The sequence below is a fragment of the Haliotis rubra genome, unplaced genomic scaffold, assembly GCF_003918875.1.
Source record: "Haliotis rubra isolate DU_JTF1 unplaced genomic scaffold, ASM391887v1 Scf1700, whole genome shotgun sequence".
Lineage (NCBI taxonomy): Eukaryota > Metazoa > Mollusca > Gastropoda > Lepetellida > Haliotidae > Haliotis > Haliotis rubra.
Window position 1 is genome coordinate 1 of NW_025765671.1, and position 72,089 is coordinate 72,089.

The following is a 72,089-nucleotide window of genomic DNA, read 5'->3' on the forward strand; positions in this document are numbered from 1 at the left end:
AATAATAGGACAATGAAGGAGATGACAATGGTAACACTAACAATAGGGCAATGAAGGAGATGATAGTGGTAACACTAACAATAGGGCAATGAAGGAGATGACAATGGTAACACCAACAATAGGGCAATGGAGATGACAGTGATAACACTAACAATAGGTCAATGAAGGAGATGACAATGGTAACACTAACAATAGGGCAATGAAGGAGATGACAATGGTAACACTAACAATAGGGCAATGAAGGGACTGACATTGGTAACGCTGACAACAGGGCAATGAAGGAGATGACATGGGTAACACTAACAATAGGGCAATGAAGGAGATGACAATGGTAACACTAACAACAGGGCAAGGAAGGAACTGACATGGGTAACACTCACAACAGGGCAATGAAGGAGATGACATTGGTAACAATAACAAAAGGGCAATGAAGGATCTGACATGGGTAACACTTACAATAGGGCAATGAAGGAGATGACAATGGTAACACTAACAATAGCGCAATGAAGGAACTGACATGGGTAACACTCACAATAGGGCAATGAAGGAGTTGACAATGGTAACACTAACAATCGGACAATGAAGGAACCGGCATTGGTAACACTAACAACAGGGCAATGAAGGATCTGACATTGGTAACAATAACAAAAGGGCAATGAAGGATCTGACATGGGTTACACTTACAATAGGGCAATGAAGGAGATGACAATGGTAACACTAACAATAGCGCAATGAAGGAACTGACATGGGTAACACTTACAATAGGGCAATGAAGGAGTTGACAATGGTAACACTAACAATAGGACAATGAAGGAACCGGCATTTGTAACACTAACAACAGGGCAATGAAGGAGTTGATATTGGTAACACTAACCATAGGGCAATGAAGGAGATGACAATGGTAACACTAACAATAGGACAATGAAGGAAACGACATTAGTAACAGTAAGAATAGGGCAATGAAGGAGATGACATTGGTAACACTAACAATAGGGCAATGAAGGAACTGACATGGGTAACACTAACAATAGGGCAATGAAGGAGTTGACAATGGTAACACTAACAATAGGGCAATGAAGGAACTGACATGGGTAACACTAACAACAGGGCAATGAAGGAGATGACAATGGTAACACTAACAATAGGGCAATGAAGGAGTTGATATTGGTAACACTAACAATAGGGCAATGAAGGAGCTGACAAGGGTAACACTAACAATAGGAAATGAAAGAGCTGACATGGGTAATACTAACAATAGGGCAATAAAGGAGTTGGCATTGATAACACTAACGATAGGGCAATCAAAGTGTAGACGATGGTAACAGTAAGAGTAGGGTCATGAAGGAGATGAGAATGGTAACACTTACAATAGGATCATTAAGGAGTTGACAATGGTAACACTAACAATAGGGCAATGAAGGAACTCACATGGGTAACACTAACAATAGGGCAATGAAGGAGCTGACATGGATAACACTAACAATAGGAAATGAAGGAGCTGACATGGGTAATACTAACAATAGGGCAATAAAGGAGTTGACATTGGTAACACTAACAATAGGGCAATCAAGGTGTAGACGATGGTAACAGTAAGAGTAGGGTCATGAAGGATATGCGAATGGTAACACTTACAATGTGATCATTAATTAGTTGACAATGGTAACAATAACAATAAGGCAATCAAGGTGTTGACAATGGGAACACTAAGAGTAGGGTCATGAAGGAGATGACAATGGTAACACTTACAATACGACCATTAAGGAGTTGACAATGGTAACAATAACAATAAGGCAATCAAGGTGTTGACAATGGGAACACTAAGAGTAGGGTCATGAAGGAGATGACAATGGTAACACTTACAATACGACCATTAAGGAGTTGACAACGGTAACAATAACAATAAGACAATCAAGGTGTTGACAATGGTAACACTAAGAGTAGGGTCATGAAGGAGTTGACAATGGTAACACTTACAATACGACCATTAAGGAGTTGACAATGGTAACTAACAATAGGGCAATGAAGGACTGACACAATAGGACCATTAAGGAGACTGACAATGGTAACACTTACAATAGGACCATAGAAGGAGTTGACAATGCTAACACTTACAATAAGACCATTAAGGAGTTGACAATGGTAACACTTACAATAGGACCATTAAGGAGTTGACAATGGTAACACTTACAATAAGACCATTAAGGCGTTGACAATGGTAACACTTACAATAGGACCATTAAGGAGTTGACAATGCTAACACTTACAGGGCAACCATTAGAGGCTGACAATGGTAACACTTACAATAGGACCATTAAGGAGTTGACAATGGTAACACTTACAATAAGACCATTAAGGAGTTGACAATGGTAACACTTACAATAGGACCATTAAGGAGTTGACAATGCTAACACTTACAATAAGACCATTAAGGCGTTGACAATGGTAACACTTACAATAGGACCATGAAGGAGTTGACAATGGTAACACTTACAATAAGACCATTAAGGAGTTGACAATGGTAACACTTACAATAGGACCATGCAAAGGAGCTGACAATGGTAACACTTACAATAAGACCATTAAAGGCGTTGACAATGGTAACACTAACAACAAGACCATTGAAGGCGTTGACAATGGTAACACTAACAATAAGACCATACAAGGCGTTGACAATGGTAACACTTACAATAAGACCATTAAGGCGTTGACAATGGTAACACCACAACAGGGTCCATTAAGGAGTTGACAATAGTAACACTAACACTTACAATAAGACCATTAAGGAGTTGACAATGGTAACACTTACAATAAGACCATTAAGGAGTTGACAATGCTAACACTTACAATAAGACCATGAAGGAGTTGACAATGCTAACACTTACAATAAGACCATTAAGGCGTTGACAATGGTAACACTTACAATAAGACCATTAAGGAGTTGACAATGCTAACACTTACAATAGGACCATTAAGGAGTTGACAATGCTAACACTTAAGACAATAAGACAAAACCATTAAGGAGTTGACAATGGTAACACTTACAATAAGACCATTAAGGCGTTGACAATGCTAACACTTACAATAGGACCATTAAGGAGTTGACAATGCTAACACTTACAATAAGACCATTAAGGAGTTGACAATGGTAACACTTACAATAAGACCATTAAGGCGTTGACAATGGTAACACTTACAATAGGTCCATTAAGGCGTTGACAATGGTAACACTTACAATAGGTCCATTAAGGCGTTTGACAATGCTAACACTACAATAAGACCATTGAAGGAGGTTGACAATGGTAACACTGGCAATAAGATCCATTAAGCCGCGTTGACAATGGTAAACACTTACAATAGGACATTCTCATTAAGGAGCTGACAATGGTAACACTTACAATAAGACCATTGAACTAAGGCGTTGACAATGGTAACACTTACAATAGGACCATTAAGAAGGAGCAATGACAATGCTAACACTTACAATACACACCATTAAGGAGTTGACAATGGTAACACTCACTTACATAGGACCATTAAAGGAGTTGACAATGGTAACACCTTACAATAAGACCATTAAGGAGTTGGACAATGGTAACACTTACAATAAGACCATTAAGGCGTTGACAATGGTAACACTTACAATAAGACCATTAAGGCGTTGACAATGGTAACACTTACAATAGGACCATTAAGGAGTTGACAAAGGTAACACTTACAATAGGACCATTAAGGAGTTGACAATGGTAACACTTACAATAGGACCATTAAGGAGTTGACAAAGGTAACAATAACAATAAGACCATTAAGGAGTTGACAATGGTAACACTTACAATAGGACCATTAAGGAGTTGACAAAGGTAACACTTACAATAGGACCATTAAGGAGTTGACAATGGTAACACTTACAATAAGACCATTAAGGAGTTGACAATGGTAACACTTACAATAAGACCATTAAGGCGTTGACAATGGTAACACTTACAATAGGACCATTAAGGAGTTGACAATGGTAACACTTACAATAAGACCATTAAGGCGTTGACAATGGTAACACTTACAATAGGACCATTAAGGAGTTGACAAAGGTAACACTTACAATAGGACCATTAAGGAGTTGACAATGGTAACACTTACAATAAGACCATTAAGGCGTTGACAATGGTAACACTTACAATAGGACCATTAAGGAGTTGACAATGGTAACACTTACAACAAGACCATTAAGGCGTTGACAATGGTAACATTGGAGTTGACAATAGGACAATGAAAGGAGTTGACAATGGCTAACACCACAATGAAGGGCAATTAAGGAGGCTGACAATGGTAACACTAACAATGAAGGACAATTAAGGAGTTGACAGTGGTAACACTAACAATAAGACCATTAAGGCGTTGACAATGGTAACACTTACAATAGGACCATTAAGGAGTTGACAATGCTAACACTTTACAACAAGGCAATTAAGGAGTTGACAATGGTAACACTTACAATAGGACAATGAAGGAGTTGACAATGGTAACACTTACAATAAGACCATTAAGGAGTTGACAATGGTAACACTACAATAAGGACCTTTAAGGAGTTGACAATGGTAACACTAACAATAAGACCATTAAAGGCGTTGACAATGGTAACACTTAACAATAGGACCATTGAAAGGCGTTGACAATGGTAACACTTACAATAAGACCATTAAGGCGTTGACAATGGTAACACTAACAATAAGACCATCAAGGCGTTGACAATGGTAACACTTACAATAGGGTCCATTAAGGATGTTGACAATGGTAACACTTACAATAAGATCATTAAGGAGTTGACAATGGTAACAATAACAATAAGGCAATTAAGGCGTTGACAATGGGAACACTTACAACAAGACCATGAAGGAGTTGACAATGGTAACAATTACAATAAGGCAATCAAGGTGTTGACAATGGTAACACTTAAGAGTAGGGACCAGAAGGAGATGACAATGGTAACACTTACAATACGACCATTAAGGAGTTGACAATGGTAACAATTACAATAAGACCATTAAGGAGTTGACAATGGTAACACTTACAATAAGACCATTAAGGAGTTGACAATGGTAACACTTACAATAGGACCATTAAGGAGTTGACAATGGTAACACTTACAATAAGACCATTAAGGAGTTGACAATGGTAACACTTACAATAGGACCATTAAGGAGTTGACAATGGTAACACTTACAATAAGACCATTAAGGAGTTGACAATGGTAACACTTACAATAAGACCATTAAGGCGTTGACAATGGTAACACTTACAATAAGACCATTAAGGCGTTGACAATGGTAACACTTACAATAAGACCATTAAGGAGTTGACAATGGTAACACTTACAATAAGACCATTAAGGCGTTGACAATGGTAACACTTACAATAGGACCATTAAGGAGTTGACAATGGTAACACTTACAATAAGACCATTAAGGAGTTGACAATGGTAACACTTACAATAAGACCATTAAGGCGTTGACAATGGTAACACTTACAATAGGACCATTAAGGAGTTGACAATGGTAACACTTACAATAAGACCATTAAGGCGTTGACAATGGTAACACTTACAATAGGTCCATTAAGGAGTTGACAATGGTAACAATAACAAAAATATCTCAAGAAGTCCACTTGAAGTTGATAATTTGTGTAAAGGACAACGCGCTGGGTGGGCTGAGTATAACTAGATAAAGAGAGGGATAACACCTCACAGACTAGATGAAGGTTCATACGCGGATTACATCTGTGATTACAGCCATCCCTTCATAGCATTCAGCATTGTTCTGATCAGTCACAGTTCTCCCCCATCCCTCAACTAAAATACCACATGTATATAAATACACAACGTCATTGAGAAAGTAGTCACAGGTAACATGTGTTACATTTGGAGTTACACTTTACAGATTCTAGTACTTTTGTTAGGTTGAGTCCCATCCAGGATTCAAACCGCACTCTCAGCCAGGCACCTGTCCTGGCGATAAGTTGGCTGTACCCGGATGTGTACTTTACTGAGAAAGCGTAATCCCAAATGTAACATATTTTACACACGTACACATGTATACTGTTGTTCCCGGTGATAACCCGCACTTCCTCAAGGGACGTGATAAAATGAAAGTGACGCAAATACGAGTTCACCATACACCACCTCGTAAACATTTCAACAGGATATGTTCCCCGCTTCCCATGAATAGAAGGGTATCGAATCACGATTAATATCTTCCGTATCTCAATCACATTATTCCCACAGGGCCGACGTGTGGGTTGCCCAGTAATTTAATGTTAGTTCAGTTGAATACCCATTGAGAATATATTTAGTGAGAAATATTTTCAATATCTTTTTGTCGACAGAGACCGTGACATGACCTGCCACTAATTATTACCTGCGCTCGTGAATCGTGGAAAGAGATGATAACTGGTTCATGTTTGTGAAGAAAGGGAACTTTATCTACCACAACCACATAACCCAGCGGACGATATAATCGCAGGCCCCAGTGTGAGTATATCTACATTCGTATCTATATATACAAGGTATAGGTTTAATTTTATGTCCGGCAGGAGACGTTTCTAAATATTGTCATTTCTTGGTGGAACCAAATCTGTGTATAAGGTGTATTAGTATCCAATCGGATATTATTGTGGTTTTGGTACACTGACCTGGTGTACAGAACCAAATGAATAAATGAGTGATTAGGTCGTCGTGGTCCCTTTAACTGTCCAGTCTCTGTAAATAGTCAAATACGTCGGTGTTTATACCAGTGGCGTAATGTATATTATATGACTGCGTCAGGGTAGACACTTTATAGCTTTGTCATTGTTGGAATGGGTCAACTTGTTCAACTCCCTCGCTCTTAAAGGTCTGTGTCAAATTCGTCGGTTTTGTTTCAAGATTCATCACTGACTACTTATGCCCATTCAGTGTTATCACAGTTATAACTGAGTCAGAACGGGCGAACGTACACAGTGCCTGTTATAAGAGACGGTAATTGGAGTGTGGGCCGAGTTTATAGAGTACGAACAAGTTCATGTATGTCATTTTGTCCCGGGGCCGGGGACAACAACAAGCTTGCCTGCAGTAGATATATGATATATTTAATAGGTCACCATGACATGGCTGAACTGTTGTTGCGTGACAAAACATTCATCAAAAGGGGTATTCAAACTTCTGTATTCATATTCTGTTTGTGAGACACCAGTGCACTAATCACCCATCCCACCTCTAATGTCCGTACAATGGAACACCGACCCACACCCTTCACGGAGCTTATGAAGTGAAGTGCGTAATTCTTACTTTTGTCAATACCACATCGTTGCAGAGGATGTGTGTATATATGTTACGCGTATTTATGTCACAAGACATTTACACCGGAAATATACTTAGGGTCTGAGATATCTCCATGATGCTATCCGCGTGTATTTCATGATATGCGAGGCCCATACTAACAGTATTTTTCCTTTAACAAAACATAAATGTATATGCTTATTTGATTTGCGTATTTATTTAACCTGTAAGATAAGTGATAACTTTGTGAATAACAACAATCAACAAGGAATCGGTCACTGCTATATAAAGTATAGATTATTGTAGCGGAGAGTTTGTCAGTGATTGAACATTGCTATATGGTATATTTACCAATACTCAAAAACTCAACTTATTTAATTTGAATTTCTGTGTTGAACCATATCTTCTTAACATTAATAGTGATAAATGTCCGACTGCATTCTTCCATCGTCGAACTTCTCATAACTCCATGTTGATGTGGTCAGATATCATATCACACGAAACCAATAATTCAATCACCACTGTAGCACAAGACGCAAAAGAAAAAAAATATTAATTTGTACAATACATAAAAGACTTAAACAGTATATACCATGTCCATTCTACGTGTGTAAGTTTAACATTTTGTTGTAATCATTATATGATCAAACCATACCTTTCACTATTTATATTACATGCCATGAATGATAGAAGCTATGTGAGGGTGATGGGGTAGCCTAGTGGGTAAGGCGTTCACTTGTCACGCCGAAGACCCGGGTTCGATTCCCCACATGGGTACAATGTGTGAAGCCCATTTCTGATGTCCCCTGCTGGGATATTGCTAATAGCGGTGTAAAACTAAACTCACTAGAAGCTCTAAAATGTCCTACGTGGACCTGATTATGTAAATGGACAACGGGGACATGGTCTAATAAACAGAGAATACCGAATACACAAAAGGACTATCCTGAAAAACCCAAGAGTGGGATTCACACAGTGTACCACCCACAGTATGCCGAGTCGATGGTGCGTTTTAACCACCAGGCCTCCCGCTGTTCCTGATGAACATAGCTCGCAACCGACAGGTTTTAACAATCTCCGCGTGTATATGAGGAAGTGTTCCCTGTAACAATGCAAGGCTCATACCACAGAAGCCCTCGCCATACCAGGAAGTGACATGTGTCTGCTAGTATTACCCCTTCACAGCATCACCCGTGAAGATCCGGGTTAGAATTGATCTTCAGTAGCCAATGCTTGTCGTAAGAGGCGACTAACGGGATCGGGTGGTGGTTGGCACATACCAGTTGCGTAGATCGATGCTCATGCTGTTCATGCTGGATTGTCTGGTCCAGACTGGATTATTTACAGACCGCCTCCATATAGCTGGAATATTGCTCACCCTGTTGAGGAAGAGTGAGACAGGTAACCATAACCCTTCACAGCATCAGATCATGTTGACGAAGAGTAATGCCGAGCGCCAGGCAGGGACCAACAAGAACAGGTAGTTATTCGCAGTCAGGTAACCATCATAGATGCTATTACGTTGTAACCAAAACATCACTTTAGTGTTTACTCGTATGAAATAATTCATATCTCTGTTTGAACGAATAACGTGTCATTGGTTTCTCAGAAAGTCTTTGCACTTCGATGTACGCAAAAGTTGGAATCAGTCTCACCGTTGTTGTCTCTACTCAATAATCGCATAAAATGTGCACATTTAAGTTGGTGCATAACACGCAGATACATCGAAGCCAGAATAACCAGTTAACGAGAGACGTGACACACCAGTAAAACACAGGCAAAGAAAGGGAGTCTTACACATTAGATGCTTGCTGTGCTATGTTTGTTTGTTGTGTCACGCCATACTCAGCAATGTTGCAGCTATATGGCGACGGTATGTAAATAATTGAGTCTGGACCTTATAATCCAGTGATCAACAGCATAAGCATCGATCTACGCAATTGATATTCGAGACGGCTTTACCTGCAAAAATATTGTGAAACTAATGAGCATGATTCCATTTTCAGATCCGACAAAGAACTGCGCCAAGATGGTGATGCTGCAGGTACGTAGTTTACAATTGTATTCAGAAATAAGTCAATATTTTTAACATAAGCGTTGATGTTGTGGCTAAGTTCCAAATCATGTCTGTGATCTGATATTTTACAAATGAACCTGATTGTGCAGAACATCAGTAAAACCCTTGATATTATATGTCTTTAGGGAAAGGTGCAGCCGGGCGAGGAAAGAGTGTACCATTTGAACACCAAGGATCTCCTTCGTCCGCCTTTGAAACAAATAGGAAACAGCATAGCGGACATCAGAGGTTATTTTGAAAAGAAAGGTATAAATATACTCCACTACAACAAGATGGATCCTTACGACTAGCATTGTAAAGGCACTCCCAAAGTATTTCCCAAAGTACTTAGTAGTTGGTGAAGGAAAAGACAGTCATCTCCGATACTGTTTTATGATGTACTGTAGAGCTTCAGATGTAATAATGCTGAATGCGGTGTCCAACAAACACATTCTCATGATATAGTCATAATTGTATAATTGACTCTGCTTTTTAGCAGAGATGTCTTACGAAAGTGAAGTTTTGTCGTCTCTAATTTATCTGTCAATCTCTACATTGCAGGTGTCATAAACATGATGCCTGACGGATCCAAGAAGGACCTGGAGGATATTGACGCGGAGTTGTTGTCACTATTACAGGAAGATTGTGTCTTATCAAGTGACAATATAGTGAAAGGCGCATGTTCTGGCACGTGCACAGACGCTTCTTGCCTTGTGTTTTTGTCAGAATCTCTAGCAACAACATTCAATATCTCTGCGTCGCCACCACCGTTCGAACACAAATGTGATATATTCATAGCAATGCCCAAGCAACCCCTAATTATGCTAACAGTGGCTGATGATTCGACTGCGACGGGAGCAGAGAGAGACTATAATACTTCTGTGGCCAGAGAAGTGACATCAAAACTGCGAGCGTTTACAAGTGAGAGTGTTAACATCGTGCATGGTGTTATCTGCAGAAGAGATTTGAAAGATAGTCGAACGTTCCACAGAAAGTTACTCCTTCACGCAGCTCTATCATCGTTGTTCCTTCCAAAGTCTTCTTTCTCCATGAGTGAACCAAAGTACAGCCGTGTTCTAACAGCTTTTTGGGCAGCAATGGCTCAAACCAGGTCTGTGCTGGCAGAGATAGATACGAGTATCAGGTTTCTCACAAAAGAACAGTGTGTCGTCTTGGTGGAGAACATGAACTCTAAACACGTCCAGGTGAGATGTGAACCCGGAAGTGGAGCCACGACTCTGATGCTGGAGATGACCAGGAGACTGAGCAGGCTGGGGGATACTCTCCTGGTGTGTAGGTCAAGGGAGGAGACAGACAGACTCAGGTAAATCACTCTGTTCGTTTGTAAGCAATAACTGAGAGTATGAACAGGCTCAACGGCGTATGTATGTGACCAATCATTCTGAGATAAAAGAGTTGTGTTTGAAGACCTGTTTTATTTTCCGATCGGGAGTATGAATTCGTTTCTTGAGTTTGTTATTTGCTGATTTTTTGTAGAAATTGTGTAGTTTGATAAAACGGTTGGAAACATCAATTCTAACACGACGCCATGGTATCTTAGTGTTTGTTTGCTGTTTAACGCCGCACTCAGCAACTTTGCAGCTATATGATCTTAGTCTGTAAATAATCGAGTCTGGACCAGACAATCCACTGATTCACAGCGTTGCGCATTGATCATTGTTAATGAAGTCAGCGCACCTGACCACCTGTCCCGTTAGTCACCTCTTTACGTAAGCATGGGTTGCTGAAGATCCATTCTAAACCCTATCTTCACGGGTTCATATCATATAGATTACTTTGAGTGTTCCATGACGTTTCCAGTTTAATGCACCCATCAACAGTATCGATGTGCGATGTTGGATACTTGGATCTGTCAAAGTTTGAGAATATTGTCCACGACACTGATGATATACTTTACCAACCACGAGGTCGTCACTGGCAGTTCCTGAGAGGTGAGCGCGAGACAATGCATCCGTCACATTTTCTTATGTCACCAGAGATTTGACTAAATATTTAAATGTCATTCAAAGACATATCTTTAGTAACTTGGTATCAGATGTCATATAGCTTCTTTGGAGACATTAAGATCCATACATAAGAATCTTTACATACAATCGTAGTACAATGTATATCAAACTGTAAGCTTCAAGACCATTGTGTTCAGTAGTGGTTTATTACCCGAAGGACATTAATTTTATACACTCCCAAGGACCGGGTTCGAATCCCCATATGGGCGCAATGTGAGAAGCCCATTTCTGGTGTCTCCTGTCCGGATATTGCTGGAATATTGCTAAAAGCGGTGTAAAACTAAACTCACTCACTCACTCCAGCTTACCTTATTTTAAATGTCAACATGTGACATAGTAACCATTGATGTAAATTTACAGTGGCATTTTGTACGATTCTCGTTAGTGTCAGCCACAATACCTCAGTCATAGAGCGAATGTGCGTGTCAATCATATACACAATTACAATTTCCGTATCTGTGAACACAGTGTAACACAACCTCTTATGTTCGCAGTATTTTCACAATAAATGATTAACTTTTCGACGATCTTCGAGTATCAAAATAATTATATTTTCTAATCTTGGATAAAAGGCATCGAACGAATCGAATTTCACGTGAGCGCCCCGACCCCAGCCCTCTGTTATATTTTATGAGCGCTTTGAAAAACGTCCTGTGTTTTAACAGTTATAAGTGTGTACATATAAATAGTGTGAAAACTGTAGAGGTGTGCCACAAGTGGATGTGAACACTCACACGGGCATGTCTAGACTGACTGACTTTTATTATGTACGAACAACGAATTAATGTCGCTTTTAACATTGACTGGAACAAATGGATATGCTCAATCAAAACACGTGATCGAAAATCATATTCGAGTGAGTGAGTGACTTAAAATTTACAGTCACTTTAGAAATATTTCAGCCATATCGTGACTAAATCGAGTTATAGATTAATAATAATTAAAGGTAATTTATAAAAAACTGACAATGAAGGACAGTGAAACAACTAGAATATCACAGATTGAAATGTTAAACTAGTAATAGACCAACGCTTAGTCTCTGAAAAAATATATAATTTTGACTCTAACAAATAAACCCATTTATATTAAAAAGGCGCCCCAGGGAGACAACAGATTCAAAACCTGGAGAAACCTAGACTTACTTCATTTAGAGCTTAGCACTGCAGGGCTAGGCTGTAGGGGGAATAATATGGTTCAGGGACTGTGAGACAGACTAAACTAGTAATTAAATCTAAAACATTTTAACTGTCGAGGACAGCACAATATAAAAACAGGCATAGATTGCCAACAACTCAAGGTAGGTCTCCATTCTAGGGACCATGGTGACTTACAGTACAAAATCATATTAAATCATCAAATAATTAGTCTGTGCAGAGTTGCGCCCCTTAGTTGCGACAATGACGGGGTTGATTCTTATCCTGCCTGCTCTGTATCTGTGCTCATCGTCTCACGACGACAGTGACGTCTTCACAGCAGGGTTGTTTGTGTCACACACGCCATGATGAAACACTGACATACTGTCCAAACCAACACATGCAATACATTATTTCTTATGAGTATAAATACTTATTGTTTGATCGGCATTCTGGAAGTTGGTGAGTCAAAAATGAAACATTCTAGTTTATGGACAATGGTATAAGAATCTACATCGTAACGTCGCTCTATGCATTTAACAAGAAGTTGTCATCCATAAAGTTGCATGTTTAGTTTTTGAGTATAAGTACGATACGGGGGTCGGTGGGGTAGCCTAGCGGGTAAAACCTTCGCTCATCACACCTAACACCCGGTTTGAATCCCCCACATGGGTGCAATGGGTATAACCCATTTCTGGTGTCACTGCCGTGATATTCCAGGAATGTACTGACTAATATTATGTATAAGCTGCTTATGAACACGATTCGAACGAACTGGTGTATATAATGTACTGTTGTTTTCGGCCCCGGGTATTTGTTGTATTTTTGGGCAAAATGCGTATAATAAACTACGATTATAACCAAGTAAAAATCTATTAATGTGTCTGAATTTGTTTCTTGATAAATTTGTTTTCTGTTATATAGAATCCACTTGAACCAAGAAGAGACAGTAGCAGTTGCTGGAATGCTTATCGCAAAAAAAAATCTGTGTCGGCCTCTTGTCATCCTCCTCCTTCCTTCCGCACCTACCTCCAGCTGAAACCAGACATCCCTCGACGCTGGTCTATTAGGGTGATGTTATGGAGTGAGATCTATGACGCCAGTTCAAGAAGTTGGGCTCTGGGATCAACCCTGTTCCTGGTGTGTATAACGCCGCACTCAGCAATGTTCCAGTTATATATATATCGCGGTGGTCTGTAAAAGATCGAGTCTGGACCAGTCAATCCAGTGATCAACATTATGAAAAACCCAAATGTATTCGCATTTTACTCGGATTTACAACGCTATATGGATAAACGGAACGTGCTAGTTAATTACTCGACATACCAAGGTTTGCCCTGCTTCATCATCCTTCGATCAGATCCTGATCTACAGTAAGATTCCGTGTGAAGAGAGACACAGTGAACTTTTCTTCTCCATTGACCCCGTGGATTTGTTTGTAAAAAAACCCCACGTGACTCTAAAACCGGATGCTTTTGTGCTAAGGTGAAGGTCATCCTTTACACGTGTTGTCTTTGCTTTTGCACTGTAAGTGGCGCCTGAGGCAGCTAAACGTTACTTATGGACTGTAAGTAACATTCTGTTTGATTGACCTTTTTGTATCATGAGACATCATGCAAACATTATGGAAAAATGTAGTTTGATAACGTTTAATATAAGCAAGATGGTGTCTCGGTATGTACTGGACATTGGGACATATGACACTGTGTGTTTTATGTAAATTTGTTCATTAATGTGGGCGGTTTCGGTTTGGAACAAACGGAAGCATTTATGTTTTATACTTCGTTTTGTTTTGTGATGTGACTATCAGTGGTAAGATATATACTTTGATAAACTTATATTGGCCAAATTCCGATAAACCAGAATTCAAAAGAAAAAATAGAGATATAGCAGAAGAATTAACAGGTGAAAATATTGTTATATGTGGTGACTGGAATTTGGTGATTAATCCTGATAATGATACCTTCAACTATAAGCATATAAATAACCCTAAGCAAGGCAGCAAATGTTTGGAACAAACGGAAGCATTTATGTTTTATACTTTGTTTTGTTTTGTGATGTGACTATCAGTGATAAGATATATACTTTGATTAACTTATATTGGCCAAATTCCGATAAACCAGAATTCATAAGAAAAATTAGAGATACAGCAGAAGAATTAACAGGTGAAAATATTGTTATATGTGGTGACTGGAATTTGGTGATTAATCCTGATAATGATACCTTCAACTATAAGCATATAAATAACCCTAAAGCAAGGCAGCAAATGTTACAGACAATAGATTTCCTAGATCTCAAAGACCCATGGCGAGAATTGCATCCTTCTACAAGAAGGTTCACCTGGTGACAACCAACACCACTGAATCAATCTCGATTAGACCATTGTTTAGTTTCCCATTATGTTCGCGGTTCTGTACAGGAAACTAATATACAACCAAGTATGAATTCAGATCACTCGAAAGTGTCACTCACAATTATAGTTTCAGATATACAAAGAGGGAAGGGCTTCTGGAAGTTCAATAATTCGCTGTTACGAAATACGTGGAAATTATAAAAAAAATAATAAGCGATACCCGAGAACAATTTAGAGACAAAACTATAGAAGATGAAAGAGTGTTTACAATTAATTATCAATTACTATGGGAAATGTTACTGTTAAACATAAGACAAGCGTCGATACTCTTTTAATCTACAAGTAAAAAGAGAAAACATAGCCTTGAAAGCAAGATTAGAAAATGAATTCAACCAACTTGAGAGTAAGCTAGGAGAACAAAATGATGATAGGGAGGCAGACTGTATAGTGAAACAATATAAATCAGTCAAACTTGAATTAGAAAATTTACACAAAATAAGAACTGAAGGCTACTTTATAAGATCCAAAGCCAAATGGATCGAACATGGTGAAACACCCTCAAACTACTTCCTCCATTTGGAACACAGAAACTTTCTAAATAAATCCATCCCAATCCTCGAAAGAGAGGATGGAACAAAAGTAAAACAACAAAGTGAAATTATGGAAGAAGTAAGAAAGTATTATGTTAAATTATACAAAACAGAAGACTGTACACAGATTGACCATGAAAATTTATTTTCGGAAGTTTTAGTGCCAAGGCTAGATTATCAAACATCACTCTCTTTGGAAGGTGAACTTACTTATCAAGAGGTGCATGAAGCATTTAAAATATGAAACATGATAGAAGCTCTGGCCCAGATACCTACACAGCTGAATTCTTAAATTCTTTTGGATAAATCTCCATAAATATTTGATTAATGCCCTAAATTATGCATATAAAACAGGATCCTTATCCATATCTCAAAAACAAGGCCTGATAACGTGTATACCAAAAGAAAATAAATTGTTACGAGAGTGTGTTTTTTGTAATTTGTAATAACATTGGTTAGGTGATAATAATTATGAGGCACAATGTTTAAAGTTTTGAGTGTTGGTTGTGGGTCACATTTTGAGTCATATATGTTCAGTGGCAACAGTATTTTAGCCACACGCCTTTATGATAGCGCTCCAGAATTACCTCCCTTGACCGGATGTTTGTGTTGACATCGTCATGTCGTATGTTCAACATGTTTCGAGAAAGATCTTATTTTGCTGTCGCACCTTTGTCACGGCAATTATAACCGTAACAAAATGTAAAATGTATTTGAAAACTGGCGACCATTCTTTAAATACAACCTATAAGTTAGCAGCAGCTTCTACACAAGTTAAAGCCTCCTACCACAATAATCACCTGAAGATCAGAAAGGATTTGTGAAAGGTAGATATATAGGTGATGTAAATAGGATTATTTATGATCCTAGAATACACGGAATCCTACCAGATCCAGGTTTCTATTACCATTGGTTTTGAAAAGGCCTTTTGATTCCAGAAAGCGAAGTTTATACAATGTTTTAAACTTTGTCAACTTCGACAAAGCATTCAATTGATAAAACTCTTTCAGATATTGAGTCTAGTGTTTTAGTAATGGGTTTGCAACCTTAACAGTGTCCAAGGTTGTCGTCAGAGACCCATTCGCCCTATGTACTTATTCTTTTTGCCGAAATTAGTAATCTCTAGGCAACATAAAATCTCTACTTGGCACAATTTCAGATGACACTACACTCACTTTAGATGGATTCGAAAAAGTCTCTAGGCTACAATGAATCATTATTATCTTTTTGCTAGGTTTTCTCTAAAAGTTAATGCTCAAATTGATTTGGATAGGTCCAAGATATAACCATGAGGACTGAATTTTCCTTAAGCTACTTGGCATAGAGTTTGGATGAATTAGAAACATGGTTGCTAAATTCATGTTAAAATAGAAAAGAAATGAAACTATTGGCAAAGAGAACACACACCAATTGGCAGAAATGTAGTATTAAAATCTTGTTTCTCCTTCATCGTTTCAGCAGTATATCTCCAATTTATCTGGTGTTCAAGATCAAGAGGGCGGTAATGTCACCACTCCAGATTATGGTGGCATCAGTGTACCTGTTGTAGAAAAAGTCCGTACTAAATTTCCATATTATTTTCTGAAGTGAATACAAATGTCATGATCTGGCTGATAGTTCACATATCTATTGCTCCAACTCTGGAGCTTATATCTTAACTGTTTGACACTAAAGAAACAACTATTGAAAACATTATGAGGAAATCCTCCATAAAATTGATGGTAAGGCCATATATATTGCACAGTGGCATAAAAGGGTTAACATTTCTGAATGATTTTCATGGTAGAATATAGAGTTTGATGAATTTGTTGTTGTCGATGAATTCTGGTTTCGTCTTATCTCAAACAAGCTATGTTGAGTTATTCAAATATTAATAAGACTATTTATGAAAATTCTCAAGGACCTAAGACCAACATTTAAAATACATAATAAATCTGATGTATCTTTATAAAATTTGCATGACCCTAATTTTACAAAACTTAAGACGTACAGAAAGGGAAAGCTCTTGGAAAACATATAATGATTGTCTCTCCAAGTAGTGAATTAAGATCAGTTGAAGGTCTCTACACAACATCCTGTCTGAAAGAGGTACCATCTCCTTATTAACGAACCAAATGAAACAATTTAACATATCTCATGTAAATGTTTATATTCTGTTGAAATATGGAAAAGCTATCAGAATGGATTGAAATTATACAGAAGGCAGAATCACTCGCGAAGAGCATATTGTTTGGCTTAAAGGGTAAACATTATAATCTCTTGAATGTTGTTATCTGATAACAAAATCTCTACGAATTTAATAGAAAATGACTAAACTCTTTTTAACCTCAAAAAGAAGGTAAGTACGAAACCTCAAAGTTTATGTATTCAATAACATTGCAAGCTTTCATGCTTTCTGGTCTTCCATTTAATGTTTAGAAACTTTCACACCGATTCTGAAAATTGAATACATTTTACAATATATATATATATATATATATATATGTATGTGTCTGTAGCGTGTGTGCATATGTATGTATATGTATGTATTGTTTTTGTGAATGTATATATGTATTATGTGGATATGTATATGCATGTATGTGTATGTGTGTGTATGTATGTCATATGGATGTATGTATGTATGCATCATGTTCATGTATGTCTGTACATACGTGTGTATGTGTGTATGTATATATATATGCATGCATGTATGTACGTGCGTATGTATGTGTGTATGTATGTATGTATATGTATGTATGTGTGTATATGTGTATGTATGCATGCATGTATGTGTATGTATTTTATGTGTATGTGCGTGTGTATGTATGTATGTATGTATGTATGTATGTGTATATGTATGTATGTATGTATGTTGCGTGTATGTATGTATGTATGTATGTGTGTATGTATGTGTATGTGCGTGTATGTACATGTATGCATGTATGTATGTATGTGTGCGTGTGTATGTGTGCGTATGTGTATGTATGTATGCATACGTATGTATGTTGTATGTGTGTATGTATGTATGTATGTGCAATGTGTATGTATGTATGTGTGTATGTATGTATGTATGTGCGTGTATGTATGTATATGTATGTATGTATGTATGTGTATATATGTATGTATGTGCGTGTATGTATGTATGTATGCATGCATGTATGTATGTATGTATATATACATGTATGCGTGTGTATGTACATGCATGCATGCATATGTATGTATGTATGCATGTATGTACGTGTGTATGTATGTATGTATGTATGTATGACATGTATGTGCGTATGTATGTATTTATGTGTGTGTATGTATGTATGTATGTATGTATGTATGTATGTATGTATGTATGTATGTATGTATGTATATGTATGTATGTATGTATGTATGTATGTATGTATGTATGTATGTATGTATGTATGTATGTATGTATGTATGTATGTATGTATGTATGTATGTATGTATGTATGTATGTATGTATGTATGTATGTATGTATGTATGTATGTACTAGTATATGTGTTTCTATGTATGTGTGTCTATGTATGTGTGTCTATGTATGTGTTGCTAATACATTTACAGCAATTGTCATTAAGTCTGATGCACACTTAACTTATGATTTTAGCATGACATTGTGTGATACTCGATTCTGATTGGCTGAGAGCTAATCAAAACCGTACTTCAATGGCAGTTTAAGACCGCTAATTAAAGTGACCGATTCACCGAGTATGAATACAACGAACTCGTTGACCCTATTGTTTGTAAACAAACATGTCGGACATCGGCAATTTCTAACTCGGCAGCATCTTTGGTGTTTTCGAAGTAAAAAGGGAAATGTTTGAAGAAGAATTCCCTAATCCCAGTGAAGAAACTACGAAGCTGGAAATTCCGTAAGCAGCGCAAAAGCGGCAGTATATAAAAGCCGGGTCCAGATCTAAGTGTGTTGACGTCGACAAAACACGTCGGCCCACACGTCCTAACCTGACCGCTTCCGTCCCGGCCGTAATGCCCAGTCCTTCCACTTCCACTTTCCATGTATCCCACATAAAACGTGGCATGTCAGGTCTTTTCCAAATTGGGAATAGTAGGGTGGTTATCAACAATTATTTCCGTGAATAAAGTTAGCTGTGACTAAACTTAGCGAGTTCACGGCTTGAATTTTGGGCGAGTCGATTGTCATACGGTAGGGGAGATCAATAATTCGCTTGAGAAAATCAAATAACGCGTTTGGTTTTTAAATTACATTTAGCGGTCTTACATCAACGATAAAGGACAGCAAAATTGAAATCAGGGTAGCTTTATCTTCTAAATGTTCAGAGTGGATGGAAAAATGTAACTTCAAAAGATGGAAAAAAGAATGTATTGCTGCTTTATAAAAATTACATAGAATTGTTATTCATACATAATATATGTATATATTTGTACACACCCAATCTGAATGTACACCTACTGAATTGAAATGAATAAAAAGATTTTAAATAAAAATGATCGCAAGCTTTTAAACTTTCTGTATAGATTTATTAACAGTGTAATATACTAAAAGAAAAGAGTAATTGAAAATGAAGTTAGTTGCTGATGATCTATGCTCTTTTTGTAAAACCGATTCTGAAAATAGTCTACATGTCTTTTATGAATGTCAGACTGTTTTCAGCTTCAGACAGAAAGTAGAGAATTTCATTAATGACTAATTCCACAGTAATCTGAAAGTAACAAAATACCGTGTATATCACATAGTTGAGGGCGGTGGGGTAGCCTAGTGGTTAAAGCGTTGGCTCGCCATGCCGAAGAGCCGGGTTCGAATCCCCACATGGGTACAATGTGTGAAGCCCATTTCTGGTGTCCCCCGCCGTGATGTTGCTGGAATATTGCTAAAAGCGGCGTAAAACCAAACTCAGTCAGTCAGTCAGACTCACATAGTTGACCATATCTTACTCATAGCCAAAAGCTTTATCTACATTTCAAGCCTTGAACAGCTTACCCTATCATTTGACAGATTTATCTCAACAATAAAGAACATTTGTAAAATTGAACAATTCATAGCAAGAAAGAAATAAGAGAAATAGCTACTTTGAGAAAAAATGGAAACAACTGCCTGAATTATCCTTTAAAGCGCTCATAAAATTATCAGTGTTGTCAGCAATCACATTAATTTTGTATAGTGTCATTGTGAATTATCTATAGTATTTATGAATTAATCATTAATCATTTACGCATTCATTACACTTAACCATATGACCTGCATAACAAGACTGACTTATTGATCATTGAAATGTACATTTTCCATATTTTATGTATGCCTTGTACATGCACAAATGCATGAAATGGAATTAAAAAATAAATAAAAATTGTTAGGTAGCAGTTTACTAAAGTAGAACTTAAATCAACTTCAAAAGATTGTCAGTCCGCAAACTGATAACAACTCCCTGTTTATTGCATAGAGCGGCATTTCGATGTACATCGTTCAGGATACACAAGCCGATTGAATGTTGATTGATTCCATCACTTGGACAATGGAGTGCATTTCGGATTTCGATAGATAGATTTCGGTCAAACAGCCGTTCAATTAGCATCCAATCAGCCTGTTTACAATTTGTTGATCTCACTCTCCTGTTGGCCCCATCCAACGATGTGCTACTTGCTAAATTACATGTTGTTGTTAATTTGCTGCTTCTCACTATGCATATATACTTCTATTCACCTGGTTGTAGTAACTTTTATCTTGATAACGGTGTGAGAATAAACATGGAAACTCCCCTCTATGCATCAAGAAGAAATCGGTATCTGTAAAGTCGTACTTTAAGAATACCGATCTAACCAACATTGGATTACGATTGGCGTTGTGTTCTCAATGCAGGTTTTAACTGTTTCTAAACAAATATAAGTTCCTTCGTCGCGGGTGTCACCACAGAGACATATGTCATATTAATACATCACAAGTTGAGCATGCAGATGTCGCTTCAAGCCTTTTTAAGAATCGCATTAAACAGCAGGCCACTGCAGATGTGAACACTCTTCTCAAACAGTTAGTGCTCAGGACGTCCACCATTGGTCCAAACCTCACGGATGAGTGACGAAAAAAGGTCGACGTCCTAGGGTCTTCCCACTTACCCAACTTCTATTGTTTTAGTATAAGAAATCACTAGGGTGTGATAATCCCCTTTAATCCCTAATTTTGTTCCCTGTGAAATAGTATCCGGGAGCAAATGGGATAAAATACTACTAATTTTGACTCAATGTTTGTCTTTATTAATTATACATACTAAGCAGCAAAATAAACGGCAGTTTGGAAATTTCCTTCGCAGAAACGGATAACTGTAAACTCGTTTAATGTTTTGATTGTATATTTTTGAAAACATCTCCAACTTTACCTGAGCAAAGACATTCCTTCCCAAACTCTGAATGGAACCCAGGAAATGGTCTCAGAAACGCAACCTTATCTCGGAGATGGTACAGTGTCCTCCATGTTTTTCATGCAACTCCTGCTGCACGTACTGTTCGCAAGGACCAGCCCTATAAAATGCACCCCCAGACCTGGTTGAAACATTCACATTACAACGTCAGCAGGATGCCCCTTCTTATGACAGCTCAGAGGAACCAGGCGCTAGAAAGACTTGAAGCTGGCCACACTGCACAAGCCGTTGCCAATCACTTCCAGGTCAACGTTCGGACCATCTCCAGGCTGCAGCAACGTTTCCGGGCCACCAACACCACAAATGATCGCCCCCCCGTACTGGCAGACCAAGGGTGACCACAAGACAAGACCGCCATGTTTTGCGACAGCATGTACAGAATCCCTTCAAGCAGGCATCGAAAAAGCACGCCAGACAGTGGGAACACACAGAAGACCAATCAGTACTGATACAGTACGCCGACGTCTTTACAGCGGGAACCTCCATTGCCGTAGACCTTACCGTGGACCTATCCTCACCTCTCGTCATCGGCGTGAGCGTCTACAGTTGGCCCTACAACACAAAAACTGGCGATACAGGCAATGGAGAACTGTTCTGTTCACAGATGAGAGTCGGTACTGCGTATCAACTGCAGATGGCAGAACAAGAATATGGCGACGACGTGCCCAGCGTTACTCAGACCAATGTGTTATGGAAAGAGACTAATGTGGAGGTGTAAGCATCATGGTATGGGGTTGAATAGGCCTGAACCAGGGAGTGGGTCCTGTGGTGTTCCAGAACCTTGGTCCAGGGACAGGAGGCGGCATCACAGCGGTGCGCTACGTCGACCAAGCTCTCAGACCCCACGTCAAACCACATTTCGCACGTCACTGGAACAACATTTTCCAGCATGATAACGCCCAGGCCCATACTGCCAGAGCTACACGGGACTCCCAACAGCAGAACGGTGTCAACATTATGCAGTGACCAGTCCTTAGTCCTGATTTAAACCCAGTTGAACATCTTTGGGAAATTCAGAGGAAACTGAATAATGTCATACCAAGGCCGAACACAGCCGATTTATTGCGCCAGGCCTTTCTCAGAGTGTGGTTCCAGATGCCAATGGCCTTCATCAATCGATTGGTGCAGTCCATGCTTTGCTGCAGTTATTGCCGCTCGTGGTGGCCACACTAGATACTGAAGTCAAATGTCTGCAAGGACTGCAAACGTTCACGTAATGTCTTGTAAACAAAAAAATGACAATGATGGGCCTATGTGTTGTTACGAGAGGATAATCCGGATTATGCGGATGAGAGCACACCTAATGAGATAACGAGCCAAACATATTTAAAAACATAGAAATTATATTTTTTCCGTCTCAGTTCACATAGTATACATACATTAAAATATAAAACACATAAAATATATAGAAGGCGCAAGCCACGACTGGTAACGAGAGACTGTTCAGACAAATTTTATTTAACCATATTCAACATGCTACATTTTACAGGAATTCTAAATAGTTATATTACAAAATATTACTAAATTTTACAAAATATTACTAAATTTTACAAAATACATACACATTTATACAAGTACATTATTAATTTATTAAAGATGTAAAAGAAGAGACGCTGAACAGCAAACATCAGATATCATTCCATTTTGAAACTGGTATCTCAGTTCTTGAAGACGACGTTCCATTATCTGTGCATTTTCAGGAAATCCACTCTGGTTTCCTTTTGTTGACTCTATAAATGAATCCAGTGACACACAAAGAACGGCCACCACGAGATGTAGGAATACACTTATGTTCAATTTGAGCATTAGCCATTTCAAAATCGAATTTACACTTTCATGCTTCTCCCCATCATATATCCCCATGTAGTTAAACGTGTTCGTTATTATGATAACACGTCACAATTTAATTCTGGACTGACAAAAGTCCAGAAACTCTCCGCACTGTGGGCACTTTCTGACAAGGGATTTGACCAAATGGAACATGCAGTTGTTATGAATACATGCCAAGGATGACAAAATGCACAAAAAAATCTTCGAAAACTTTAAATTTATACTCGCTCGCCCATGGGCCACTGTTCGAGCAGCAAGGCAGCACTCAACAAATCGGTGACATCACTTCTTATTCCATACACTGATTACAAATCTAGCATTAGAACTTTTTTATCCGTGATCTAAGGTCATTATACGACGATGTCGTATTGGCCATACTAGGTATACTCATGAATACCTGTTAAAAGGTGAGGATCCTCCGTTTTGCATCCCTTGTGATGACAGAATCACGGTCAAGCATGTCCTGCTTGACTGTATTGATTTTTCCATCACAAGGAATAAATATGTTGATCTCAAAACAGTTAAGGGTCTTTTTTACAATGTTAAAGGAAATACATTTACTTGATAAATTTTGAATAATATGTTTTGTAATAGGTAAATGGTCAGTGATGAATGTAGGAAAGAAAGTCACAGGAAAAAAGTCACGGATAAAAAGTCACTAGAAAAAAGTCACAATACACAAATTTATACTAGTAATATAATATATACTATTGGGTTGTAAAATACCTCAATTGTTATAACAGCTTCTGACATGATAACATAATTAATGGGGTAATTGGGGCGTGAAACCAAGAGTGGGAGAGGCCACCGATCAGTGGACGGGGGTCACTGTGTTTATTGAGTAAGGGGAGTTGTGTACTGTGAAAATATTGAGGTTGGGTACTTACTGTTAATCTTAATACGATTAGATCTGTTATTACTGGAGGAGTATTAAGATGAAATGTATATAATTCTGTTTCCTTCTCCAACTAACTTGGGAAAGAAGAAACTTGGTATAACTATGTATGTTTGGTGGCATATCCTTTCACATTTGCATCATGGATTTTATTCAGAGCAACAAAGGCGGTTTGAAAATAACATTTGAAGGACACATTTACAGTAAGCATGCAACTCGTAAGAACAAAATCTGGTGGAAATGTACAAAGAGGTCCAGTATGTCATGCAGATGAAGCCTGAGCACCAACATTTACCAAGAAAATCCTGAGATTGGACAGCCACACGATCACTAAACAGGCTATGCCAAGATTGTGATGACCAAAGTTCGACTCCAAATGTAGGAGCAAGCAGCCGACACCAGGGATAAGCCGAGCCAGATATTTGCGCAGGTTGTGGCAGACACCAGCGACAAAATACGAGCCATGCTTCCCACTCAAGAACACTGAAGGAGAGCAATGAGATACCAACGACCGACACCACCAGTTCTGTCCAATTTCAGTGACCTTGGTGACATTCCAGAAGAATTTGCATCTACAACCGACAGACAACCATTCCTCATTTATGATAACGGCGCCAACAACCCCAGCTCAGGAATGTTCATGACGCTACAGTGAAATGTGATCCTCGCACCAATAACATTTGTGAAGGCTGGGACAACAAGTTCCACAACTTGGTTGCCCAGAACCACCCTTCTGTGTGGGGAGTTGCAGAATGGTTCAAGAAAGAACAGATTACAGTGAGAACCATGATTGCTCAAGACGCTATAGACACTCCCCCAAGAAGAAGGTAAAGACATCAGATCGCAGTGACATCTTCAGAACTTGTGCAGGGATCGAGTTAAAAAGTGCAAATCAATCCCAGAGTTCCTGTATGGGGTTGGATTAAACATTCGATTTAGCAAAAAAATTTGATTGATCCTCTGCGAGGAACTGTGATTGATCCTGTGCTTTATGGTCATAATTAAACATATTACACAGATAATAAACAGTTATTGTGACCTTTTTCCTGTGACTTTTTTTCCTAACATAAATTGTGACTTTTAATCCGTGACTTTTTCCTGTGACTTTCTTTCCGATCACCACAGTGATTGAGTTAAGATTTACAGCCACATTGGCAATATTTCAGCAATATCGTGACTAAAACACGTTTTGAATTCATCATAAATACATGTAAGCTATAAATGAACCTGTCGACGAAGGACAGTAAAATCAACTAGAATATCACAGTATCAAGAAATAAAACTAGCATTTCGTTCCAAAATTGGATTTCAAATTGGGACAATACAGTAAAATTATAGGCTATGGATCACACATAAGTAATACACATAACACCATACACTACAGAGCACAAATATATTACACTTCACACACTACATCGAACCACACTACACTACACCAGTCCACACCAAGCAGATGTCGCCATACACACATCAAACAAACAGGACACACAAAAGCCTACTAAATATTTAACATACATAGTACACAACACATCGCGTACACATACTGGTCCAAACACGCCAAGCACTGCACACCACACACTGGGAACATGCAAGCCACACACAGAACACAGAAATCATGCACGCCACACACAAAACACAGGGAACATGCACGCCACACACACAACACAGAGATCATGCCAGCCACACACACAACACAGAGATCATGCCAGCCACATACACAACACAGAGATCATGCACACCACACACGCAACACAGAGATCATGCACACTACACACACACAACACAGGTATCATGTACGCCACACACACAACACTGGGATCATGCAAGCCACACACACAAAACAGGGAACATGCAAGCCACACACACAACACAGGGAACATGCAAGCCAAACACACAACACAGAGATCATGCAAGCCAAACACACAACACTGAGATCATGCACACCACACACGCAACACAGAGATCATGCACACTACACACACACAACACAGGTATCATGTACGCCACACACACAACACTGGGATCATGCACACCACACACACAACACAGGAAACATGCAAGCCACACACACAACACAGGGAACATGCAAGCCACATACACAACACAGAGATCATGCAAGCCACACACACAACACAGGGAACATGCAAACCAAACACATAACACAGAGATCATGCACACCACACACGCAACACAGAGATCATGCACACTACACACACACAACACAGGTATCATGTACGCCACACACACAACACTGGGATCATGCACACCACACACACAACACAGGGAACATGCAAGCCACACACACAACACAGGGAACATGCACGCCACACACACAACACAGAGATCATGCACACCACACACACAACACAGGGAACATGCACGCCACACACACAACACTGGGATCATTCACGACACACACACTACACAAGGAACATGCACATCATCCTCAAACTTCACCCACTATACAGTATTTGACAAGGCAAACAGCCGGACAAATCACACGTGTCAACAAACACATCACGCCTGTCAACACACATATCACACCTGTCAACACACACATCACATCTGTCAATACACATGACACCTGTCAACACACATGACATCTGTAAAAACACGTGACACATGTTAACACACGTCACATCTGTCAACACACATGAAACGTAGCAACACACACATCACATGTGTGAACACACATCACACGTGTCAACACACATGACACCTGTCAACACACGTGACATCAGTCAACACACATCACACCTGTCAACACACATCACATTTGTCAACACACATATCACACATGTCAACACACACATCACATGTCAACACACGTTACGTTTGTCAAACACATTACGCCTGTCAACACACGACACATCTGTCAACACATATATCACGCCTGTGAACACATGTCACACCTGTCAACACACACGTCACACCTGTCAACACACACGTCACACCTGTCAACACACACGTTACACCTGTCAACACACACGTCATACCTGTCAAAACACATCACACTTGTACACACACACACCACATATGTCAAAACACACATCCCACCTGTCAACACACATGACACCTGTCAATATATACATCACACCTGTAAACACACACGTCACATGTGTCAAAACACACATCCCACCTGTCAACACACATGACACCTGTCAACATATACATCACACCTGTAAACACACACATCACATATGTCAACACACATCACAGCTGTCAACACACATGACACCTGTCAACACACATGGCACCTGTCAACCCACACATCACACCTGTCAACACACACGTTACACCTGTCAACACACACGTTACACCTGTCAACACACATCACACCTGTCAACACACATCACACATGTCAACACACATCAACAAACATATCAGATCTGTCATCAAAGATCACACCTGTCAACGCACAAATAACACCTGTCAACACACACACCACACCTGTCAGCACACACATCACATCAATCAACACACATAACAGCTGTCAACACACATCTAACCTGTCAACACACATGGCACCTGTCAACCCACACATCTAACCTGTCAACACACATGACACCTGTCAACACACGTTACACCTGTCAACGCACACATCATGCCTGTCAACGCCCCATCACATCTGTAAACACACGTTACTCCTGTCAACGCACACATCATGCCTGTCAACAAATGCATCACACCTGTCAACGCCCCATCACATCTGTCAACACATACATCACACCTGTCAACACACACGACACCTGTTAACACACATGGCACCTGTCGACCCACACATCTAACCTGTCAACACACATGACACCTGTCAACACACGTTACACCTGTCAACGCACACATCATGCCTGTCAACAAATGCATCACACCTGTCAACGTCCCATCACATCTGTCAACACATACACCACACCTTTCAACAGACACATCACACCTGTAAACACACACATCGCACATGTCAACACACACATCACACGTGCTAACACACATCATGCCTGTGAACATATACATCACACCTGTCAACGCCCCTTCACATCTGTCAACACGCACATCACACGTGTCAACACACACATCACACCTGTCACACACATCACACCTGTCACACACCTGTGTCTACACACACACCTGTCAACACACACATTTAACCGTATCATATACTTACTGGCCACACGCACAACACCCCAAAACGATATGATGAAATAACCTTCATCGTGCATTATAACACATATACTATCCAACAAAAATAAACGCAGAGGCCAGAAAACTGTTGCGAAAATGATTTTTTACATCAGTTTAGAAGAAGGAAATGTATATACAACCAAGTGGATAATTTTAGATATCGGCGACGTTGAGCGCGATGGTGGCGACGTAGCACGGTCCCGACGTCGGGTCTCCTGGTTCTCAGTGCAGTCTGTCTTAACCTGTTCCGAACAGTTTGACCGGATATCCTCTGAAGTCCAGGCACCCTGGCTTCGGTGCTCTCACCCGTGGCAGTACGATCACCCAAATATAGTACCCGGATGTACCGATCTTGGGCTGCAGTGGTGACTCGAGGTCGGCCTGTACGGGGAGGGTCATTTGTCATACCTGTTTGGTTATAACGAGCTGCAAGCCGTGATATCGTGCTCCGACTAACATTCAGACGTCTGGCAACAGAAGATTGGTAATCTCCAGTGTGCATTCTTTCAATGTTCCAAGTCGCAGCGACAAGACGTGGCGTAGTGATTTGACCTTGAAACTCCGTCAAAACGAATGGCGATTTCCGAAAGTAATCTGGATTTTTATAGCCAAACAGTGCATGTTCTTTGCTGCTCAATTTCAACTGGAAGCTGACTTATGTTGCGAGTCACAATCATGGCTGCCATGGAAACGGAAAAAGGTGTGAATTCTGCGAATGCCTAAGTAGTCAGTGTCACTAGTTTAAAACCTGTTCTTTGTGCACAGCTCCATGACAGAAGACCGATTATTTTTAGAGATATGGTCCCGACAACACACGACTATGAACAGAGTGAAAGTCAAACTTGATGCCATGGAAACATCAAACAAATCCTTACTAGCATAAGGCAGCACCTCGGCCCCTATAAATACATGTCCCGAATAGTTTTGAATACTTTTAGCTCTGTTCAGGAAACGACATCAACCTCCTTTCCATTTAAGACTAAGTTGCTTTCATGGAAAAAGGGAACAAATGTAAATTCCAGGAATAGCAAAACGCTTCACTTCATTATCTGTTTGAAACGCCTGCCATGTTTTGATATCAAGTGATGCTCCGGAATTGAAATGATTATGGGCGGACGGACGGCGAGGTGTCGACTATATCCAACCGCATCATATGTCGGTAGGGATAATAACACGATACCAGCAATGTCTGTAACCTGTGCGTCACTAATGTAGACTGTCACATTCTACTATAAGTAACCTCTAACATATCATGACGCATGACATAAACCCTCAAGCTGCACTTATTTCACTGGACAGCCCCGTTCAAAACAAGAAAGTTATACACGCGACTCTTATTGCTGCTCTTTGCTAGCATGGCTGCTGTTTCCCCATCCTTGTTCCTGGCGTTAATGTTGACCGTGTTCTGTCTGATGATGTACTTCACCATCTCCAATCTGCCAGCGAGTGAGGCACGGTGAAGGATGTTGTTTCTCTTAACATCAAGTTGTGACAAACTAGCTCCCATTCTCACGAGGAATTGAAAAATGTCTCTGTACCCGTACAATGCAGCCCACATCAAGGGGGTCACACCCATCTTTCCGCTACTGTTAATATCAACACTGGATAGTGAAAGTAGATACTTTACCATACCCAGATGTCCCCCTTTGCAGCCCCAGTGCAGGACTTTGTCCCCTTTTTTACCAACTTGTGACACATTAGCTCCCATACACACGAGAAACTCAAAAACATCTTTGGATCCCCGGTGTGCTGCCTGCAGAAGAGGGGACACGTGCTTATGGTTAATGTCTATATCATATTGTGGGAGTAAACACTCCACCATACCCACATGTCCACAATTGCAGGCCCAGTGAAGGAAGTTCTTCCCATCATTATCCACTTGTGACATGTTAGCACCTTTTCTGATAAGAAAAGATAATATTCTGCAATGTCCCTCCTGTGCTGCCACCATGAGTGGTGTTTTTCCGTGATTCCCGTCTCTAATGTTGATGTCTACCAGACCCTGGGACAGGATGCTTCTTACCCGAGTCAGGTTCCCCTTCCTGCAGGCATCATGAAGTGGGCTGTTCACAAATGTTTCTTCCTTGTCAACTTCATGCTGAGGAGATCCCTCGGGGTAGTTCTGCTTCTGACCTGTGGATGTTAAATGATAATGACACAATGACGTCAGATTGTTAGCATTGATTACAGTAGTTACTAGTTAGTAATTAATCTAATGAATACCGCTCGTATTACAATCGATTCTGAACGGCACTGTTGCTGTTTAATGAAAATTGTCGTTTCCTGATTTTAGATGTTTGAAACAACTATCAGGATAATGAATGATTCTGGTGTTATGTTAAGGATAACACCCTCACCCTCGGGCGTTCTAGTAAAGAGAGGCCCTTGACCTAGGGAAAAAATGACGCGTTAGCGCTCGAAAGTCTTCCCGTATGCAAAGGCCTCTCTTTACTAGAACGCCCGAGGGTGAGGATGTTATCCATTTGATTTACCGAAACCAATCACTGATGATGCCTTCGTTGATGATTTTGGTTCAAAATTGTCTGTCGCTCGGACTCTGTTCAATCCCGTCTGAAATCCATACCCCTCCTTAGAAATGAGCATGATAGGTTGCATGTGCATGTGCGGTCCGTATATCCTTGGCTGGCGAGCACATGCGGTCCATTAAGGTGGTGCATCCAAGCGCATCTAGTATAACAGGGTAAAAAGAGCTGTTCAGTTTCGTCAGTCTCGGTAGCACAGAGGTAGAGTGCAGGATGTGTGATGAGATACAGGTATTTAGTGGTTCGATCCCACCACTTGATAAAAAGCTTTTCAGTTGAGAATTAAATTCTACAGACATTTTACATGGGGACTTCTAAGCTTACAACATTAAAAGGTATCGAGTTAGTGAAAAAGTTAATTAAACAGCCAAAACGAGGCAGGGCCTTCCAACAACCAGATGACAGCCTGCTGGGATTTTATTACAAAATCTGGAATGAATGTTGTAACCCATATATTTTCCCAGTGCACATCAGATCACACTTGCTTCAATTCTAAACGACCTGGCCATGTATGAGGGAATTTTATACTTTTTCTCTCAAGTAAACCAGCATGGTTATGATTGCATTATTTATTTCAAACACGTACTGTGAATATAACGAAAGTCCTTTCGTCACTAGACATGACAATATATATTTCCTTGGACCAATCTTACGAAGCTTGGCACACCAGTACAAAAGTGATGAGCTACTAAAGAACTGGCGTTGATTGTAGATTGGGTGTGGTCATACTGACAACAGAAAACGTTGATCTCAGATGTAAGGTGAACTTGGAGCTCCCTATATTTAGGGGCTGTAAGGTTACAATCCAGCACCTTATTGTGGGCGTTGGTCTAACATATGCTATAAGATGATATGGTTATGACAAAGATTGTCACTACAGTGACGTACGCACATAAAAGATCCATTGCTGTCCAACCCATTCCAGGGAGTGAAAAAGAGAAATACGAAAAATACCGACCATTACCTTGCACACAGACAGTCTTTCCAGATCGAGTCTTCAAACATCGTTGCCCGAAACTGCACATCTTTGACGAACATGAATCAGGTACCTTCAAACAGGAGAAAGAAACCTTATGTTATGTTTTTATGTAATATGTTTATTTGCACTTCATGTATCAACAATATTTTTTCCTGTTTTTGTTTTGTTCAAACACAATATCTTTTTTAATAATCTTTCACGTAGCTGAAATTGTTTATTAAAGATATATGCACAACGGACTTAGCGATTTCTCTTTCTCAAAAACGTTTCGCCAAAACAAGAGGGTGTCACTAAGATGTTCTACTTGCTTAAGCTTGTGGTCGGCACGTGAAGGATACTAATACAAAAGCAACAGTAACTAGGATTGCCTGCTGGGCAATACTGACGGTCTTTAGACTTCCCCATACACTCCCCGTGGCTACCTTTACTTATCCTGTTTCTTTGGACACCAACTGGATCGCCAATTACAGTGTTTCTGAGATAGAATTACCAAGAAAATAAATGTTAGTTAATGTGAAATGTTGACGCCGATTCAATTTGGCGCTGATTCAATGCAGCTGACACAAACTGCAGGAACGCACAGCCAAGCACAGCAAAGGAAATGAGCAACATATACAGACATATACTAAAAGAGAGATTACTGGCAAATGTTGCCGATTTTGTTGTTATGAAAATGTCAAGTATGATCCTGTCACAGTAACTCAACTCAACTCAGGCTGGCAAACAAACTGCTGGAGAGATTAGATCCTGCCAATTCCAGAACACTAACTCTTTTGACTGTAGACCCAAGAAGGACGGAGCTACGGCATTGGAAGCCAGGAAGTAGTGATTGTTGCTAGATTTTACTGGCGGTTCCTTCACCTATCTCACCAGCTATCTCACCACTAACAAAATGCGAAAAATCCGAATGTTCGTGTTTGTGTCGTAATAGTGGCGTAATTATTGACTTTTACATGACAATAATGTGAAGCAAAAATGTTCCCCATTCAATTATCTACAGTTTGAAAGACGAAATCCATTTGTGTTTTCGCAGAGCTGTGACATTTTTATGAACCCTATGAAAATGCGTCTTAGAAGCATCCACCAACTTCCAAGGGCGATAACTCCGAATCCATTCCAGATATCGATATTCCTTGTGCAAAATGTGTCGTCCGGGGTGTGGGCTTTCCAACGGCGTATCGAACACGATTGTACTATTTGCCGTTCTGGAGAAGAAGATTTTTAAACACAGGCACCGTCAAAACGTGAAAGTCGGCCAAAAAAATCAGTTTTTGCAAATTTGCGGAAAACTTAAAATAAAGGATACAAAAAGATGATGATGTCTACATCGAGTGAAAATTTAGTGAATTTAACTCTTTTTAGTTTTGGAGAACTATTAGGGTTCAAAGATTTTGACGTTTTGGGTTATCTGCCCTTACCGGAAGCAGTAAGTCGGGATTTTTTCAACACTGAATCAATTTTAGACTACAGGCTATCATCCCTGAAAGTTTCATCGAAATCGACCCAGGGGTTATTTCAGGAGAGCTGGTACAAAAAACGAACAAATAATAAGAATATTCGGATAAGAACAGTAGGTCTTCCAGACTGTCGTCTGAAGACCTAATTAAACCTATGTTATTATTATTATTATAGGATATTTATATAGCGCACATATCCAGGCAACTAGTGCATGCTCATGTCTGATACATATCCCTGTTTTGACCTTTTTGTTCTCCTGAACTTTTAGGCTTAGAATATATTTCCTTGGCACCTGTGTCCAAAAACACGTGATATCAATATTTGACATTCATAAACACTTACTAAAGTTTAGTCCAGAATGCTGTTGAGTAGAAATGTTATATAATTATGGACAGGGTTTTTACGCCTTTACTTACATCTGAATGACTCCTTGCAAGATTGACATATCCTTCCTTCGTCTTGGTCTTCCTTGATTCAGCACTTAATAAACGACAGGTCAAAGTGTCACTACTGTATTGAATGCTCAAACATTGACCATTTTCAGCACATTTCAGCTGGCACAACTTGATGCCAACGTTCCTGATAATGACAGAACCATCCCTCTCAGTCGTCGTAGGTTTACACTGCTTCGAGTGTGGTGTTGGCAATAAGAACATCAGCATAACCATTACTTGTAGGAGCAGTTTCACACAGTCTCTCACATACCTTGGTATCATGTTGGAGTGCTAACAGACAGTCGGATGTTGTGTCGGATGGTGAACAACTACTACGAATTCAACAGGGCAATACTTTTTCACCGATGTGTAGTGGCTACCTCTGAACAGATTCCACAGAGAGAACACAGTGACAACTGTGATCAATATGCAGAGAGAGTCAGTCAGTTGTTCCTAACATTCCAGGACTTACAATAACTACACAAAACACATAACTACAAGGACATAAATCTTTTATCCGTGTCTGAAACTGACAATATAATGTGTGTTGGTTTCCATTGCAGTTTTACCTTTTGACAATAATTTTCATACTTCATTTTCAGTTTGCATAAATATTGAAAATATAAATGAAACAGCAGATAGACCACATTGTTTCAAATGTCGCAAGTGATGCACCGCCCCTTCAAATCCACTGATGTCACAAGAGCTAGTTCCCCGGGTATTACGAGCTGTATTGGGAAGATATTTGACAAATGCGCATTCAAATATGTTTTTCCTTTTTAGGGACAATAATGTCTTAATAAATTTGCAATTAGGATTGTTTGCCAGGCGATTGTACTGCTTATCAACTTGCATATCTATATGACTTTATAGCAACTGTTTTAGATAATGGAAAGAAGTAAAAGCCGCTTTCTCTGGCATTAGTAAAGCTTTTGAAAAAGTATGGCATAAGGGTATATTGTTTAAATTAGAGGCTTATGGAATACCTGGTAGTTTAATTGAATGGTTTTACAGTTATCTTAGAAATAGGGTACAAAGAGTAGTTATTGATTGCCGATCATCAGATCTGTCTTTTGGGCCGCTACTGTTCTTAGAAAAATCAATGATATTGTAGATGGCATCAACAGCAATATTCGACTATTTGCTGATGACACATCAGTGTAGGTAGTTGTAGAAGATACAGACAAAGCAGCAAGAAGTTTGGATAATTATTTGAATCGTATTTCTGATTGGGCCAATATGTGGCAAGAAAATTTTAATCCAACAAAACCTGAAACGATTTTATTCTCCCGCAAAGTAAATCACCCATAGAAATGAAAAGAACTCAACTAAATGAAGTTCTTACTTTATTCTACAAAATTAATAACCTTACACCAAACTGCTTATCTGATTTAATTCCAGAACATGTTTCAGTTTTAAGTTCTAACTAAACGAGAAATACAGATAGCATTCGCACAATTTGTTGTCATACAGAGTCGAACGCACGCTCCTTTTTGCCAGATACCATACGTTTATGGAACGTTTTACCAACCGAAATAATTAAGTAACAGTCAGTAAATTCCTTCAAAACACGATTACAGGCCAAATTCTCTTTGATAAAAACTTTGGATCCAGAATTTATCAAATATTCCATGCTCGCCATGAACGCTCATCGATTTCTTGGACATATTTCAAATATTCCGAAATGAGCATGTGGGTATCCATGGGAAGATTCTATCCATTAGATCGTTTCTAGCCCTGTTATAACTTAATAAGATCAGGTAAATATTTCTATACTAATGGTGTCCCACTTCTTTGCATCAGATCACGGATGTAAGTTCTAATGCTAGCTTTGTAATCAGAGTATGGAATAAGAAGTGGTGTCACATATTTGTTGAGTGCTGCCTTAGCAGCAAGATCAGCCATTGTGTTCCCAGAAATGCCAACAGGGCTTGGTAACCAACAAAAGACGATGTCGTATTGGCCAGTAGCAAGATCATTATATAAGTCAATAATTTCAATTAAAAGTGGATGTTTGCAAGAATGATTTTGAATAGCCTGAAGGCAAGACAGAGAGTCTGAAAATATGATATATTATTCATATTTAGGATGGGTTTTTTAAATATCTTTAAGAGCTGTTAATATGGCGTTTGCTTCTGCTGTGAAAATAGAGCTGTTTTTTGGTAATCGAGAAGATATTGTTCTGGATCCAATGACACTTCTAGCAACAGAATTAATCAGCTTATTCTTGACTCTGTTCATAAATACATACTACTTTCAAATAGATTCAAATTATTCTAAACTCTACTGTATGCAATTACTATGAATCATTGAATGTAGTTTTGTAGATACTTGCCTTTAGTTAATTATTGATTGCATTCTGTCATGTTCATGTCATTTATATTTCATGAATATAATATGTTTATGAAAAAAAACAACCTGGTCTTACTAGTCGTCAGGGCAACTAACGGGATTGGGTGAAAGGCTCGCATCCTTGGCCTCTGTACGTCATCGTACCACAGGTACATAGATCGATGCTTTTTGGTGGCCCAGACTCAATTATTTAAATTCTGCTGTAATACTGCTGAGGTCGTCCTTCAGAAATATGCAAACACTACGTCTAGAGATCTATTTTAACCAAATGTCATCCTGTACAGCGTAATGAAACACCTCCAATGATTCTATTGTAACGCCAAAGTGGCGCCATGCCCAATTTATATTATCTCAGCTGTACCTAATATAGCAACCTTGGCACTATAGTACGTAGATCGATGCTCATGGTGGCCCAGACTCAATCATTTACATGCTGCCAGAATATTGCTGAGGTCATTGTCAAAACATATACAAACACTGGAGATCTGTTTTATCCAGTGACTTAATCCTCTGATCATTGCCATCCGCAGCTTAGATCACTGACCACTCACCCAGTTTACCTTATACATAGAAAGTATACATGTGCCTAGTACAGGAGTTTACAAAGAGGACTTAAATGTAAACTTAAATCAAATCCCAGCCATCTTCCTTCGTTAACTTTCAAACGTAATAACCTCGTTCTCAGTCTTATAAACATATTGTATTCCAGTTATTTTCTATCCGTCAAAGGGGTTCCATTAAGCTTTTAAACTGTCTCTATATATTGATCTCGAGCTGTTTTCTGTATTACTGTTCCAAGATTGATGGTACATATAGGTAGCACCTTTCAAACGGCCAATGAAAAGCACATTTATTACCAACACACTGAAATCTAGAAGGCTCCATGTGAAAACATCAACTATCTACAATGAGTATGGGCCTGTGACAGGATGGAGAAGGCTCCATGTGAGAACATCAATTATCTACAACGAGTATAGGCCTGTGAGTGAGTGAGTTAAAATCACTCGTCACATCAGCAATAATTCAGCCATATCGAAACATGAAAAAAAAAAGAAACACCTAAAACAAATGCTCATAATATAGTCGGATCGTTTACTATCGACGCTGCTTTTTTAAGACGTATCTTATTTATATGGAACTGGCTTTGTCTCTCTTTTTTCATGTGGTTCGTTTACGTTGGCGATTTCTTTTCTTTCTTTACGTTTAAAAACTGACTAATCTGGATGCATCCACACCATATTTTGACAAACATATCGGAGTGTGAATGATACTATGATTCTTACGCGAAAGGGGTTAAAAGCATCAACAAAACAACAATATTACCTTATATTAGGCAGGTTCTTCGCCTGTGTTTCTGGCATACTTTGTAATGGGTATCAGTTTGATATTTGCCACGGATCACTACAGACCAAACACAATTATGATATCAGGGATTCATATGACTCTGGTCCGAAGACTTGTGACATGTTGAGAATGAGGCAAATGGCCTCGCTTTGATCAACGTGATTGTTCAAACTACTTCGATTTGATACTCTATAAAGAGACTTTAGGTAGGTAGGTAGATATAAATAGATATAAGTACAATTAAGGATACATGTGTGACGTTTAAGTTGTTTTGGATGGGTCCGAGCCGGATATGTTGTGAATGGAGAGGGAAACGGTCTTCACTTTAACGGGCCAGTTACCTTTACATGTGACATTTTGATATTTAAAAATGATATTTAGGTAGATATAATACTAATCTATGGATTTAAACATAATTCAAGATACATGTGTGAGATCTATGCTGCTTTTGACAGCCCAGGCCAAACCGAACCGAACAATTGTGACAGTGTTGGAAAAGGATCGTTCATTTAACTGTGGGCATGCTTTAAATACGATGAACAGTGAACTTCTGAGGTAGTATTTGCTTGGATATGTATATTATATATATATATATATTTGCTTGGACCTTTCCGGGCCGACAGAAATGTATATAAGGATTTACTGAAGTATTTATTCGTTTGAATCCTGTTTCGTTTAGCGATTTCTGTTTTAGACGTCACTTTCACAGACGTCACTTTCACAGGCTGCTCGTCTTCCTGAGTTTTATGCGATTTACTCGTAATAAGTTTATTATGATATATGCGTGTGTGGATTCTTGCTACCCATATTGTCATGGGTGTATGCTGGATTAATTAATTGTAGACATGGCTTTCGATAATGGATGTAGTAGCCAAATTATATACTTGGCTCGCCATGACCCGGCTCGGCCCGGCCATCCTCTTCTCGTTGTTTCGAGAATTTTTCTAGTTCCTTCAACTTTCCTCAGAAACTTGAAGTAACGATAATATACTCGAAGCAACGAGAAAATACTCGAAATTTCATGTTTTTGAAAATAATTGAAACGACGAGAAAATAGTCGAAGCAACGACAAAATTATCGAAGTAACGAAAATAAAATTGAAGAAACGAATATATACTCGAAATTTCAAGTTTTTGACAAAAATTTGAAATAACGAGAAAAAACTCGAAGCAACGAAAAAGTAATTGAAATAACGCGAAGATCTTCGAAGCAACGAGTAAATACTAGAAATTTCAAGTTTTGAAAGAAACTTGAAACACCGAGAAAATATTCGAGCAACGAAAAATTAATCGAAGCAATTAAAAATAATTGACGTAACGAGAAAATACTCGAAGCAACGAGTAAATACTCGAAATTTCAAGTTCTTTTACAGAAACTTGAAGTAACGAGAAAATATTTGAAATTTCAAGTTTTTGAAAGAAACTTGAGACAGCGAGAAAATATTGGAAGCAACGAGAAATTAATTGACGTAACGAGACAGTAGTCGAAGCAATGAGTAAATACTCGAAATTAAAAGTTTTTCACAGAAACTTGAAGTAACGAGAATATTTGAAATTTCAAGGTTTTGAAAGAAACTTGAAGCAACGAAAAAATACTCGAAGCAACGAGTAAAAAGAACTTGAAGGAACGAGAAAAAAATTGAAGTAATGATAAAATACTCGAAGAAGTAAAATATTCAGAAGCAAAAAATATTTATGCTACAAAAGTGGCAGCATTAGGCTTTCGTAGCATCGGTATATTTGCCTCAGATGCCTCCTTAAAACTGCTCTAAATACGCCCACGTCAAGTACAGCGTCCCGCACACTGATATTTACTCAGTTTATTGATTTATTGTTTCAAAAGCAAATTTTCCTGACAACTTTATCAATACCTACTAAGAAAATTGACAAATGTCGTAAGACTCAGGTCTTACAACATTCTAATTAACATCTGGACACAATCATTTCTTATATCCCATGTCACGATAACTTCAGCTTCTGAGTATACTTACACCTGAGAGAGCCCTGGCGCTTTTGGGCTTTTCGGTCTTCTTTGAGTCATTTCTTGACAAACGACAAGGTAAATCTTTACCATTGTATTCAAAGTTAGAAAATCGAATGTTTTCATTACATTACAGCTGGCACAACTTCATACCAAGGTTCGGGATATTCTTCGGTTCACAAAGTGTCATGCCTGATGTGGAAAATACACAGATGAGAATAATGGGCGATATCTTTGAATTTATCTTCCCTTCACTAATCCGCTAGGTGCGCTGATCCGGACGGTCCAACCTTAAACTCCCAGCGTATGTCGTATGCGAAATGGGAGCTGTACGTGTTACTATTACACTTAGAGACAGTTAACCAGTATAACCTTCACCTTCACAGGTAACGTTCACGCTGGTGCATGGACAGTATGTCGTTTCCCTTTTACGATGACATATCAAGCGTTATGTCCTGAAATATTTATTCCACGATTCTATGATAAACCTGGGATAGCCATGGTTGCTTATATTGCAATAATGAATCGCGAAATGGCCGTTCAAAGCGAGGCGGTGGAATCAGCTGATCGTTTTCAGGTCATGTTTGTTGACGCTTTGCAATCGGTAATTTGAGTCTGGCACTAGATGTATGAACATCCCACTTTTAAACCTGCAGTGAATTTTCATTGTATATGTACTCAAATCTCTTTCGTATGACGGCCGATTAGGCTGCATTCATGTAATTCAGTGCGACAGGGAGCTGATGTGAAAGTCTTGTTATGCAACGTGTGAACTTCGTCGGGTTGTATATAATTGGATTTTTGACAACAAAAATATTTAGCAGGTACAGGAAGTGAGAAACAATGGTCATGTAATTGTAAAATAACAGTAACGGACATATTGTGTCAATCATCACCTACATGTAGCCAATGTTCAAATACGATAAACATGGGCATAACTGAAATCTACGTTTTTATATCTGTAAGGGTTTGTGGTGCATGGAATATAGAATACTGTATGGATAAATGGTGATATATATATATATATATATACATGGATATATATTGCAAATTTCTACAATGACTGCATTTTAATTATACTGAATTAAGGATATACATTAAAATGTTTTGTTTAATTAATTTTGAATAGAAGGATAATGATATTAAAATATTCGTTTATACAATGTAATATTTCAGACACAGAAGAAGCAATACTACTACTCGGAAAAGTACATATTCCAGGGCTCTTTTCAAATTCAATGTTCCATTAAATAAATAAAAAAACCAACATATTCATATTAATAATAAATTTCAATCTCTATAATAAATGGCACTGTTAAGTGTTGTAAACATCAAATGGTTTACATTTTACTGCAGTGTCTACATACAGCTTGATTGTGGGGAGATTTAAAAACAAAATGAAATCAGATGTGTGAGGAACTGCTGATGAAAACGTAATTTATATATTAATACCTAAATGTTACATTCTACACGGACTTTCTTCAATCATCAGGGATGTGTAATAATCACAAAGACCTTCAAGGGGATACCCGTTGGTTGGAGGCTTATCTCCAATTTTATCACAATCGATGGGTGGGAGCATGAGAACTATGTGTAAGATTTGAATGCGGCAATAGCTGAAGAATTGCCGTTGGAAATAGCATAAGGGTTTGATAATATATATAGTGAGTTTTCATTATTTCATAGCTGCTATTAAACAAACGATGCTTTTCTAAACTAAAAATCACCGCAAGACATGTGTCAGTTAAAGGTTTTTCGTCGTAAACGATCGTTTTTTTCAATGAAGATGTAGCAGGGCAACGCGTATGCTGGGCTCTATCTTTACATTAGCAAGTTGTCACAGCTCACATTGAGTCGGGAGCCAGACCGGAAGCGAGAAGTTGGACCATCGCTTATATCATTTCAAAAAGAGAGTTATCGCCCCTCGCAACAAAAAAATCGCCCATTGGTAATTCCAGGAGTAAGTTCACAGAGTAACTCGAATCATCTTGAGTGTTCCAGGAAAAGGATGATGGTGAACTACCTGAGTCACCAAAACATGTAGACGGTGATCACACAAGTATCAATACCAACATCTGGGAGCTCAAAACAACGTAGACGGTTGTTATGACACTACGGCTACTCTAATCGTGAACTGACAACAGGCAGACCACAGAAGACTGGAGGCAATGAATCACTACCGCCAAGTCGATAAACCGACTGAAACCGGTACAACCAGAATATCCCGGCGTGGAACAAACACAGCGACTACTGTCATAGATATGGGACAAACACAATTTGCCACTTCTGAAATATACTGGAATCGAATGATTGACATTGACATCTTCTTAAATCTTTCCACAATGTCTTCGTATTAATACCGATAATACATGAACCATACCTTTAAAACTACTCCTATCACATGCGTCAGCTTCTCGAGTCTTACTTGTCGTCAGAGACAACTAACGGGACTGGAGCAAAAGCTCGCTTTCCTGGCCGATGCATGTCAAATAATACTGTGCTGACCGCACCTTAACTCACATACCAACCTTCCTGCACCTGAGCCCGCTGAGCTACCTGCACCTGATACCACTCAGTAACCGAACCTAGAAAAATGTGCTACCTGTTGCTTCCGCGACCCATGCGTTTCTTACATTAACAGTTACCTCACAACATTGAGAGGTAGGTCCATAGATCACCTGGACATTCACGTCAACACTGGGACGTAGAAATCTCAGTGAATTGTAACAGGAGATTGTGTTTATAGTTTTAGCAATAAAGTTTTGTATTTGTGACTTCGAGTTGTTTTTTGTGTTCATTAGTTTATGTGCTTGGGTTACTTATCCAAGCAGTTGGTCTGTTTAGGGCCTCAACAGTCTAGCTTTCAATACAATAGCCCTCAGCTTCCTATTTGATTAATATTATGTAACTACAGCTTTCCTCCATAGCACTTGCACACTTTTTTAGTCACACTGCTAACAACTCTGCACAGGACAAGCAACTCAGCACAGCTCAGGTTAGACATTTACTTTATATTAACCTAAATAGAATCTCAACTATCCATTAAATATGTTATAAATAATATAAAGTGTTGTAAATATTACTATTTTATATCAAGTAGCCAATGTACCTTTTAATTAATCAATATGAAGTGTGTAAATGTATGAATGTGTGAGAGCATGATTTGATTGGTAGTTTGAATGTAATGGTGAACAAGAAGTTTCTTTCTACATTATTAATTGTAGGCATAGTAAAATATTGTACTTATTATTTGTTTTAGGAATGCATTAACACAGAATACTTGTGTGGGTATATAGGCACACCCCGGTGTCACCCACAGGGTATGTACATATTATCTTTTATCATGTATGTAATTATCTATGTGTGATTTAAATATCACCTCTATGATCATTTAAGTTGATCATTTGCAAGTTAAATTACAACCATTATGTAGTGTTTTATACATCAGTGGTAATAAGAATAACTTATTATGAACTAGTTATGTGTAACTGTACTTGTTGCATGTTTAGATTTATGTATAGCATTCTTTCTTATATTACAGGGTGAATGACTGATCAATTGAATGACTGATCATTTGAATGACTGATCAATTGAATGACTGATCATTTGATTGACTGATCAGTTGAATAGTTGATCCATATATATGACGATGATGAAATAAACGTCACCTCACAAACACACCCGCAGCTTGTCATTATTGACTCACCCCTGCAACAATGGAGCCCCCAGTGAGGAACTGACGTGCTATACAGGACACCCACATCTTGTGATTATTCATGGATCATATCCACTGTAAGTTGTGCATTCCTTGATGCTATGATTTCCTCCCCAGCTATACAAGTGTGCAGTCAGCAGTGACATAGAACTTTCACCATGTTGTGAATTGTTGTGACGTCATAGCTTGTGATTGCGATTGACATTCTAAGCTTTGATAAACAAACTTTACGGAAGCTTCCTTCATGGACATGGACATGGACATTACCAGTTGCAACTGATTGTTCTCCCACCATGTAAGATTATTACTCCATTGTTTTCTGTGTACCTGTAAACTGATTTTTCTTATTTCATCCTTAAACTTTACATCTGTAATTTACAATATGTAAAATGTTAGTTATTCACTAGTTCATTGTACTTGCCCTGCTCATTACAGGATATTTGTGTTACCCTGTCAGTCATTAACATGCAACCTTAGTTAAATGCCTTAAGTTACTTAGTACTACAATAAAGTTGTAGTTGTCAAGTCTCATATATTTACACACAGACATTTATTTGTACATCAGGCCTTAGTTTATTTTATGGTACCATTTATTTATTCTGACTTACCAAACCACGTGGTGTTTATCCCGTCACAGCTTCTTATTGTTTGATTTACTTAGCCTTAGATATACTTTAGTTATTCTTTGTTCAGTTCTCTTGCATGATTGGGTGAATGAACCAAACATGTAGTTAAAAAAAAATACACAAAATCAAACAACCTAAATAAAAACCAATAACTAATTGATTAACTAAAATCTGATAAAGCTAATCTAGTGTAAGCATTTACAGGTATAGTTATTCAACTTGGTTATTGTTTGGACTGAGTGACGGACGGTACTGCTCACCTTAGTATATTACCTTTAACAACTCACTTGCACATCGCTCACTTTCGTTATCTACCGGCCTAGTGATGTATGGTTTGTTTTCTTGAAATATAATTGTGGTTGTATATACAATTTGGGTTATTTGTCCTGCTCACATATGTGACCAGTCTTAAGGATATAATTCAGATTTGGCTTACGTTGCTTTCAGTATACATTTTGATCAGGTGTCTGTTCTGAATTTCGAGGTTGCCGTTGTGTACTTCAAACGCTTGTTTTGACCGACCTATTTGCCTTTATCGCGTGTTAACGTACGGCCGTTCGAACCACTTGCGGCACATTCTCGGTTTACATACGTACTTGATTGTCTAACATTTTTCAATCAGATCCTCATCTTCTTATTCGCCACATGACCTTCAATGGTCACGTGTGTATTAACCTGGTATGCCCTACCATTCTGCAATGAACTATTGCTCTTACGTTATCAGCAATAACGCCAACTTCTCAAATGGATATATTCCATTAGTTTGTTTTTGCTTCTTCTTTATTTCTTTTCTTAGTTCTTCCTCTGGCATTGTGTCAATTAACACCATGGAGTTAAGCCAGGAAGAAATGGAAAGCATGCTAACTGCATTTAAGAAGATGGGTCTCCATCCTAAAGTGGAATCACCCGAAGATCTTAAAACCTGGATACAAGGTATCTCACAAAAGGAACATCCTATTAAACAGGAGGAGAAACATGGAGGTCAAATACCAGCATCACACCGTGATGTTACGTATCAACACTTTCCTAAACTTCCGGTATTTAGTGGCGAATCAGGAAAGGACACAGACTATGACCACTGGATCTACGAGGTAGAATGCCTCATAGCAACCAAGACTCATAGTCATGACGTCATTCTTCAAGCAATTCGGAAGTCACTCAAAGGAGAAGCAGCTATCATATCTATGAAGCTTGGACCACATGCAGATTTCCAAGAATTACTTCACAAGCTGAAGAGTGCTTTCGGAACACTACGACGAAGTTCTGCTCTGATGTCAGAATTTTATAGTGCCTGTCAGGCAGAAGATGAGGATGTCGCAACCTGGAGCTGCCGTCTAGATCGACTTATGTTCCATTTATCCAAACAAAAACCTTTATCCCAGGCGGAACAGGACGATATGCTGCGCACTCGCTTATGGGATGGACTCAATCCGTCATTGAAGACTCTAGCCGGCTATAAGTATGATTCCATCTTCAGTTTTGATGAACTGCGCTTGTGCCTCCGGGAAATGGAGTTTGATCTGAAGAGAGGAAAGTCTGACATCTCCAAGACCAAATCAAAGTCAAAGACAGCTACGGTTAACATGGCAACGCCATCTGAGCCCAAGGAATCTAAGAACGAATTAACAGAGTTGAAAGCTATGGTTAAGGAGCTACACACTGGAATGACTGAGTTACAGGAACAGCAACAACAGCTCTCCGCCAAGTTTTTCAGCAGCAAGCTCAGTTTTCCTTACGTGCCGGGCCTACTCATGCGGACACAGGGAAGAGGAAGGTATAACAATGGAGGAAGAAGACACACTGGCAACTGGACTCAAGCTTCTATGGAAAGGGGCAACAGCCAGAACCAACCTAATCAGTTTGGCCTTTCACCTCCAACCTACCAACAGAATAACCCCAATTCATCAGCACCATTAGCTCCTCCAGCGACAGGATTTCAGCCAGCTTTGGAGTCAGAGTTGCCTATCTGCTGGAGATGTGGCTATCCAGGACATCTTTCTTATGGATGCAGAGTCCGTCATGGATCACATGCGACGCCCTTTAAACTGGCCCAGGCCTATGGGGGGCCACCCTTTAGGTTTCTGTTCGCGTCCAGAAGTGATGTTCCAGATGGTTTGGTTGGAAGCTCTCACCGAAGTAACTATCTGGATAGAAGACACACCTGTACAGACTTTGTTAGACACAGGTGCTACTGTATCAGTGATGTCACAATCCTCCTACGAAACGTATCTGAGCCACATTCCTCTCAGTCCACTTGATGATATACTTGATATAGAATGTGCAGGAGGGGAACAATTACCATACATGGGATATGTACAGGTTGGAATCAAGACTACAGGCAGTGGCAATTACAATGGAGCCTTATCATGTCTAGTGCTGGTAGTCCCTGACACAAGGTACAATGGAAGAGTGCCTGCACTTTGGGAACCAACATACTTTCAAGGCTTCTCGACAGCTGTAGGGATACTGTCGGTGTTCAGTTCTTGCAACGAAAGCAAGGCTTCATACTCCATTGTACTTGGCTTTTCGTACCATGGTTCTCGTGAAAAACAGTTGGCAAAGTATGGAAAACTTGGACTCGTAAGATCTTCGAGTTATGTAACATCAGGATCCCCTGGTAACAGTACTGCCACCATTAGAGGACGTCTTAGCAACGGATTGTTTTTACCCACAGGTCTGCGCCCTCCTTCAAGCCACAGTCAACTCAGCTATACCAAGCGACCTTGACATTGCCCCAGCAATCATTAAGTATGAGTGTGATACTCCAACAGAAATAGAAGTGCATGTCTCTAACATCACAACACAGACAGTGGTTATCCCCTAAGGCTTTGCTTTGTGAACTCCAGCCAGTCGTAGTTACGGATTTGCCACCAGGAAAACCAGTGGACTCTGACACTATCCTTAACCAAGTGGAGATAGATAAAGAAGGCCTCTCACGTGAACAGATCGCCGATGGTCTTGATGTAATCTTGAAGTTTAAGGATATATTTTCAAAGAGGGATGATGATCTAGGCAACTGTTCCATGGTAAAGCACAGGATAGACTTATATGACGACACACCATTCAAACAGCGACATCGTAGGATTCCTCCAGCTATGTATGAAGAAGTGAGGACTCATCTTCAGGAACTTATATCAGCTGGAGTCATTAGAAGGTCTCACAGCCCTTGGGCCTCAAACGTTGTATTAGCAAAGCGGAAAGATGGACGTCTGAGGCTATGTATTGATTTTCGCGAGCTAAATGTTCGGACCATTAAAGATTCCTATGCACTCCCTCGTATCGAAGAACTCCTTGAATGTCTTGGTGGAAATACATTTTTCTCGGTGCTGGATATGAAGAGTGGCTATCATCAAGTGGAAGTCGAAGAAGAACACAAGCAAAGAACGGTTTTCACAGTTGGACCACTTGGATTCTTTGAATTTAATAGAATGCCATTCGGACTTTCCAACGCACCTGCGACATACCAGCGGCTAATGGAGAAATGCCTTGAGGGACTGCACTTAAAGATATGCTTGATTTATCTGGATGACCTGATAATCTCAAAACCTATGAGGAACATGTGGAGAGGCTGGAGCTCGTCTTCCGTAGGTTGCAGGAATGCGGACTCAAACTGGCTCCAAAGAAGTGCAAGTTCTTCAAGCGCAAAGTCAAATACATAGGATACATTGTTTCCTCAGATGGCATTGAGGCAGACCCCGAGAAAGTATGCAAGATTAGAGACTGGCCCACACCATCCAATCCAGAAGAGGTTCGGAAATTCCTTGGTTTTGCTGGCTATTATAGGAAATTTGTTAAGAACTTTTCAAAGATTGCCAGACCACTCTCAGAACTCATGCCAAAGTCAGCATCCAAGAAGTCGAAGTCCAAGCATCACTCCAACAGCATTGACTGGAAATGGGGTGAAGAACAACAACAGGCTTTTCTGGAACTGAAGACACAGCTTGTCGACACCCACCGCATACTTGGATATGTAGATTTTTCAAACCTTTTGAACTTCACATCGATGCCAGCACTCGTGGATTAGGAGCAGTATTATACCAGGAGCAGGAAGGACAACTGCGAGTGATTGCCTATGCAAGTAGGGGTTTGAACAAGTCTGAGAGAAACTACTCTGCACATAAGCTAGAGTTTCTGTGTCTGAAGTGGGCAGTCTCGGAGAAGTTCAATGACTACTTGTATGGACATGAGTTTGCAGTTGTCACAGACAACAATCCTCTCACCTATGTTCTAACCACTGCTCGCCTTGATGCTACCGGTCATCGATGGTTGGCTGCGCTCTCAGCATATTATTTCAGCATCCGGTACAGGCCAGGGAAGAACAACATTGATGCTGATGTCCTGTCAAGACTGCCAGACAAATTACCAATAGAGGAATTATCGACTGACTCTGTAAATGCCATATGCAATGTCACCCAAGTACCAAACCTTGTGGAAAGTATCTGCATGTCAGCCCAAGTCATAGAGGAAGAGGATATTGACATAGATGAAGACAAGTGCGACATCAATGCCAAGGACTGGGAAGATCACAGATGAGAGATTTGTCTCTGTCTACTATTATTGATCACTTGGAAAGCGGCACCAGACCAGATAGAAATCAATACATTGGAGACAGTCATATGATCTCCTTCATCAAGAACTTTCCACAGCTGAAACTTCACAGGGGAGTTCTTCACAGGACAACTATAACAGACCAGGAGAACATCTTCAACTTGTCCTACCTAGCAGATGTAGAGGTGCAGTGCTGCACAGTTTGCACGACAATGTTGGTCATCCAGGCAGAGACAGAACACTTTCTCTCTTAAGGGAAAGGTTCTACTGGCCTGGAATGACCAAAGATGCTGAAATGCATGTACAGTCCTGTGATCGCTGCATTAAACGGAAGACTACTACATCTCGAGCACTGCTAGTGAATATTACCACATCACAGCCACTTGAACTTGTTTGCATGGACTTCCTTGGCTTAGAAACATCTAAAGGGGGTCAGCAATATGTTCTCGTGGTTACTGATCACTTCACTAGATATGCTCAAGCTTACCCATGCAAAAACACCACAGCAAAGACAACAGCTGAGCTATTCTTCAACAACTTTATTGTACATTATGGCCTACCAAAGCGGATTCACTCGGACAAAGGAGCAAACTTTGTGGGTACACTGATGACCGAGCTTTGTAAAATGTTGAAAATCGAGAAATCCTCAACCACGCCATACCATCCAATGGGAAACGGGATGTGCGAGCGCTTTAACCGAACGTTGTGCAACATGCTAGGAACCTTGGATCCAGACAGCAAGAGAGATTGGAAGACACATGTCGGTCCGCTGGTGCATGCTTATAATTGCACTCGTCACGAGTCTACAGGCCAGTCTCCCTTCTTCTTGATGTTTGGTCGGCACCCACGGCTTCCTGTCGACATAGCATTTGGGCTTGACATTGAGCCAGGCAAGCCAAAATCTACATTGAAGTACACGAAATCCTTACAGGATAGGTTAAAGCAAGCATACGATCTTGCAGCAGAGATGGCAACCAAAGCTCAGGAAAGGCAGAAAACCCAATACGATCAGAAGGCTAGAGCAGCAGTACTGGAGACTGGTGACAGAGTCCTTGTGAAGATTGTTGCCTATGATGGTCGTCACAAGCTTTCGGACAAATGGGAGAATGATATCTATGTAGTGTTGGACCAGCCAAATTCCTCTATCCCAGTCTACATCGTTGGAAAGGAATCTGGAGAAGGAAGGAAAAGGACTCTACATAGGAATCTTCTTCTTCCAATAAGTACCATCTCCAACCAAGCACCACCAGCACCAGAAAGAACAGTCAGGCCAATTCCAGCTCCTAGAAGAAAGCCAGCTACTAGAGCCAAACTTGTCAAGACATCTGAGCCAGAAGAAATTGACAGCAGTGAAGAAGAATCAGTTATGATCCCGATCCACACATCCAGGTCCTCAGCATCAACTGTCAGTGCAGTTGATTGGCCAGCTGAGGGGGGAGAGAGTGTAGACGATATTGAAGAAGTGGATAACGTGGAAACAGAGGATACTGATAGGACTGCACAGGATCATGAGCAGGAAGATACACCTTCACGAGACCTTGGCTCAGGAGAAGACACATCCCCAGATACAGACATCCCTGTTGTTCCCGACCCTACCCCGAGACCACATACACAGGATGACTCATCTGGAGATGTTCCATCTGCATCACTGCCCCGAAGATCCACAAGGGAGAGACATAAACCAAGATGGATGAGAAGTGAAGAGTATGTTTTGTCAGTGCAGCCACAACCAGAATGGATGACAAGAGCAAGTTATCTTAGCTCCCTATTAGGTGAGGGTATGCTTGACACTGCTCAGGATAAGGCCATGGATACACTTCTCAGCATCATTGCCGGAAAATGTTGAGGACAACATTTCTCTGGGGGAGGAAATATGTAACAGGAGATTGTGTTTATAGTTTTAGCAATAAAGTTTTGTATTTGTGACTTCGAGTTGTTTTTTGTGTTCATTAGTTTATGTGCTTGGGTTACTTATCCAAGCAGTTGGTCTGTTTAGGGCCTCAACAGTCTAGCTTTCAATACAATAGCCCTCAGCTTCCTATTTGATTAATATTATGTAACTACAGCTTTCCTCCATAGCACTTGCACACTTTTTAGTCACACTGCTAACAACTCTGCACAGGACAAGCAACTCAGCACAGCTCAGGTTAGACATTTACTTTATATTAACCTAAATAGAATCTCAACTATCCATTAAATATGTTATAAATAATATAAAGTGTTGTAAATATTACTATTTTATATCAAGTAGCCAATGTACCTTTTAATTAATCAATATGAAGTGTGTAAATGTATGAATGTGTGAGAGCATGATTTGATTGGTAGTTTGAATGTAATGGTGAACAAGAAGTTTCTTTCTACATTATTAATTGTAGGCATAGTAAAATATTGTACTTATTATTTGTTTTAGGAATGCATTAACACAGAATACTTGTGTGGGTATATAGGCACACCCCGGTGTCACCCACAGGGTATGTACATATTATCTTTTATCATGTATGTAATTATCTATGTGTGATTTAAATATCACCTCTATGATCATTTAAGTTGATCATTTGCAAGTTAAATTACAACCATTATGTAGTGTTTTATACATCAGTGGTAATAAGAATAACTTATTATGAACTAGTTATGTGTAACTGTACTTGTTGCATGTTTAGATTTATGTATAGCATTCTTTCTTATATTACAGGGTGAATGACTGATCAATTGAATGACTGATCATTTGAATGACTGATCAATTGAATGACTGATCATTTGATTGACTGATCAGTTGAATAGTTGATCCATATATATGACGATGATGAAATAAACGTCACCACAAACACACCCGCAGCTTGTCATTATTGACTCACCCCTGCAACAGAATCACAATATAACCAGTCAGCATTGCTTTCAAATGTAGCATGGCACCCGTGAAGAGCCATTTCCTCGTGGTGGGTACTGGGTAACGCTAAGAGATCTTCAAACTCCCGTGTGGACCCGGGGGCATATTTTGCCCACAGCAACCCATTGCTGGTCGTAAGACCGAATTGGGCAACCCGTTTGCCGTGGGCTGCGCCCCCTGTGTCGGTAGAGGACGGAATTCTGGTGGTTGAGGGCACTGGTTCCAGGAGCAGTGTTGCTTTGCCCAACACACCACTTCGCCCCTACTTCACCTAGACGGGTGGTTGAATGGGCCCGATTCAATCAATCGGCTGGTCACGCCGAGCCCTGAGCACTAAATGTCATTGCTCTATCATTATTTGGCTTGGTTATATTTGAACACAATACTGACATGTTTTGTTTTGTATATATATATATTATGATACATAGATTTTCAAATTTGCGAAAATTTGCCTAGATGCCGGTGCCAGAAGGCGGTGGCTTATGGGCCAATCTGGCAGAATAATTAATCTTAATTTTTCTGCTGGATTATATCATCCTGGTATCCCTGGTGCTGCAAGTCGGAGATCCACTTGTTTTTAGCACCGTGTTTATGACACTCCGTGGTGAGTGGGGAGCTCGGATGATGAACAAATATGAACTAAATTTGGAGTATCAAACACACTAAAAAAAACCCAAACGTCCACTCGACAATGATGAGGAACAGCGACCTTGTAATTCCGTTGATTATTAGGCACGATTTTTGATTATGGAAACTCCGGATATTACTCCCTTGAAATTTAATCCTTTTGCGATTTCTAAAGGTGTCAACGGAATAGCAGGAGAGGTAAAAAAAACCAAACGCTTGCGTTCAGGGTCCCTTTTAATTGAATGTAACAAAAAACAGCAAGCACCCAACCTGCTATCGTATATGCCCATAGAACACTAAGTACCAGTAAAGGTATAATCAGAGACAGAGATCGATTGTTGGCTGATATGTCTGAAGTAGACATTGTTTCTGAAATGAAAATCCAGAGAGTACTATGTGAAATGGTTTTACGACGCGTAGAAACAATGAAACCATTCCAACCGTTACCTACCTCTTTATCATTCTCTTCCCCAAATCCTCTGAAGTCAGTCAAGGCAGGTTACTGCAATATGTCAGTTGACATCTATATCCCAAATCCTTTGAGATGTTTTAGATGTAAAAAATATGGCCACAGTGTAAAAACCTGAACAAAACCCACTGCAGTGAGACTACCCATGTTACAAAAGACTGTACTAGCAACCAAAAACCAAAAGTGCACAAACTGTACAGGAAGTCATTCTTTCTTCTCAAATGACTGCCCAGTTTAGAAAAAAACAATTGGAAATTACTAGAATTAGATTTACCCCAAACATTAGCTTTGCCGATGCCAAAAAATCTATTAATCAACAGCACCAGGTGATTCGTATGCATCAGTTGTAAGGACGTCTTCGGACACCACCCCAAAGGTAAACATCTTATCAGTAACCACCTCGTCAATACACTGTCAAACAGACTGGACGTGGGTCAAAACCAACAAGCCTCAGTTTGTCACACCTGTACAGTCAACTCAGACTTTGAACTCTGGAAATAACGTGGAGATCTAGTCAGGATTCATCTGTATTCGGGGATCATTAATCATCTCAGTAAGCCCAACAAACTCAAAGAAAGCAAATTCAAACGGATACTTTTCAAAGTACTACTAAACCAAGAACAGAATCATTGAAAAATGTGGCAGACCCCCAAAGGTTTCAGAAAATCAAATAAACATATTTAATACAAACAGATCGCTTGAGGACATGGAAATGTCCCAAAACTCCCATCCCAGGGCACCCGAAGAAAGTGAGGGGTAGATATTTCTGTCAATCCACCTAAAAGATAGGTCTTTTTACCAATATCGTGCAGTGGAATTGTAGAGGTCTGAGGACTAATTTGAATGAACTACAGCTATTACTCCAGGATCTAACACAATCGGCATTCTGTCTGCAAGAAACGTATCTGAAACAGACGGATAATTTTACTTTACGCCAGTTTACAGCCCATCATTATTTTTCTCCTGGGTGATAGGGCCACTGGAGGATCTTCTATCATTGTACGGCAGCTCTCTTACACTAAACACTGACCTCTAAGGTGGAGCCTGCAAAAGCAACCTTAAACAACCTTAGATTCTGTCCACCACCAAGGTCTAAGACTGTGTCTGATGCCGGCATTGAACTGTAAAATACAGCTCCTTTCCGTCATCTTTCCTCTCCTCCTCGGCAACTGGAGAGGCCAGCGGTTGACATATCACTGACAAAGTTTAAGAAATCAGAAACTTATGAATTACAATATCGAAAAGAATATAATCAATTAAAAAGTAACTACAATACATACACATCCATATTTACAGATGAGTCCAAGGATGGTGGCGCAGTGGCTTGTGCCACTGTCATTAGATCCAGACCTCTATCTTCTAGATTACCGGGTAATAGCCCATTTTTACATTGTATTGTCCAAATATAGTTTTCTACTTTTAAAGTTATATGCTGGCTAGTTTTAACTCATATTGTGATAATCTAGTGGTTTTATTGTCCTTCGTTGACAGGGTTTTATATATTATCTGTATGTATTATAAATTTAGAACTAGTTTTAGTCACGATATGGCTGAAATATTGCCGATGTGACTTTAAATTTTAACTCACTCACTCACTCTATTTTCATAGCAGAAGCAAACCGTATTAACGGCTCTTAAATATATTTAGAGACATCCTAAACATAAACAATATATAATCTTTTCTGACTCTCTTTCTTGCCTTCATGCTTTTAAAAAGTCTCTCTTGCAAATATCCACTTTTAATAGAAAAAATCGAATTATGTAATGATCTTGCTACAGGCCAATACGGCATCGTCTTCTGTTGTTTACCCAGCCACGTTGGCATTTCCTGGGAACACAATGGCCGATCTTGCTGCCAAGACAGCAAATCTGTGATCCCACGTCTTATTCCATACTCTGATTACAAAGCTAGCATTAGAACTTACATCCGTCATCTGATGCAGAAGACGTGGGACACACAAATAAATTACTTGCAATAAAACCCTATATTGGTTACACCTACTTTGGTTGTCAGTCCAGATTTGAGGAGGTCGTCATGCGATGATGTCGTATTGGCCATACTAAATATACTCATGAATACCTGTTAAAACGTGAGGATCCTCCATTTTGTGTCCCTTGTGATGAAAGAATCACGGCCAAGCATGTCCTGCTTGACTGTAGTGAATATTCCATCATAAGGGATAACTATTTGAAATCACGAACTATGAAGGATCTTTTTAATAATAACAGTTTTCATTTAGTTATAGCCATTTAAAAAAAAAAAAGATTTGTTAAATGATTTGTAAAAAAATAAATATTTTATGATTGGAAGTTTAATTTAGTAACTCAGCTTGATAGTGGCTGTATCCTCAAAGGGGGTTAAAGAATTGTAAAATTATTGTCCTCCTGAGAGGGTGCGTAAGTCCACAAACATTCAAAGTAAAATAAAACTCTCCACTATTTTTAATGGTAGAATATGTGTGTTTTTAAATGTATGGCTAGATTTGTCTACGTTGCTAACGGCTGAAGGGATGGTGTAAATCCAGCTAGGGTCCATGCAGGAAGCAAATGTACTGTAAGTCCCCATGGCCCCTAGTATGGTGATCTACCTTCAGTTGTTGGCAATCTATAGCCTGTTTTTTTCATTGTCTTGTTATTTCTAGTTAAAATGATTAATATTTAATTACTAGTTTTAAATGGATATCTGTGATACACTAGCAGTCTTTCTGTCCTTCGTCAACAGGCTTTTATTTTGTAATTGTATTGATCTCTAATATAATTATTAATTGTTCTCGTCACGATATGGCTGAAATTTTGCCGATGTGACGATAAATATTAACTCACTCACTCAAATGTAGTATAGATTTGAGTTCATCATATTTTGAAGTAGGGTACATTGCTCACCAGAGACAAATCACCCCTCACAATATCTGCGTTGTATGTTACAAATAATGAAAAAAGACAATGCCGTCGAAAGCCACAGCGACCTAGGTTCATGTTTGACACTAACATAATTTTCAAATGAGTCTGTAACAATTATTTCCTTACGTGTATCAGTGTCAGAAGCTCAACCGTTTCCAGACAACTGCATTCAATATGCATGGAAACGTGTGCTGCATTAACGTGGAGCAGATCAGTTGCAGTGTATGCTTCGTCTTCGGAAAAGACGATTTATGACAAGAGAAAAAACATATTCCTTTCCTTTCTGCCACGTTCGGTGTTTGTGGCGAACATGTGATTGCTTGTAATAAACACGCCATTCCTTCTTCATTATTTAAGAATCCGTTGATCTGTGTTCATCCTTGTCTCACAACTAACAGTTACCCGTACCTCACAACACTTAGACATAGTTCCACTGAGATACTGCCAACCACTGAGCAACATACCTTATAATCAGCTTGACATTCATGTCAACACTGAGACATGGTTCCATGGAGACACTGCCAACCACTGAGCACATAACTTATAATCAGCTTGACACCCAGGTCAACACTGAGAAATGAAATGGAAAATGTATGTTGAAACAGACTGCAATACATGTGTGTTATTAGCAAAATGACATTGTAACAATAAACAGCGATGTAGTGATGACCACTGCAGACGGTTCCTACGATGCTGGAAGGTCAAGGCCATTCCACGCAGCGGTCGGTAGGCCCTTTACATGCCAGCAGGACGAAGTCGTCTTGTCATTGTGAATCGGCTTACGCGATGACCCAATGATGTGGCTGCTGATGACGTCACCGTCAACATCCGGTTGAGTAGGTGAATAACCCGCAGATAGCGATCCTGTTGGGGTGTTGTGGCTCTGGGACGTCCACTTCTAGGTCGATCACAAGTCTGGCCTGTCATATTGAAACGGTTAAACAGCCGAATTATGGCTTGTCTTGTGCAACCCAATGTCCATGCAATATGGCTGTTGGAAGCACCCATTTGTGACATTCCTGTGGCCCGTTCTCGATGCGCCGACTTCAATCTCGGCATTTTCACGTGAGATTTTTGTCAAGTGACTGTTCAGTCTTCATGACAAACAGGTTTTGTACCCTCTGTACGAAAAGTGCTCGTGCATAGAACAATAATTACAATTTTGCGAAAATTCGTGCAAAACACGTACAGATGTTTTTGGTTGCATTTTGGCACATGAAGCATGATGGTTGCGTTTTATAAAATCAGTTCTCTTCAATAATTTCACAAGTTAGAACGCACATTTTGGATTGCAGCATCAATTACACCTGTGTACTTTCTTTCCCTCGTCAGCTTATCTGCGTTGTATGTTACCAATAAAAGCAATGAAAGCAAAAAATAATGTCGAAAGCAAATGCAACTTGGGTCCAACTTTTACACGTTCATGTTTTCAAATTTGACTGTAAAGATGATTTCTTTAAGCTGTATCAGTGTCAGAAGCTCAGCTGTTTCTAGGCAACTGAATTCAATATGATGGAAGCTGCACGTCCTCGGAAAAGATGATTTATGATAAGAAAAAAACCCCACACATTCAATTCCTTTCTGTGGTTGTGTTGTGGCGTATATGTGATAACTGACTAATGCGCTATTTCTTTCTTCCGATGTCTTCAATGATCTCAGATGTCAGAAATGGAAAAACGTCTCCTTTAGGTATAGCATGCATTGGATAGCTGAAAGCATGGAATCTCTTGTTTCTCTTCACAAAGCACACTAGTGTTATATACTAAGCAGCAAAAGAAACGTCAGTTTGGAATTTTCCTTCGCAGAAACGGATAACTGTAAACTCATTTAATGTTTTGATTGTACTTTACCTGAGCAAAGACATTCCTTCCCAAACTGAGAATGGAACCCAGGAAATGGTCCCAAAAACGCAACCTGATCTCGGAGATGGTATGGTGTTCTCCATGTTTTTCATGCAACTCATGCTGCACGTGCTATTCACAAGGGCCAACCCTATAAAATGCACCCCCAAACCGGGTTGAAACATTCACATTACAACGTCACTAACGACAGCTCAGAGGAACCAGGTGCTAGGAACACTTGAAGCTGGCCACACTGCACAAGCCGTTGCCAATCACTTTCAGGTCAACGTTCTGACCATCTCCAGGCTGCAGTAACGTTTCTGAGCCACCATGCTGGCAAACCAAGGGTAACCACAAGACGACAAGACCGCCATGTTGTGCGACAGCGTGTACAGAATCCCTTCATGCAGGCATCCGAAACAGCACGCCAGACAGTGGGAACACACGGAAGACCAATCAGTACTGATACAGTGCGTCGACGTCTGAACAGCGGGAACCTCCATTGCCGTAGACCTTACCGTGGACCTATCCTCACACCTCGTCATCGGCGGTAACGTCTACAGTTTGCCCTACAACACCAAAACTGGCGATACAGGAAATGGAGAACTGTTCTGATCATAGATGAGAGTCGGTACTGCATATCAACTGCAGAACAAGAATATGGCGATGACTTGGCCAGCGTTACTCAGACCAATGTGTTATGGAAAGAGACTCATGGGGAGGGACAAGTACCATCGTATGGAGTTGAATAGGCCTGAACCAGAGAGTGGGTCTTGTGGTGTTCCAGAACCTTGGTTCAGGGAGAGGAGGCGGTATCACAGCGGTGGGCTACATTGACCAAGCTCTCAGACCCCACGTCATACCACATTTCGCTGGTCACTGGAACAACATTTTCCAGCACGATAACGCCTGGGCCCATACTGCCAGAGCTACACGGGACAACATTATGCAGTGGTCAACCCTTACTCCCAATTGAACCATCTTTGGGATGAAATTCAGCGGAGACTGAATAATGTCATAACAAGGCCGAACACAGTCGATTTATTGCGCCAGGCCTTTCTGTGGTTCAAGGTGCCAATGGCCTTCATCAATCGATTGGTGCACTCCATACATAGACGCTGTGCTGCAGTTATTGCCGCTTGTGGTGGTCACACTAGATACTGAAGTCATGGGTCTGAATGGACTGCAAACGTTCACGTAATGTCTTAAAATTGTGCTGAGTTATCCATCCATGTGTCAAGGTATTGTGCACAAAAAATGTATTTGATCCGCGTATTATGTCCACTTCTGTAATGATTTGATTACAGTGCCTATCTAATTTTGAATTCGTACTGACGTTTTCTTTTGCTGCTGAATATATATTGAGGGATAAATCTTCACTATGAACTGAGGCGGAAGACCAAGAATCGATTCCCCATTGGGTACAATGCGTGAAAGCCAAATATGGTGTCCCCTTCCGTGTTAAAAGCGGCGTACAACCATACTCACTCACTCACTATGAACATATACTTTATAACTTTGGAGAATGCATGTGATAATGTACTGCTCCACCGTAACACGGTCAAAGTTCAAGGTCACAGCAATCGGATTTGTTAATATTATGCATTAAAATTCTGGTTTATCCCGTATCGTAACTGGTCAGTGTTATTAAACAATATTTGTCCTGAATTATGTTCAGTAACATTAAATTCACAAAGCGCAGTAATACGAAGCGAATGTGTAACCCTCCAACCCCAAACGAACACGTGTACTGAATGTATCAAAAAATAGTCTTCAGAATAATCTACATTCATGAAAAGAGACAAAAAACATATAAGGTTATCAAATGAGCATTTCTTTTGTCGTCATAATGAGAAAGGAAAAGGTTGTTTTGCCATTTACTATAAGTTACAAGATTATTCTTGCAGAAAATTCCAAGTATACAATGTGTTGTATACATATTTTTCTCCTCTTTTTTACTGTGGGTTTTAAATTGTTTTACAGGAATGCAATAACTCATGCTTGTATGTAGCTAGATATCGCTTTCCAAGAATATTGACAGGTGCCATCCCGCATTCTGCGTAACGAATACGTCGGCTGCTGCAGAAGACAGCTCTGTAGTAACTGTAATATCATTATAAATGCATGGATCTTTATTTGGGAAGAAATCGTCCAGTAATTTACCTTTGTCGGTGTCCCGCCTTCAGTTGTTGGCGATCAGCAGCGCGTTTTTATAATGTATCGTCTTCTATAGTTAAAATGTTTTTGATTTAAGTACTAGTTTAATTTTATAACTGTAACTTGTATATTCTGTAACTTGATTTACTCACGATATGGCTGACATATTGCCGATTTGACTTTAAATCTCAACTTATTCACTCACTTTGTTGTAGTAGTGTCACCCCAGAGTGGGTTGTGGCCATTTAAATCACCCACGATTTGACTTCTTAAAGCGGCGTAAACCTATACTCACTTATTTGAAAAAACAAAAGCATAAGTTCGAATTGCGTCAGTACCATTCTTATCATTCTTTTTCACATTCTGGTGAGGAGTGAGTGAGTGAGTGAGTATAGGTTTACGCCGCTTTTAGCAGTATTCCAGCAATATCATTGCGGGAGACACCAGAAATGGGCTTCACAACCCTCTTCGAACAATAAAATGTTCGACAATGATAACACACAAAGAGGTTATTAATTGTTTACTAAATATTACATATAAAGACACACTCACTAACATCTTAATTTTTCATAATTTACACAAAATATATTTGTTAAGTATTCATACCAATGACAATTAACAGCGGCTTATACAGCTATCTTTGAATGCTATGTAGATCATAAACGATCGTACCATTCCTGATAACATTACTTCTTCTGCACCGATTAACTTCAATTAGAGTTTCCAGATATTTTGAGGTTTACCATATCCACAAAATTAATTCGGAATCACCGCCAATGAGGACAAGATCCCTTTTCCTTCCACGTACGTTAAATACTCCATGAAGTCGCATCGTAAACCATAAACCGGAACAACCGGGTAATACAAAAACAGAACTCAAAAACAGCATCAAAAATGAAAAGAAACTCATATAATGGCGCAACCACTTTTTCTTCTTCTCAGATTGAGAATAGTCACTTAAAAGATAAATGGTAAGCTGTATGCTACACAGATTCAAACAATAATGAATTGAGTTCAGTTCATGATCCAGTCTCCAGAGGTATGCCATGCCGGGGCTCTGCGAGGACGTGATGACACCCTGAGGGGCGTATCTCTATCCGGGGCAGTGTTGTCAGGTTGTTGAGTAGGCTCAGCTGCAATTGATGGTTCATCTTCATGAACCTCAGTGTCACAGGGTTCATCATAATGACAGTTTGAATCAAAGTCTCTTTGTAGTGTTTGTAAGCTAGGTAGAGGTAGTCTTCTCTAGTCGGGTATTTTCGTTTAATACCCCTGACGGGTCCAGTAGTCGACATAGTGGTAGGTTTCACATGGTAGCAATCTGATGGTTGAACAGTGTACAGCTTGGAACGAAACTGTGACCTAACGAACTTCATGAGCTTGCATTTGTCTTCTGAAACTCCAGTGACCAAATATTTGTCACTGACATGTATCTTTTGTCTCTCTCCTTTGAGAAAAACCAGGTCATCAACTTAAAATCTAGTACCATCCAGATGGGTGTTCCCGCAAGCTTTAGATTTACTGCTATGTGGGTGGTTCAATGTTCTGGCGAGATTCTGTTGTAGGATGAATTGCCTGTCTCTGATGGGTAACTGTTCTCCAGGTAATTGATCACGTTGTGTGAACACTTCTCGGGATGTCAATCCGCCCTTTCGGATTCTGGAATTTAAAATTGCCAGTGGCCAAGGCGAGGTTAACTGAAGACAAAGGACCACCTTCTGGATACAGATGTAAGCATTCCATGCCAGGTTCCTCAATGGCACGTTCTGCGACTGGGTTTTTGTTGACATTCTTTGGAGAACCAATTTCCAAGTAAATAGCATATGCCTTCAAGATAGTCATTGGCGAGAGAAGCAAAGCCTGGTGCCGGATCAACTCTTATTGTTGTACCAGAGACACCAAGATGTCTGATGCCAGCACAGAGTGAGATGATGGCATGGCGCAGGTCTCCACGTCTTTCACTGTCGATAAGGCATGTCAGTATGAATGATGACATCGTTTTGTGTAGAACAAACACAAGTTGACCATAACGTTTCATTACGTCAGCTGCAAAGGCTGTGCCTACAGACAAAGGCAGGGGGGTTGCTGGACTGTGGGTAGACCTGGTTAGGCACGGATCTCAACGATACGCAGTGATGACAAGATGAGCTTTCAGGCATTTGTCCAAGTCCAAAGCGAAGAAGTAACGATTGAATCTGATGTGAAATGCTGTTAGGAGACCACCCAAAACAGCCCTGGGAACCACAATGAGCTCACGCACAGACTGGAATGGTTGACTACCAGCACTACCAGCAAACCATCCGAAGCAATGCAGACTTCTCTTAGATACCGCTTGACATCCGGAACATCGGTGTGCTTCTTTGAGGGACGAGTTCCCTGGTAAAGGTGGGAGTGTGTCCGTCTGAGATCTGAACATTCATGTTGAGTCGCTTGCCATGCTGCACTCAAACTGCGAATAACTGATTCTGCATCTTCCTGGATGAATATGCATATCTGGCAACTCTGACCCGAGCATGAACTCGGGTGACGGCTACAGTAGTCTGTCGGGATATTGTTCACTCCAGATCAACACGTGTTGCACGATTTGGTACAAACATTTAAGGCAGCATAACATGTCTACTCTGCCTTGCGGGCCGCAGCTGTTTCCCCACGTGAAATGACATACAGCGACTCCGACAACATGATCTGAGCCAGCTGGTAAGCTGGCCCAACATAGCCAGTCATGTTACCTGTAGACTGACAATCAGGCTTGTTTCAGTTACGTGCTAAAATATATGCGTTGAATCAGCTTAGGCTGTATCAACGTCAAAAGAGGTCAGCCATGTACGTCGTTATTCGAACCGTTACACCTACGCCCCCTTTGTGTAGGGTGTACCTCTGCCTTCTGGCAGTATATATTATTGTTGCCAATTAACGTTTTCTGAAGAGAGGCCAGATATTAGAACGTTATTTTCAATTAAATAATATATGTATGTGCAGAGTTATCTTGTTCCGTCAGTACATTCCACAGCAATGTCTTTCCTCCACGTAACAGTAACATCTATAAAGCTTGCACAGTACACTACAGCTTAATACTGTGTTCACAGTCTTGGGTATGCCCGACAAGCAGTTAGAGCAGCCAGACTATATTAGTTCTCTGCACACTCTTCGCTTATGGTAGCTGATCTACCTGTTCTGGGTCGTTCCAACCTGGTTCTTCTAGTTGTGGTGCTTCATCCAACCCCCGCCTGGGATGCTGTGCTTCTCATTGATGGATATATTTTGTTGTGGAATGTTATTCATATAACACGTCACAATTTAATTCTGGACTCACAAAAGTCCAGAAACTCTCCGCACTGTGGGCACTTTCTGACAAGGGATTTGACCAAATGGAACATGCAGTTGTTATGAATACATGCCAAGGATGAAAAAATGCACAAAAAAATCTTCGAAAACTTAAAATTTATACTCGCTCGCCCATGGGCCTGCCCATGGGCGAGCGAGTTAAAATTTAAAGTTTTCGGACTTTTTCTCTGGACTTTTGTGAGTCCAGAATTAAATTGTGACGTGTTTGATTGTTTTGATCATGTTTTGACATGGTCGGCATCCTCCAACATTAGACTGATAAAAGTAGCCGCTTCTTATGACAAGTATTGGCTTGAAACAAAGAAACACATATGAAGTCGTTTCAAAGTTTCGCCGCTGTATTGCAGCGAGTCCAAGGGTATGGCCAGTTCTTGTGGACAATGATAGAACAACCATTGTTACACAATGCGCCATATTTTCCCCCATTCTATGCAAATAACTGTGACTTCATTAACAAAAGGACTAAACAACACATTTTGTTATTTTACTCAATAACGAGAATTTTGTAAGATAATTAGCATGGTGTGTTAAGCTTTAATACTACATTCATGTTCCGTCCCAAGTCTATAACCCGTCAGAGTCGATATACGCTCGTCTTGATTGCCATACTTTCGTTATAAGCTTTATGTACTAATCGTAAGACAACATGTCCTGAGAGAGAATTAAACATTACGCTATGATAACACGCTCTCTGAGAAACCTGTTAGATAATTTTAGTCATTTCTGCATTCTCAAGCCATTCAAGGCTACGGGGTAATCTCAAGATTTGTATAGTCAGCAATGTAGATTAGCAGCATCTGTAAGTACTGATTAAAGAAGTGACATTGAACGTGCGACCATATCATAAACTCTGAGAGCATCGGTGGTAAAATTAACGGCCTTTATTGGGTTATTTCACTCATGAAATGCACCGAATAAAGATTGGCTACTAATAGATGCTTCTCTTGATTATTTTAAGGTAAGTCATGTTCACTTCATTTATTGTATGTTCGTAAATTATGTGTTTATTGCGTCTGATACTACTAGTTTATACCAATATTATCATTTAAATTATGCAGAATTCATTAAGTACACCAGGAAATATTTGTATTCTAGTTATGTCAGACCATGTAGCACTACTTTAACAAGTTAGTGTACATTAACATAGTATACAGTTTAATATAGTAACGTTTCAATAAATCAAAATTACATATATGTTCGGGCTCGTAAAAGCAAAGAATGTCTTGTACACGTGTTGTATATTTTATTGCGTGTTTGCAATCAAAGTGTATGGCAGTGAATGTATTTCCAAATAGATATTTATGTGTGTTTAATATGAATGTTCCATGCTACCTTTCATCAAACAATGTACATATTATGTGAGGTAACTATACTGAACACGCAAAACTATTGAGCCGCACATAGCACTTGTTGTTTTATTCAGCTGCTCATATACTGTTCCGTTGTCAATATTGTTACGAAGACCCGGGTTCGATTCCCAACATGGGTACAAATGTGCAATGTGTAAAGCCTATTTCTGGTGTGGCCCGCCGCGACATTGCTGGAATATTGCTAAAGCGCTGTAAAACCATACTCACTCAGTCACTATCTCAGTCACTCATTTAATCTCTGTTTATGCATACGTTGTACTCATTCAATAAGAAAGTATTATGCTATTCTTAATTCTTGATTCTCAGAATATATCAATCCTCCAAGGTTGTAATTTTGGTGATGTTTTATTATGAAATGTAAATCAGTGATGAAATGCACCAATAATAGACTGGCCACTAATAGATTCTTCTCTTGTTTTTTTTAAGGTGTTGCGGTCCCAAGCTAGTTCCCCGACAACAAATTCTAGGTATTATGATTATCCAAGACCAAATATAAACCCTAAAAAGGTTACTACAAGGTCTAGGTTATTATATTCCGAACAAGATTGCTGCAGTTGCTCTTCCATGTTATTGACCGCCTCCGTGGTGTAGTGGTTAGAGCGTCCGCCCGGAGAGCGGAAGGTCGTGGGTTCGATCCCCGACCGCGTCATACCAAAAGACGTTAAAATATGGTACTTGTTGGTCCCTGCCTGGCGCTCAGCATTAATGGGTACAACAAGGACTGGTCGGCTCGGAGTCAGTATAATGTGTCTGAGTGGAGTATTCATGCTTCACTGCGGCATGGTATTGTCCAAGAGCGTTCGTTGTGGTACTCTCGGATGGTAGTTCAAGAGGCGGACAAGAGACAGAAGACACATGTCAGCGGTAGAGTTGAAGACAGCAGCAGCCATGTTTATTATGGTTGGGGAATAATGGTCGAAATGGTACATAAGATGGAAATCACGTGACAGAACGCACATCGGGACCGAGTGGCCAATGTTCCCGATGTGGAGACCCGCTCTGTCACTCACACACATTCAGAAGTCGGACGGCGATTCTTCATCGTCGACGTAGTCGTTGGTGAGGCGACGGCCTTGGCCGACGCCCCGACTAGCCGCACAGTCCGTCCGCTTCGGTGGATGATCTGGACCCGTTTCGTCGCGTCGTCTCTGACTGGTCTTCCTGTTTGGTCTCCCTGACTGACCATGTGAGTCCGGTTTTATGCATAGGGACATTACGCCAGGTTGTGCAAGGTCACTGACCTGTGCACATGTACATGCGTAGGATCCGCCGACGTGGGGAGATGTTAATTGACATTTACTGATGGCATTGAAGATTAAGGGTCCTGCCCTGAGGGGGGTTTATGATAAAAGGGCCACACCGAATGATTGCTGAATACATTAGACAGACAAAGTGGATAGAATTTCGGTGCACTTTGGATATATATGGAAACAATTATGTTGTTTGAATATATGAAGTTTTACAGAAACTTATTGAAATGGTTTACTCTATGACAACACTATGACAGTATCTCAGTGGGCTAGCACTATAAAACCAGCTTCAGTCTGGGCTAGTACGAGCAGCCGCACATACACATACACACGCATGCACGTCGTCATATGAGCGAAATATTCTCAAGCACGACGTTAAACCCAATTTCACCTCACCTCTTCCATGTAATTACTTTTTAACTTTTTGGAACGACAGACCCTGGACTGTTCTGCATAAGAACAACACGATACACTTTATTTTGAGGGTTAGAAATTATTTGATTGAAGCAACGTATGTCTGTTTATAAGCCTCACGGAAGGTCACGCTAAATGTTTAGGGTTTACATATGTCTATTCGAATAAATGACATTGAGAATATTTTGACCAAAACACCGAGAAGAGCTATTATGAAGCTGCTGGTTATATTGTACATCGTTTCTAACATAGTGAAGCATGTCTATTGAACTATTCACGCCAAATGTATGAAACCTTGAAGCCTTCAAGTAAATGTCTCTTTACGTTCACGCACACCTGTGATAGTCGAACATGGTATCCATACACTTTGTAAAGATACGTCATCTCTCATGAAATCTCACCAACAGTGAAAACATTCGGAATAGACTACCGGTTATTGTAATTATATGTCAACTAGATATTTCAGCTCCAGGCAGTTTATTGTTGTTAGTAATTGCATGTTGTACAAGATTGAAATTGCCTCATAAATTCCACGCTTTATGCCAAATTCTGATTATTTATGTCAATTTGTTGAAACCAACAGGGATACATTGGGACAGTGATACATTGGAGTGTGGAAGTACATTTAGGCGATGGCTAATCCCATGTCAGATAAGGAATACAACCGCTAAGACGTTTTGAGCACTCCCTTTTTAGTGTACATGTTATGAAGCGTAACAACATTTGTTAGAGAAACTTTGCTATTAATCTCCATCATTGCTTTGGATTCACACGTGATAAACATATTGATAGAATCGTTCGGATTCACCTGTTGCAATAGTCTTTTCAACAGTGTTATCGCTAAGACGTCCCTATTAGCATACAACGGTGGAATCTCATGGCCGTATTCTGTCACAGCCAATCGTCCATATCCTAATATACGTCCGGTATTGGAGCAAGCAATGAGAATATATTTTGCATGGCCGATGATCCAGTTTTCGAAGAAATAATACCTCTCGGTTCCACATAAAGTTTCATCGTATGCCTTCAGCTGAGTGAACATGGCACTTTCGTGTGGCAGTATTCTGATAACCGGGGCGCCTTCTGCTTCCAGAATTGCTCCCAGTATTACTTCCGCAGGTCCACGTTTCTTGTGTACGTCATTGTAGAAAGTGAAGCCACGGGTGTCGTAAAGGTTTACGTTTGTGGCTGATAGGATGATGTTGGCGTCACCCACTGCCTTGTGGGATTGCGCGTTCACATCGCCTCCGATTCCTTTGCCTCTGAGGTCTTTCCTGACAATATAGATGCCGCCAGCTAATAAAGCTGGAATATTACTGGGTGCAGCGTTAAAAAACAAGCAAACAAGCAAAGATATAGGACGAGATTCCCTCAAATCATTCTTGGGGAATTTGGACGATGCCATGCAATAAAAAAGTGTTTGACCAATTGCAGGGGCCAATTTCACTTTTTATACCTTTCTTGTTTCTTGCCATTTGTACCTTATCAATACAATGTCACCATTAGTTATTTCTTTTTTTTTAGATCAGTTCAAAACCGTAATTCCAGATCTCTTTCTTTTTCTGACATCACCCCTCATTTGCCTATGTCCCTACGTATTATCAGAACACAGGACGCTTTGTACATATTGGTCATTCAGTTCGCCCAAAGAGTTCATGATATGTTCTAAGAACAAAAGTTGAAACACAACAAAATGGCTAAAACTTTAACATATTTCGCGATGAAAGTAATATTAAGTATTAAATGTTAACAATGTCTAATACAACTGCAAACCAAACCCCGTATTAAACTATGCATGGCAAGTGGAACCACGCTGCCTTTTTGGAGTCATTTTATGCTTAGTTTGATTTAAGACAGCATTGTATATATGGAAATAATCACGTGTGTACCAGTGATTGACACAATGAGCATCGATGTACGTTGTGCGAACATGACCTGACCCCTTGATCCTGCATATGAGGTAAACATGTCAAGACCCTTATGCTTTCATACATCTGAAAGATTGGTTGGTTGGTTGTTTGCCGCCGCACTCAACGTACACCTAAATGGCGGCGGTCTGTAAATAATCGAATCTGGACAAGACAATTCAGTGATCAACAGCATGAGCCTATGCAACTGGAATACGATGATATGTGTCAACTAAGTCAGCCAGCCTTACCACCCGATCCATTTAATCGTCACTTACGACAAGTATGGGTTGCTGAAGACTAATTCTAACCCGGATCTTCATGCGCATCTGAAACGTATTCCAAGGCCCCAAACTAAATACGATATGCTCACCCTTGAAAATTTGACTCAGCAAACACTGCACAAAATGCATACTTTACATGTACATGGGTTATCCTAATCGAAGCAAAGGATATAGAAAACAGCCATATATCGTACATTAATGTGTGTATATGCGTGCGTGCGTGCGTGTGTCGATTAAAAATTACTTACGTGAGCAGTAAATGAGTCTCCAAAATGGTAAATGCCACCAACTTCAGATACAATGAAGTGAACACAGGCGAGATATGTTGCAACATGTTGAAATAGGAGGAAAGTGTGCTGTTATACGACAGTAGTTTCCAAGGTCAAACTTGTACAGTCAATCAGTTGCTACATTTCCAGGTGATGTTTAACATACAATTAACAATAAATTGACTACTATCCAGATGCATGCTGCCTTTATTATAACAGCTGTTACAAGGGATAACAGTAACTTGTGACACATTTGAATTCCGCATGCAAACATCTAGGTGATGCCGACTAAGACACAGTCTCGTGAAGGTTTGGTACGAGATCTTTTCAAGACGTTCATAAATTAAACGTTAAATTAAATACACCCACGGCGAAATGCAAACAGTGCATTATTCATCAATGTACAGGGTCATCACAGGCCAATGGGGAGGGCATGATTGTCTATAAGCACTAGCATGTCATGTGTATCGATTATGGCTGGTTTTTTATCCCAGTCTTGTATTTTACATATTGGTCAGGTTTGGTGGTTACCACCCCTTAACGCTCAGTGGAAGAGCAAACGTATGCACATTTAGAAATTAGGTGATGAAGATGATGATGATGATAATGATGATGATTGGTACAATTTTTGTTGCAGCATCACATGCAGCGGGGGTATTCAACGTTTTGACTGATTCCCGGTAGTCAGATGGTCGACCTCGATGATTGGCTCATTACGTTACTCTGATGGCGTGGATACGTTGCTCATGAGGTCAATCACTGGAGTGACGACCAGTTACAAGCTTGATGTGGGTTTCATTTAGCAGCACACCAACAAATGTATTTTCATTTAGAAGTTAGTAATTCTCCTTTAACATTTCAACATTATCAAATCTCTAAACAAATGAATAAGGAAAATGTCAAAAAGGAGGAAACTGACATGTACCACTGGCTGCTGATACTGACAACTGGATGTCAAAGTTCGTGACCTCGACACGACCTCCACTCAGGTGAAAACGGTCGTGTTGGACTGAACATCACACACACTCATGCCAAGTTGTTCATGTCGTAGTATTGTTACAGTCGGGACATTTCGCATATATTTTTCACAAATTGAAATTAATCAAACAACGCAACCTTTCAATAAAGTACAACATTGTTATTTCAATCATGAAAGCATAATTCATGAAACTGCAATTATAAATTTTCATCCCTCTCCCCTTCTCTCGCTCTCTCTATCACACACACACACAAACGCGCGCGCACAGAGAGAGAGAGAGAGAGAGAGAGAGAGAGAGAGAGAGAGAGAGAGAGAGAGAGAGAGAGAGAGAGAGAGAGACAGACAGACAGACAGACAGACAGACAGACAGACAGACAGACAGACAGACAGACAGACAGACAGACAGACAGACAGACAGACAGACAGACAGACAGACAGACAGACAGACAGACAGACAGACAGACAGACAGGCACGCACGCACGCACGCACGCACGTATACATGGGTACGATAATTCTGTAACTCTCTATATAATTCGGTTTGTGTAATGTACAACCTTAATGTCAGAGTTCTTGGTTGTGTGTCCCTGGTATGGTGATCTACCTTCAGTTGTTGGCAATCTATAGCCCGTTTTTATATTGTATTGTGATCTTTAGTTAAACTGTTTTAGATTTAATTACTAGTTTTAAATTCGTCTCTGTGATAGTCTAGTTATTTTACTGTCCTTCGTAGACAGCTTTTTATAATTTACTATTACTTACTATGTCTAGCAATTAATTGTTCTCGTAACGATCTGGCTGTAATATTGCCGATGTGACAATAAATTTTAACTCACCCACTCTCTCTTGGTTTTGTTACTGCATCAGTTACATACAGGTCTATGGTTTCACCAGAGTGACGTTCATACACAGACTGTCACATCGAGCTGACAAAGAAACGTGAAACTCAAACCAACAAATAGAGATTCCCTGCACAGATAAGGGACTCTAATCTAAGAACCAAATCCAGGATAGTGTTCGATTCAGGTCGACCCACCCACAACGCTTGTCTCTATATACGTTAACACGTAGTTTGCGTCGGATGTTACAGTACACCTATTGTGTTTTAATGTAGCGCTATGTTACGAATTAATGTTATGGCGTTCATCTGAATTTGGAATCTGAAGGAAGATATATTGAACATAAATTTCTTAACGTATGTTATATCCACAAACAAAGTATACTTATGTACACTCAAGAAATCGTCATGAGTGATTGTTATCTAAATAGCACCAAACAACGGCTCTAATTCAACAATAAGCGCGTATGCATATCGTAGTCCAAGACTCGGCAGAGCTCGGGCTGTGAAGTCACAGGCAGCTTTACATGGAGGAGAGGACAAATATAGCAAACACAATATGATAAAACAAGTTATAGTGCAAATTGAATTAGATCCACCAACATTTATTATGCATTCTAAAGCAATAAGGTTTCGACACAGACCCACATGAGTTCGACTGAAACTTGATATTGATATTGATTTTTACTGAAATGATAAGTCTAAGTAAACTTAGGCTCAATATTATACGTTACACTGCCATACTGAGTCTAACTAATCCAAATAGAAGGTCGCGTCAGGTAGCCTTTGGGACTGACCTATCAGAAAACAGCTTACCAAATGGGGAAAGTTAACATTCGCACATACCGTTTGAACCTTTACCCCCTGAAATCGAACGATTCCTAATGATATTTTCTGCACGATCGCTTCCAAGTGATACGTGGATACTTCGTTTCGGCAAACATGTTCGCAGTCATATAGTAAATGGTCGAATTGTTCTTGTTTGGTTGCTGTTTAACGCCCCAGTCAGCGATGGTGATATTTTCATCCACTGGTTTGCCTCCTCAGCACTGGAGTATTTAATGGAAGTGATCATTCACCTCGAACATGGAACAACTCTCACTCGGTCACTTTCTACCACACCTTTATTGATCTAGATACGGATGCCATCTGCCCGGATAGACGTTTACATAACAGCCTTGCTTTGATTTTGCCAACATGAGGAGACATTTTGATATATATGGATACACGAGGAAATAGATCTACAAGGAGCCAGTTTTGCCAAGAAGTAACTTAAGCATCAGGTAATCTATTTCAACGCTGAAGATGCTGCTGAGGACTATTCTGTCGTTCTTCCCTAAAACCCTCTCAAGCGGCTTCAAAGTCTAGGCCTGAACATAGCGATAGGCTCGTCTCCCAGGATGCCCCATGCGTAACAAATCGAATTAAGGTCCTGTGGTCTCGCTGACCCGTCGTTGTGTGTGATATTGTTGGCCTGTTAGTAAGCAAAGCCTGTTGATCCACAAAGATGAAGTAAGGACCATCTTGTTTTGCTGGAGGAATGATGACAGGTGTGACAATCACATCTCTGTGCATGATGCACCATCTGATAACCACAATGCTGATTCTTCAACCAATTTGGATGCTGTCACCCTGTCACCATCGGGCTTTCACGTGCAAAACGACCATATTCTGCAATGGGACAGTTGCCGTTGATGTTGTTCCCCCCAACATTAGCCTAACCGTCGTTGAAGCCTGTATCTCGACTCGTTTTGGATAAAAACATTTTGACAACTGTTAACCCTCAAATTGATTTTTCGCAACCACGCCGTGCCAATTTACACTTGT

The 72,089-nt window shown here is 39.8% G+C and overlaps 2 protein-coding genes across 2 annotated transcripts; one reads left to right on the top strand and one right to left on the bottom strand.

The window, feature by feature from the left end:
- The first annotated feature begins 8,692 nt into the window (after positions 1-8,692).
- Positions 8,693-14,300, top strand: LOC124272562. The gene is made up of 7 exons (XM_046707771.1): positions 8,693-8,707; positions 8,787-8,804; positions 9,313-9,350; positions 9,509-9,629; positions 9,924-10,686; positions 11,184-11,314; positions 13,447-14,300. Exons 3-7 carry the CDS (start codon positions 9,336-9,338, stop codon positions 13,455-13,457), a joined length of 1,041 nt encoding a protein of 346 aa, XP_046563727.1. The 5' UTR covers positions 8,693-8,707; positions 8,787-8,804; positions 9,313-9,335; the 3' UTR covers positions 13,458-14,300.
- A 15,735-nt stretch (positions 14,301-30,035) lies between these two features.
- LOC124272558 (osteoclast-stimulating factor 1-like) lies at positions 30,036-32,315 on the bottom strand. Its single transcript, XM_046707768.1, has 3 exons — positions 32,255-32,315; positions 30,771-30,880; positions 30,036-30,500 (listed from the first exon to the last, which is right to left on the bottom strand). Exons 1-3 carry the CDS (start codon positions 32,313-32,315, stop codon positions 30,036-30,038), a joined length of 636 nt encoding a protein of 211 aa, XP_046563724.1.
- Between the last annotated feature and the right edge of the window lie 39,774 nt (positions 32,316-72,089).

Bases quoted from the DNA above. Each gene is read 5' to 3' on its own strand.
- LOC124272558 (XM_046707768.1), bottom strand. From the start codon at position 32,315: ATGTGCAGTTTCGGGCAACGATGTTTGAAGACTCGATCTGGAAAGACT. The intron at 30,881-32,254 runs GTAATGGTCGGT...TAACATCCACAG, and splicing joins AAAGACTGTCTGTGTGCAAG to GTCAGAAGCAGAACTACCCC. The intron at 30,501-30,770 runs GTAAGAAGCATC...CCTCTTCTGCAG, and splicing joins GGAAGGGGAACCTGACTCGG to GCAGCACACCGGGGATCCAA.
- LOC124272562 (XM_046707771.1), top strand. The intron at 9,630-9,923 runs GTATAAATATAC...TCTACATTGCAG, and splicing joins AGGTTATTTTGAAAAGAAAG to GTGTCATAAACATGATGCCT. The intron at 10,687-11,183 runs GTAAATCACTCT...TGACGTTTCCAG, and splicing joins GAGGAGACAGACAGACTCAG to TTTAATGCACCCATCAACAG.